This window comes from Pristis pectinata, chromosome 11 (assembly GCF_009764475.1).
Source record: "Pristis pectinata isolate sPriPec2 chromosome 11, sPriPec2.1.pri, whole genome shotgun sequence".
In the NCBI taxonomy this organism is placed as follows: Eukaryota; Metazoa; Chordata; class Chondrichthyes; order Rhinopristiformes; family Pristidae; genus Pristis; species Pristis pectinata.
Window position 1 is genome coordinate 21,972,301 of NC_067415.1, and position 72,089 is coordinate 22,044,389.

The 72,089-nt window shown below is 38.5% G+C and overlaps 1 protein-coding gene across 1 annotated transcript; it reads left to right on the forward strand.

Annotated features, from left to right (window-relative positions):
• Positions 1–33,285: 33,285 nt before the first annotated feature.
• Positions 33,286–58,987, forward strand: LOC127576141 (short transient receptor potential channel 4-like). Its single transcript, XM_052026529.1, has 10 exons — positions 33,286–33,663; positions 38,882–39,400; positions 42,243–42,579; positions 49,770–49,909; positions 51,690–52,012; positions 53,232–53,427; positions 53,911–54,117; positions 54,238–54,279; positions 57,372–57,461; positions 58,250–58,987. The coding sequence occupies exons 1-10, from the start codon at positions 33,286–33,288 to the stop codon at positions 58,985–58,987; spliced, it is 2,970 nt and encodes a 989-aa protein (XP_051882489.1).
• The last annotated feature ends 13,102 nt before the right edge of the window (positions 58,988–72,089 follow it).

Here is a 72,089-nt window from a genome sequence, read left to right on the forward strand (position 1 = left end):
GTCTTCAGAGAGTTTGTATGGAATATGGGAGGGGTGTAAGTGTCAAGATTATTTCCATTCGATGGTTGCATTTAATTGTGAACCGCATTCGGCGGCGATTATCTGCGTTAGTTTAGCAGATTTTGTAGGTGGTTCGAACGAACGAATAGTTTGCGGAATAATAACGGTCCGTTGTTGACTTTACATCGCAGTTAAACTATTAAAGCAGTGCGTCAGTGGCTGCCACATTTTTATTCTCGGTAAAGGGCGCCACAAGTGGACAGAGTTGTATCCTGTTGACAAAAATCCCGTCAATTCAGGGAATCCTCCCGTATAGTTGCATTAAATAATTAAGAACATTAATATGTGAAAATTATCCCAAGTTAAAGGCACATGTTTACAGATCAGTTATGATCAGCGGGACAAATGTAGAGCAAGGTGCATGAAGTCGGGAATTACTTCTGTATGTTCTATTCGAAATAACAAAAAATAAGGCGAGGGAGTGTATTGACTCTGCTGGATGGGTACAGTGAAGGACGACTGCGGTCCACCTTCTTATCCGGCCGTTTGTTGTTGATCCATCCCTGCTCCCCTCCCAAAACAATATCTGCAGGAATGTGTGTGTGTGTGTGCGCGCAAGTGGCACGTCTTGCAGACAAAACACGGTTCGGTGAAATAACTCCTGAAAGAATTCGTTGTCCGGCTCAGGTCGGGTTTACTCCGCCATCGACGAAGGCGTTCACGAACAAAATATAATGCCGTTTATTTTTATTTTACGAAATGGCAAAATAAAATCATGTGAATTTTGTCAACTGTACGAGACTGGGTGTTGGGAGAGGATTGTTGGAACATTGACACGTTATTCGGATGCACCTTTTCTCTTTGCAAACGGTTTATGAAAACTTGATCTGGAATGGGATCGAGCAGGGATTAAGAAGTAAAGGAAATTGAGCAAATACGGTGTTCTGATAGTTCTAGTGCTTCGTTAAGAGTTTACCCAGAAAGGATTTAGTTTTTGTAGTCTCCAGCATTAGTGTCAAACAGTAAGAATCGGTCTCGGAGCAACTAATATTACAGAGGCAACTTTACTGCTGCGTATGTGTGAACACTGAGTTACAGAGACATATCAACCTATTTTTAGCGTAAAAGATGTGCGTTCTAGTGTGTGCTTGACTTGATTTGAATTCAACAAATGCATCCAATTTGTTAATATCTATCTAATTTATATAATATTTATTTTAGGATCAAAGATGTTTACAATTCATAATTTAAATTGGCTCGCTTGCAATTACACGAAGTGATGGAGATTGCCGATGACATTTTACAAATCCACTGCATGGAAATTAGCATATTTATGAGAGTACATAAGGTGTGAACTTGCCTCATAACTCATCTGCCACAGGAAAATTCAACTGGTCATGTTTTCGTTTATATAGATCCAACAGCTTTCGAAACCTTTCTTGCATGCCAATTCTCGGAGAAAACCCACGAATAGGATGGAGGCACAACATTCCTAATTAGTTGTGGGCATTCTGTTGCATTCCTTTTAAAATGCATTGCTGTAGTTGGTGCGATTATTATGATAAATTTAATAAAGAACATATAAGTATCGGCAATACCTTTCGGAGGCACTGACGGGCATTTTGTTCAGACACCGCAAAAATATACATATGTTATTTAAATATATTATACTGCGTCTATCTTTGAAAGAAAACATAGTGGAACTAGTTTAACAATATTTACAAAGTTTGCAGGCTTAACCGATTAACGGATCTTTGAATTCTTATTAACCTTTGTAACTGCATTGGTGTTTTTTTGTGTTGATGTTGTACTCAATAGATGTTGACATGGCATTCTTTTCAGTACTCATGGAATGTCTCTTCACTCTCATCTACCTGTTCAAATGCTTTGTTTAAATGCTTCCACTAACATTGGGCTCACCTCATTCAATCTCAATCTTCCTCTTTTGGATACTTTGCACTGTGATCAAGTGATCTCTGAACATTATGGAATTTCTCCAACTTTTAAGAGAACTATTGGAAGCGTGTTCCTTCAATGTTTCTCATCTTTGACCCTGTGCTTCATATAATTTCAATGTTTTCCCTTTTCACTGTTACATTCCCTCCGCTTCAGCTGTCGTTCTTCCACTTTCCGTTCCAGATTCAGCTGAACCAATTTAGACAACACCTCTGCACCTGCATTTCTGCAGAATTGGATTCTCTTGTGGAGTGAAGTATCAATCTATAACTCAGAAGAAGATACTTGGTCTGCCTTCCAGTAAAGTCTTTTTTAGTGCCTCTTTCACCTTATGCATTGATTTCTCAGCTTCTCCATTTGATGCTGAATGTTATAGAGATGTGAGGTGACGTTGGATTCCATTTAATTTCACCAGTAATCAAAAAGGCTTGCATGCTATAACGGGCTACAAAACAAAGTCAGACAGCGCTGCCAACAACAACGCATCCCTTCCTGATGAGCTTAATGCATTCTATGCACGTTTTGAACAGAAGGAGATTGGAATGTCACCACCTACCCTGACAGCCTCCAGTGCACCTGAACCCACAGTCACCATTGCAGACATAAGATCAATCTTCCAGAGAGTGAACCCGCGGAAAGCACCTGGCAGATGGTGTCCCTGGCCGTGTCCTTAGATCCTGCGCAGGTCAGCTGGCAGGGGTATTTGCAATCATATTTAACCTTTCCCTGCTTCAATCTGAGGTTCCCATTTGCTTTAAGAAGACCACTGTCTTCGGTACTGAAGAAAAACAAGGTAGCGTGCCTTAATGACTACTGCCAGTGACTCTGACATCTACCATCATGAAGAGTTTTGAGAGGCTGGTCATGGTACACATTAACAACCTCGACCCACTGCAATTTGCCTACCACTAAAACAGGTAGGCAAACCTGTTTCCTTCTCCCTGGCCCTACGCTCATCTCTGGAGCATCTGGACAGTAAAGACACCTACATTAAACTTGTTTATTGACTACAGCTCTACCTTCAATACTATAATTCCAATTACACTCATCTCCATACTCCTAGACCTGGAACTCAGTACCTCCCTTTGCAACTGGATCCTTGATTTCCTGACCAACAGACCCCAATCAGCAAGGATAGGCAGCAGCACCTCCGCCATGATTATTGTCAACACTAGTGTTCCACAAGACTGCATCCTCAGCCTCCTACTCTACTCCCTATACACTTATGACTGTGTGGCCAAACTCTGCTCCAACTCCATGTGCAAATTTGCAAGTTTGCAGGCGATAACACTGTAGTGGGCCGTTTCTCAAATAAGGATGTGTCGGAGATAGGAGATAGAGAGCCTAGTGATATGGTACCATGGCGACAACCTTTCCCTCAATGTCAGCAAAACAAAAGAGCTGGTAATTGACTTCGGTGGGGGGGGGGGGGTGTGATCGATGCACTTGCTCCTGTTTACATCAACGGTTCTGAGGTTGAGAGGGATGAGAGCTTCAAGATCTTAAGAGTGAACATCACCATTAGCCTATCCTGGCCCAACCACGTTGGCATGACGGCCAAGGTAGCTCCCTAGCGTCTCTACTTCTTTGGGAGACTCAAGAAAATTGGCATGTTCCCTTTGACCCTCACCAATTTTTTTTTGATGCATCATAGAAAGCATCCTATCTGGATGCATCACAGCTTGGTATGGTAGCTGCTCTGCCCATGACTGCAAGAAACTGCAGACATTTGTGGACACAGCTCAGCACATCAGAGAAACCAGCCTCCCCTCCATTGACTCTGTCTACACTTCTCACGGCCTCGGTAAAGCAGCCAGTCTAATGAAGGACCCCACTCACCCCAGATATTCTCTCTTCTTCCCCCTCCCATCGAGTAGAAGATATAAAAGCCTGAAAGCATGTACCACCAGGCTCAAAGACAGCTTCTATCCTGCCATTATAAGACTATTAAACAGTTCCTTAGTATGATAAGATGTACTCTTAACCTCACCATCTACCTCGTTCTGACCTTGCACCTTATTATCTACCTGCACTGCTCTTTCTCTGTAACTGTAACACTTTATTCTGCACTCTGTTATTCTTTTACCTTGTACCACCTCAATGCACTGTTGTAATGAATTGATCTGTATGAACGGTGTGCAAGACAAGTTTTTCACTGTACCTCAGTACATGTGACAATAATAAACCAATTTACCAATTTCTTTATTTAATTTACCAAAAGGTGAGGCCTTATAACTTGAGATTTCTTCCATTGTAGAAATTCATTTGAGGTTTTCTTTAATGCTTCTGGTTTAATGCATGACCCTACACAGCTATTTCTTCAACATTCTTGTCTATGGAAGCCAACAGGCAGTTACAATCTACTGCTTTTGTTTAGCACCTGGACTCTGTGTGAATTTCTTTCATTATTTTAGTTCGCAGTTCTTTGGTGTAACTACTCTATGATCCCATTTGATACAGTCATGCTTTATGGACAACTCATAACAGCAATGATTGAAATGTTTTATAATTTCAGCCAAACACATGTCCAAATTAGTGCAACCACACTTAGTACACTCATACTTAGATCAATATCAAGCACTTCCGTGCCATTTTCCTTAATGCTAACACTGTAACAGGATAATCACCCACTATTACTTATAGGGTGTACTTCTGAAATTTATTGCAGCATTTTCACCAGGCAATCTCCACAATTTATCCAGCATAACTTTAGTTTGGATGCTCAATATTCAACATTATTATCATATTCGGAGAGGAAAACAGCCCATTTCTGCATTCTTGAGGCTACCATTGTGGGAATTGCAAGTTTGGATCCAAGAATGATAAATAAGGGTTTGTGGTCAGTGACCAGTGTGAATGGTCTATCCAATAGAAACTAGTGATCCCACTTCGTTTGCTCGTACCATCTTCTCTCTCTATGCATAGCTCTCCTCCTGCTTTGTTAGTGCCGGTGTCCAAGCCAATTCTTGTTTCTTGGCTTTTATCCACAAAGTACATCCAAGTATGCACATTAGGAGCAGGATTAATCCACTTTCCTCTTTAAATCTGCTCCACCATTTAATAAGATTATTTGGTTTGGTTTATTATTATTGTCACATGCACCAAGGTTACAGTAAAAAACTTTGTTTTGCGTGCCATCCACACAGATCATTTCATCACTTCAGTGCATTGAGGTAGTACAAGGCAAAACAATAACAGGATGCAGAATAAAGTGCTACAGTTAGGGAGGCAGTGCAGGCAGACAATAAGGTGCAAGGCCATAACAATTATGAAGTCCCACACCAGCAGATTCAAGAACAGCTATTTCCCTTGAGCCGTTCAGTTCTTGAACCAACCGGCACAACCCTAATCACTACAATTTAGCAACACTATGAGTACTTTGCACTAAAATGGACTTTTTTTGTTCTAATTGTATTTGTTATGTAAAAATTGTGTATAATTTAGGTTTAATGTATGCTTTTCTTATGAACGCTACTTATATGATGCTTTGTGTCTGTAATGCTGCTGCAATTAAGTTTTTCATTGCACCTGTTCATACATGTATTTCTGTATATGACAATAAACTCGACTTTGACTTTGGTCAACATTCTTTGAACTGTTACCAACACATTAAAATCTTCCTTGAATAAGAACAGCAAAACAACACACATACTCTAGATGTGGTCTCACCTGTGCCCATATAACTGAATCTCCCTGTTATTATACCCAGTTCCCTTAGCAATAAATTATAATGTTTTGTTACCTCACCTACTTTCTTACTGTACTGTACGATTCTTACTTGTACACGGGCCTTTGTCTTCAATATATACTGCAGAAGTGTCAATAGCTTTGTATGGTCTGTTAAAAATCTGGCATACATTTAACCATACCTAAGAAACATTAAAGTTCAGTCATGTTCTTGGGTTTTCAAGCTTTAATAATGTCTTGACCTTCTCCTTGACTATTGTAAGCTGTCTGCGTTCACCCTTAAGCCCAGCTAAAGTACTTCATCCTGCATAGTAGGTGCCTGGAATGGGCTGCTTGGAGTAGTGGTGGAAGCAGATACAATATTGGCGTTTAAGAAGCTCTTAGATAAACCCATGAATATGCAGGGGATGTAGGGATATGGATCATGGTAGGCAGAAATTTAGTTTAATTCGTCATCGTGTTCAGCGCAGACATTGTGGGCCAAAGTGCCTATCCCAGTGCTATACTGTTCTATGTTCTATTTACTCTTCTGTGGTTTGCTAGCATCTGTAGGATTGTGTTTTGTAATCTTGAAGCTGCTTAATTGTTTGTTGTCAGTAAGAAATGTAATTGTTAATCATTGCTTATATTTAGCTTGCTAATTGTTAACACTTAGGAAAGAGGGGGCCAAACATGCTCATTGCACCTTACCTATTGTTTTCAAATATGTTGATTGAAATTTGAAACTAAATGCTGCCTTTTAGTTGAAAACAGATTAAAAGATTGGAAAAAAGTGTAGAGGCAGACAGAAGGAAAATAGATTAAAGGGTGTTATGTTACGGACTCAGTGAAAGTCCCTTTAAGATAGAGAGTGTGTGTGTGTATGTGTGTGTGGGGCGTGCTTACGTCAATAGAAGATAAAGGACGTAATGACGTTGTTGAAGAAGAAGAAGAAGAAGGAGAGAGAGAGAAGGGAGAGAGACGCCAGCCTGCTAGTGTTCTCTATCGATGGATGAGAAACAATAACTGTGTCTGCCACTGAAATCCATGTATGGAAGTTGGAAGTAATCCGGTGGAGTTCACTTTGTTGCTGACCTGTAGAAGGAAACAGGTATTTGTGTGGACGACCACGATTCGAATGCTTTTCGGGGTGAGGAAGTCACTACCGAGTAAACACTGGAGTGTCGTTTGGGTTCCATCATGGAACATTTGGATTTCGTATTTACTCTCTCTCTGTTTCCCTACATCTACGTCTTATCTTCTGACAACGGTGGTTGTTGAAGAAGCCCTTGCTCATGTTTCACCTTATGGCTTGCGGAACTGAACTTTAAGAACCATTCCGGAACTGGGAGTTGGTGGACTTTGCCACCCACACACACACGAAGAGTTTAGTTTTGGGGTTAACGTTCGAGGTTTAACATTTTTGAATTCTAACATACTAACATTTTTACTTTTATTTTACGTATTATCATAAGTAGTGATTAATAAAATAGTTTTTAACACTGAATCATGCTCAGTGTGTTTCTTTTGTTGCTGGTTCGTGACAGTTAACCAAGAAGCATAATGTTACCTGAAAATTCATTCTACATTGACCGTGATAAGCACATTACATAGTTCAACAGACTTCAATTACAGAAACACTCTTATAAACCAAGGATATATTTCGAAGCATCGACATTGGAACAAGTGGCTGAAAAAGGAAATTTTAACATTTGGTGAGGGATGGTAAGAAGGGACAGCAATTAGCAGGAAACTGAAGGAGAAAGACAAGCAGAAAACATGGAAAGAGCAACAACATATTGGGGACAAAGGAAAGTAAAAGAATAAGTGTATTTTCTCCAATTTATTGACATGGAATATTGGCAAATATATTTTAAATATTGGCTGTGAAGCAGCTGACAGATGTTTTGAATGTTGGACCACTGCTGGAAATTTTTCACTATTGAATTGACCTTGCATAAGAAAAGAAATTTTTCTTTCCTGGCAGAGATCAGGTAAATCTGGTTGTGTTTGTGAGGTATTAGGATTCAAGCCATTTAGTTAAGGCTTCTTGGTAAAAATTAGTAATCAGTTCCAGTGTAAGGATAGGCTGCTGAGAATCATGGAGGGGTAGGGAGTAGTTGGGGGATATAGCTATTGTTTTGGGTGATGGTGTTGGGTAGATTGTCATGGAATTGGGGTTGTGAGGATCACTTACATAGGAGGAGTGGGAAACAGAAAATAAAGGAGAGCCAGGTAATTGAGTTCTTTAAAGGTAACTAGCTAAGTCATGTTTCAGTGACAGCACAGGATACCCTCATGACTGCTCAAGTTGCAGGAATTACAGGTGCATGGGCTATCTATTTCTCTATAAGTGGCCTGTGGACTGCACAAGCCACTGTCATCCTTTGGAAAACTATGGATGCCATCAGATGCTATTGCATGTTTTAGATCCTCCATGCTTCATACATCAGGTGCATAGTGGTTCCCAGAATGAAAATCGTGCAAGTTAATGAAAATTGCGGTTTAACAATCTTTTACATTTCAAATAAACTGTATTGTTCTGCATCCAAAGTGTACACTCAAATTTTTAGAAAATTTATCTAATTTCAAGAGAGATCAACCAGGTCAATTGTTATGGGTTGTTCACATTGAATTACATTTGTCACTTTTCACTCCGGTTAATAATAACATAGATCCTTTCAGAATTAATTGCATTGTATTCATTGTTCAGTCTACTTTCTATTTTTCTATCGTTTGCAATATATATACCCAGAATTTTATTTATAGTACTTTTGCTCAGAAATAGGATTTCACCCATATTTGTTGGCCAAAATGAGTGCTATGTTTTATCCCAGTGCCAAATGAGATCACCAAAGAATCACGAAATCCAGGCATTCTTGCCTTTAGAAATCGTTTTTGTGGTTTACTCCATTTTAAGAAGCGTTCAGACATGACTTGTGTATTCACAAAGAGCAGTTGTTGCCTGAGCTCATAGCTGCCTGATCAGTGTTGTTAATGGGATCTACCATATAGGCTGTCATGGAAGTAAAGGAATACAATGAGGAGGGAGGGGATCACAAAAACAGCAGGGGAGGTTGGTGTCAGTGTGAGTTTTGAGGTGGATGCAGAAAGGCTTAAAATTAACATAGACAGGCCAAGTAACTTGGCAAGAGTGTGGCAGATGAAGTATAATGTGGAAAAATATGAAGTCATCCACCTTGGTATAATTTTTTTTAAATGGTGAGAAATTCAAAAAGGTTGGTGTTCTTAGGGACCTTTGTGTCCTTGTATATCTAGTTCAATAGAATTCTGCAGGTAGAACGAATAATTAGGAAGAATGTTATGCTAATCCTTACTGCCAGAGGGTGGGATTGGGAGGGGGAGGGAAGGTAAATCTTATGAGGTAAGGTTAAGCAGACTGAGTTTATACACTTTTGAGTTTAGAAGAATGAGAGGAGATATCATTGTAACAAGCCCCTCAAGGGGCTTGAAAGAGTAGGTAAAGGGATGATTTCTTTCACTAGCTGGGATGCTAGAACCAGGGGTTAGAACCTCAAAACAAAGGAGCAACCATTTAGGGCTGAGATGTGAAGAAATCTGTTCATCTAGAGGGTAGTGAATCTTTGGAATTTTCTGTCCAAGAGGTCTTGGAGGGTGAGTGTCTTCAGGGTGGAGACCAATATATTTTTGATTATGAAGACGATTAATGGATATGGAATTAGTGCAACAAAGTCACACTGAGGTTAAAGGTCAGGTGTGATCTTACTGTATCAGGGATCTGGCATGAAAACCCAAATAGCCTACTCCTGCTTTTGTTTAATATCTAATGGGTCATGGGTCACTATGAAGAAACCTCTCCTGAGATGTGGAGCCCCTTGCTGCCTTTGACAAAATCTAGTTGAGAGCCCTTCAAGATCATATATAACTAAACAGCAATTTGGTGTTTGATCCATAATAACTAAATAGAATTATACCAGTTATGTGCAGTAGCTTTCACTGTGAGATCAAAAGACTAACTTCATAAAGGAAAGGACAGCAATTTTGCCATTACATCTTTTAATCTGATTTCTTATTGGACATCAACTGAGCATTTTTAGCGAATTACACTACCTTAAATTATGTTTCCTGGAAGCCAATTCCATGTATCCATAACTAAGGAGGGAACACACTTCATGTTCTTGTCTCATGGATCTCAGAGTGGTTACAGTGCAGAAGGAGATCACTATTAATTCTCTTCCCTTTATACCTGTGACTTCTGATCTTTGATCCCTCCACCAAAGGGAATGGCCTCCCACTATCCACTCTGTCCAGACTCCTCAACATTTTATGTACTTTTATCCGATCTCCCCTCAGACTTGTTTTCTTTATAGAAAACTTCCCCAGCCTCTCTAATCTGTAACTGTAATTGTAACTGTAGCCCCTCATCCAAGGAACTATTTTCACAGATCTCTTCTGTACCCTCTCTAATGCCTTCACATCCTCAATGAGGTGACCAGAATTGAACACAATACTCTAGTTGAGGCCAGACCACTGTTCTGTAATAGTTCAACGTGACTTCCTGGATTTTTTACTTTATACTTCTCTTAACAAAATCCAGAATTTTATATGTCATATTAACTGCTCTCTCAACCAGTTCTGTCTCTTCCAGTAACTTGGGCCCAAGGCCCCTCTGCTCCTGCATACCTTTATATTGCCTCTCCTAATTTTTCCTACCAAAATACATCATCATACATTTTTCTGCATTAAATTTCATCTACCATGTGTCTCCCCTTTCAATCTGCCTGTTTATATCCAGTAGGAATTTGTAACTATTGTCTTCACAGTTCACAGTACTGCCAAGTTTCATATCATCCGGATATTGAACAGCTACAACACTCCCCAGGGCCCTACCATTCACTGTGAACATCCTACCCTGGTTTGACTTCCCAAAATTCAACACCTCGCACTATCTGGATGTATCACGGCTTGGTACGGCAACTGCTCTGCCCAGGACCGCAAGAAACTGCAGAGAGTTGTGGACACAGCCCAGCACATTACGGACACCAGCCTCCCCTCCGTGGACTCTGTCTTTACCTCTCGCTGTCTTGGTGAAGCAGCCAGCATAATCAAAGACCCCACCCACTCGGGACATCCTCTCTTCTCTCCTCTTCCATCAGGTAGAAGATACAGGAGCCTGAAGGCACATACCACCAGACTTAAGGACAGCTTCTACTCCACTGTGATAAGACTATTGAACAGTTCCCTTATACGATGAGATGGGCTATGACCTCATGATCTACCTTGTTGTGACCTCGCACCTTATTGCACTGCACTTTCTCTGTAGCTGTGACACTTTACTCTGTACTGTTATTGTTTTTACCTGTACTACATCAATGCATTCTGTACTAACTCAATGTAACTGCACTGTGTAATGAATTGACCTGTATGATCGGTTTGTAAGACAAGGTTTTCACTGTATCTCGGTACAAGTGACAATAATAAACCAATACCAATACCAATCTGGATTGAACACCATTTGCCATTCCTTAGCCCATTTCCCTAACTTATCAAAATCCATTTGTAATTTTTGAGAACCACCTATGCCAGCTATTTTATTGTTATCTGCTAATTTACTAGCCATGATTTGTACATTCTCATCCAAATCATTAATATAGATAATGAACAACAATGGGCCCAGCATCGATCTCTGTGGCACACCACTGGTCATAGTCCTCCAGTCCAATAAACAACCTTCTACCATCACCCTCTGCTTCCTACCATCAAGCCACTTTGCTAGCTCTCGATGGATCCCATGCGATCTAACCTTCCAGACTAGCCTTCCACGTGGGACCTTGTCAAAGGCCTTGCTAAAGTCCACATTTATGCACTTTATTTTTTTTAAGTAACTTGAGATGATTGCTGTGAGTAAGGGTAATAATGTATGTGATATTTTTATGGCATCAATTGATGTGCAATGTTGATTTGAAGCTATTACTGCCAAAATGAATCTCAATGATGTAGCATATTCAAATCATGTGGAGTGGCCAGCATTTGCAGCAGGAAGGGTTCTCATCAGTGCCATTTAAATGAATTATCAGGTGTACACAATTCTTATTGGTTGATTTGAATGAGAGTTGGCTTTAAAAAGTGCATTTTAGTTTTTGGAGAATTTGTTATAAGTTCAGAAGTCTTTAGAATGTACTGTGATAAAAGTTAGGATTGTATTGTAATGTCTATTGCTGCCAGACCTGAAGGCTTTGGTTTTCATTCTTGGATTTCAGCCTGCTATCAGAAGTAGATGGGTTTTCTCAGAGCAGGGCTGGATACTTGGACTTTATGGTAGATGAGAGCGGGAGAAAACCTCAGCAGGGGACTGTATTCACAAAGCATATTTATAGGGTATTTCATCTTTCTTTGAGAAAAACCTGCTTCTCCAAAGTCACAATAATAGAGTAAAGCCACAGCTGCACCTGTAGAAGAGGGCTAGAATGGCATTGAGGGTGCAGGATGGTTGTTTTGGTGCGGTCAAAGGCTCTTTGCTCCAGAAGAATAAAATTCATTTTCCATTCCTTTGAAAAAGAGCAGCAGGCCTTTCAAGCTCATGGATTTGCCAGCAATGCCAATTTCCCAATGGTGCAGGGAGTCCTTGATAGCAATCGCAGCGCATTGAGGATGCATCCTCAGAATCTTGAGATGTTCTATGACTGCAAGAGAATATTCATCTGCTTTGTGATTATTTGTCGTCAAGTTTTTGGTCATATGCATGAGTACATATATGCACGGGTACAATGAAAAACTTATTGCAGCAGTATCACAGGCACATAACATCAGATACACAACATTCACATGAAAAACATAAATTAAACAAATTATACAAAATCATACAATAGAGAACACAATTAGAACAACAAAATCAAAGATCATTGTAGTGCAAAGTGGTCATAGTTTTCCTATACTGAAGTAGTGATTAGGGTTGTGCAGGTTGGTTCAAGAACCAAATGGTTGAAGGGAAGTAGCTATTCTTGCACCTTGGTGGTGTATGATTCCAGTTTCATCCAAAATTGCCTCTTTGTGCTTGCAATGGCCTTCCAGAGGTCATACCTGAACTTCCATTTCAAAGACTGCATAATTGAACAGTACACACAGAAACAAAACATTCTTCCATTCACATACAATTAATATTATGAAGCAATGCTTCTGATTATTGCATCATTCTGAACATGCCTTCAGTACTTTGTGTTCCAAGTTTATGATTTCCTCTTGCATTTTTTTTTCAACCTTAGAGTAATACGTTTTGAGCCTTTGGCAGCTTCTTTGGGGCAGGGTGTAAATGAAAGTAAGTGGGCAATCAATATTAGGAATCCCTTGCTGTTAGAGAACATTCTATTAGCTAATAATTTCAGTGACCAGAATCTTAACTCTCCAGTCCTCTATAATTTCGATATTACCTTCCCTGTTAACTTCAGCACCCACTTTACCACAATTACTGAATACTAAATTACACCAAGTCAATTTGCAAAAATGTATTTATACATTCAATGATAATAAAAAAACATGCATCTGTCAACTAATCTTGTGCATTTCCTATAGTGCCCATCTTTCACGTGCTTTTGAATATCCTAGTAATACACAGTGCTTCATTAGTGGTTGCAGCAGTGCTGGTGGAAGGTCGCTGAATTGAAGCGAAGAAGAGTGTAGTTAACTTGCTTGACCTTACAATCTTGCCAGGACAGAAGCAGTCTGAGCTAGCTGGCTGACAATAAAGGTTCTGGTGGAGTGGCAGATTTAGGAACTCTGATGTTATCATGAAATCAGAGCAACTTTAAGATCCATCAAGTCACTGCTTTCCTAGCATCTCAGCAATCTTTGTAAGTTTGATAGATGGAGAGCTGAACTGCTTTAACACCATCAAGGTCCATTTATACATTGGCCCATTATTCAGGATAACAGAAGGTACCCTGAATAATGGGCCAATGTATAAATGGACCTGAATAATGAGCTTCCACTAGAGCACTCAGATGTTGACTGGCTTCTGATTTTGCATCATTGGAAGCTGAGATATCAGATGACATGAAGGCTAATTCTACAGTTGTTGAAATGGTCATCAATTTTGTGCCAGGAAGATTGGACTTCAAAAAGAAGCATGTGCAAGTTGGAGTTGACCTCTCCTATTTGATTACCATTTCAACCACCATCATAAACATTCGCTTCCTCCACTAATGGAGCACCATGGTTGCAGTGAGTATCATCTACAAAGTGAGGATTAAAGTTTAGCATCAAGAAAGACTAAGATAGCAGCCATGTAGGAACATTCCTATTACAATTCTCTCACTCACATGCCATTCTGATTTGAAAATACATGACTATTCCTTTATCATTGTAAACATCCTAACCAGCAACAATGCGGAAGTATCATCTTTTGCTTTTTGTTCATTAAAATGGTTGCTCCGTTTCAAAAATACTGTTTAGGGTATAAAATCCTTTTTGATAACCAGAGGTTATACAAGGCTCTATAAGAATATACATAGTGTGCTCTTTCCCGTTATCACATACTTTAGATGACACCAGTTATTCAGGAGAAAATTCATAATGTGCAGTATAACTTCTCTCAATTTCCCCAGTATGAATTTTGAGGCAAGTTAGATTTTGGTAAAAACACAGTTAATGGACTTGGCCCAAAAGACAAACATCTATTACTCAACGTTAATGGTCTTTGGAGAAACAAAGGACTGCAGACGCTGGAATCTAGATGAAAAACACTATGATACTGGAGGAACTCAGCAGACTAGGCAGCATCCGTGGAGAAAAGTAAGCAGTCAATGTTTTGGGTCAGGACCCTTCTTCAGGACTGAAGATAGGAAAAGAGAAAGCCCAATATATAGGAGGGAAAAGCAGAGCAGTGATAGGTGGACAAAAGAAGGGAGGTGGGGTGGGCACAAGGTGGTAATAGGTAGATGCAGGTAAGAGATAGTGATCGGCAGATGTGGGGGAGGTGGGGCGAGCAGATCCACCAGGGGAGGTCAGGAGAGAAAGGAAGAAAAAGGGGGGAGGGTAAAGAGAGGCTAGGAAAGGAAAGAAGAGAAGAAACATGGTGGGGGTGGTTGGGGAAGGGGAGTGGGGATTACTTAAAGTAGGAGAATTCAATGTTCATGCCGTTAGGCTGCAAGGCTCCAAGATGGAAAATGAGGTGCTGTTCCTCCAGTTTGCGCTTGGAATTCTCCTGGCAGTGGAGGAGGCCAAGGGCTGACATATCTGTGATAGTGTGGGAGGGGAAGTTGAAGTGACTGGCAATGGGGAGGTGCAGATTACAGTTATGGACAGAATGCAGGTGTTCTGCGAAACGGTCACCTAGTTTAATTGTTGGCAGTCACCTCAACTTCCCCTCCCACACTATCACAGATATGTCAGTCCTCGGCCTCCTCCACTGCTATATGGAGGAAAAGCACCTTATTTTCCATCTTGGAATGTTGCAGCCTAACAGCATGAACATTTAATTCTCCCACTTTAAGTAATCCCCACACCCCATTCCCCCCCCCAACCACGCTTCTTCTCTTCCCTTTCCGGCCTATCTCTCTTCCCCACCCCTCCCTTTTGCCTTTTTTTCCTTTCTCTCCTCTCCTTTGACCCAATCCCCGGTGGATCTGCTCTCCCCACACCTGCTGATCACTATCTCTTACTTGCATCTACCTATCACCACCTTGTGTCCACCCCGCCTCCCCTCTTCTGTCCACCTATCACTGCTCTGCTTTTCCATCCTATATATTGGGCTTTCTCTTTTCCTATCTTCATCCAGCTTCATAGTGCTAATTGTCCTTGGGATGGTGATAGTGGTCCACCTGCTTGAATCACTCAGTCTTTATGTTTAAAGTACCCCAATGGTGCTGTTTTACTAGGGATGTCCAAGATTTTAACCCAGCAATGATAAAGTATAGTGATTTATATTTCCTGTTAGAATGGCACGTGACTTAGATGGAAAATTGCAGGGGACAGCTTTTCTTTGTGGTTATTGCTCATGTCCTAGAATACTAGAAGAGACTACAAGCTTGGGAGCTATGGTCAAGAATTCTTGGGAGTCACTGCAGTGCATTTGATAGATGAAGCCATAGTGTGTTCATGGTGAAGTTCTTAGTTTGATTTTGGCAGGAGGTTATGGGCTCAGGGCTGGAATCCCAGTTTGGTAAGTTTTCATATTCTGGAAAGCATTGAGCTTCTTGAATGATGTTGGAGTTGCATACATCCACTCAAACACGCAAGTGGATAGTATTCCATCCTACCCCTGACTTGTTTAGGTAGTGGAAAGACTTTTGATAGTCAGCAGCTGAGTTAACTTCAACAAAAGCTTAGCCACTGATGTGCCCTTGTGGCAGTCTATGTATAGCAGTTAAGGGTTAACAATATTTAACTGAGTTTGAAATGACATATGTAGAATACTTTATTTTAAAGTGTGAAAAGAAATCATGATAATCCAATAAGTTGGTCATCACATATATTATGCTAAGTTTTTAATTCAAATCAATTTAACTGGGGAATTTAAATTTCCTAACTTGTGGCAGAATTTGAACTTGGGTTTCTGGACAATTAGTTGAGGCCTCTTATGTACAAGAGCAAATTACACCATCAATGCTATCATTCCATTGATGGGCAATTGCACTTTTGTTCTATATACTTTTATAAGACTTAACAATTTTCATTCACACGTCTCCATTATTTCCTTGAGAATTCTACATTGTATCCCACCTTGCTATTTTTGGCTGCTTTTCTATTTGACAAGGATATTAATACTATTCCAGTTGTACGAATACATGTGAATTTGCAGCTGAGTATTATGATATGGGTTCCCATTTTCTACCATGGATTTAAAAGGGGAGTGAGGGTAGGAGTGACAATGATTTTCTGTTGTCCATTAGGCATAACAATTGAAAATCTTTAATAATATGGGAGCTCTTGTACCCAAATGATTGAAAAACAACTTTTCTGTAATCTTCGGTTACAAAGAAGCATGATCCATGAGCTTAACCCTTTATGTAGTAATATGTAAACTGGATTCTTTATTGTCCAACATTATGACATCACTTTTTCAAATAAAAAGAATCAAAAAAGTGAGTGTTTTTATAGGCTGAAGTAATGAAAAAATTATTGATAAGTTGAAAATGTAGCAAATAAAATACAATTGTTATCAATTCCAAAAGCGAGACAATAGATATTCCACTGTTCTTGTGCTACTGTTAAAAGCACATTGCTTTCATCATATTGCTATTTATAATATCAAAAATGCTTCTTTTAAAAAAATTCATCCAGTTGCATGGAAGTAGCAAACTTAGGAAACCTTCACATTATATTTATGGCCATGGCCGTGCCATTTTTTCATCTCCATGAGGATAGTATGAGGACCATTCTCATCTTCTTTGAATGAATCCAATCATTTCCTCTCAATAAAATGTGTTGAATTGCCAATACCAATCATTAAAAGAAAAATGATGTGTTTATTTGTGATACATTTTAGTTATTCTGCAACAAATCACTTGCAGCAGTACTAATAATTTCATAATTTGGTACTTCATTATAATTAAAAAATTGAATTATTCAATCATTGATTTAAAAATTAACAAAGTAAATTACATTCTTACCTAATTCAAAACCACATTATCCAATTTGAATTAAGAAGTAGGCTGTGTATGTGTTAGAAGTGGGCATCATATGGGTGAATGAGCAGCAAATCCATCTAAAGAGGTATTTGTTTTAATAGTGCTACCTTGAAGAGGAACAATGGAATTTATAGCATCAGAATATCTGAAGGGCCACAGGAACAAATTTGCTGGATTGTAACATGTGACTTAAGGGTATCTTTTGTTTTTCAAATTATTCAGTCCTGGCTGCAAATTTATTGTTGAACATTTTATTGATTTGGTATAATTATCAGGGTAAAATTCCTCATATTAATCAAGGCAGTATCGTTCAATTGTATACTTGAGGTATGGTCTCTTTGTAGGACACCAATTCTTCCATTTCAATACAAGTCCAACATAATTTTGGCCTTCCCCAGTGGCCCTAGTTTAATTGACTGCACTTTCACAGAACTAGTTATATGCACTGTGATAGGATAGCTGCTGCAATGCAATTTTCATAAACATAGAACATGAACTGAATTCAGTTCCTATCAAGTTCTTGGTATGGCAATATGTCTTAACATTCCTTTTATGTCTGTAGATGGACGTTGAAATTGAATTCTACTTTGTTTGCATCTTCATGCAACATTTTATCTAAAGATGTGCAAACTACAATATTTTGCTCTATTCAGGGGATGCTGATACCATGATTGATACTTAGTCAAGATATTTGCAATACATTAATCAAGCAATTATGTAATACATGTGATTTGTAGATTCCACAGACACTGCACACTGGATTGGTTGCTTATCACACTGCTTAAAAAACTATAGTAGCAAGTATGTCTTGTAATGATTAAATCACTGGGCTCAATGGCAGCAAAGGAGTTCTGAACTTGGCAGACTGTTCCTTTTCATTGTTGACAGTTCAACTACAGTTGAATCCAGTGAGGATTTTATTATTTAACTTTTAAAATCCATGCTATTCAGTTTTATATTTTTTGTTTTTATTTGTTCTTCTGTTTTCCCCTTTAGAGGGATTCCATTGTTTTTCCTGCTACCTACATTAAGCTCTCTGGTCTATAATTCCTGGGACATATTCTAACATATTCTATCCCCTTTCTTAAATATATATTATATATGTGTGTATTAGATTAGCTGACTGCAAAATTTGGAGTGAGAGCTTTAAAAAGAGATGAGTCGCTGTGTGTGTGTGCTTGTGAGTTTCACCTTGTGTCTAAAAGAGGCACATTTGCAAATTGTTAATGGTTGATTGGCTAATTAACAGCAGTAAATAAAAGGAAGGTAGGTATAAGCAGAATGGCCATTGTTGGAGGGGACCAGGGTTAGAGTGGAGCATTTGAGGCTTTGGCTCAAGAGGCTTTGGCGAGAGGAGGCGGAGGCTAAGGTAAGTCTCTAGCAAGTTTCTTTCATTCTTGCTTTGATTTTTCCTTTAGTGCCAGGCTAGAGTAGTTAGAATGGCTCCAGGGTCAGTGGTGTGTTCCTCTTGTGAAATATGGGAGTTCTGGGAGACCTCCAGTCTCCCTGATAGCTACATCTGCATGAGGTGCATCCAGCTGCAGCTCCTTACAGACTGTGTTAGGGAACCGGAGATGCAGCTGGATGACCTTTGTCTTCTACGGGAGAACAAGGAGTTCATAGATAAGAGCTACAGGGAGGCAGTCACTCCTAAACTGCAGGAGGGAGGTAGCTGGGTGACTGTCAGGTGCAGGAAGGAGAATAGGCAGATAGTGCAGAGTACCCCTGTGGCCTTTCGCCTGAGTAGTAGGTATACCACTTTGGATACTGTTTCGGAGGGACAACCTACCAGGGGAAAGCCACAGTGACCTGGTCTCTGGCATTGAGCCTGGTTATGTGGTGCAGAAGGGAAGGGGGGGAGAAGGGGATAGTGATGGTAAGGGGGGCAGACAGGAGATTCTGTGGACGTGAAAGAGACTCCCAGATGGTATGTTGCCTCCCGGGTGCTAGGGTCAAGGACGTCTCGGATTGGGCCCATAGCATTCTGAAGGGGGAGGGCAAACAGCCAGAGGTCGTGGTACATATTGATACCAATGACATAAGTAGGAAAAGAGATGAGATCCTGAAGAGGGAATATAGAGAGCTAGGTAGGAAGCTGAAAAGCAGGCGCTCAAGGGTAGTAATCTCTGGATTGTTGCATATGCTAAGTGCCAGTGAGGGGAAGAATGGGTTGATTTGGCATATGAATGTGTGGCTGAGGAGTTGGTGCAGGGGGCAGGGTTTCAGATTTGTTGATCAGTAGGATCTCTTCTGGGGATGGTACAACCTGTACAAAAGGGACGGATTACACCTGAATTAGAGGGGTACCAATATTCTTGCAGGCAGTTTTGTTAGAGCTGTTGGGGAGGGTTTAAACTAAGTTGGCAGGGGATAGGAACCAAGAGTGATAGGTCAGAGGTTGGTGCATTTAGTGTACAAGTAGTTGCAGTGTGTAGAAAGACTGTGAGGAAGGATAGGCAGTTGAAAGGGCAAAATTGCAGTCAGTTGGATGGACTGAAGTGTGTCTAATGCGAGAAGTATTGAGAGCGAGGGTGATCAACTTGGAGCATGGGTAAGTATATGGACTACAACGTGCACAATGGAAATGTGGAGGTTGTTTAGGGAGTACTTTCATGGGGTTCTGGATAGGTTTGTCCCATTGAGGTAGGGTAAGATTGATAGAGTGAAGGAATTGTGGTTGATGAGACATAGAATATCTTGTCAAGTGGAAGAAAGAAGCTTACCTAAGGTCTAGAAAGCAAGGATCAGACAGGGCTCTTGAGAGTTACAAGGTAGCTAGGAGGGAGCTTAAGAATGGACTTAGGAGAGCTAGAAGGGGGCATGAGAAGGCCTTGGTGAGTAGGATTAAGGAAAACCCCAAGGAATTCTACACATATGTGAAGAATAAGAGGTTAGGACTGATCAGGGATAAAAGAGGAAATATGTGCCTGGAGTCAGAAGAGGTAGGGGAGGTCATTAATGAATACTTGCCTTCAGTAAGGGCAGGCACGGTAGTGTAGCGGTTAGTGTAACGCTATTACAGTGCTAGTGACCCAGGTTCAATTCCGGCCACTGTCTGTAAGGAGTTTGTACGTTCTTCCTGTGTCTGTGTGGGTTTTCTCCAGGTGCTCTGGTTTCCTCCCACATTCCAAAGACATATGGGTTAGGAAGTTGTGGGCATGCTATGTTGGCACCGGCAGCATGGTGACACTTGCGGGCTGCCCCAGGACACACTACATAAAAGATGCATTTCACTGTGACAATGTACATGTGATTAATAAAGATATCTTGTCTCTTATCTCATTCACCAGTGAGAGACCTTGATGCTTGTGAGGATGGCGTACAACAGGCTGATACACTAGGGCATGTCAATGTGAGGAAAGAGGATGTGCTGGAACTTTTGGAAAAACACTAGGATAGATAAGTCACCGGGGCCAGATGGGCTATATACAAGCTTATTACGGGAAGCAAGGAAAGAGATTCCTGCGACTTTGGTGTTTATATTTGCATCCTCACTGGCCACAGAAATAGTGTCAGATGATTGGAGGGTGGCAAATGTCCTTCCTTTGCTCAAGAAAGGGAGTATGGATAACCCTGGGAATTACAGGCCAGTGACTCTTACTTCAGTGGTGGGCAAATTACTGGAGAAGATTCTTAGAGACAGGATTTATGAACATTTGAAGAAGCATAGGCTGATTAGGGACAGTCAGCATTGCTTTGAGGGGCAGGTCGTGCCTCATGAGCCTGATTGGAATTCTTTGAGGATGTGACAAAGCACATTGGTGAAGGTAGAGCAGTGGATGCGGTGTACATGCCTTTTCATAAGGTGTTTGATAAGGTTCCTCATGGAAGGCTCATTCAGAAAGTCAGGAGGTATGGGGTCCAGGGAAACTTGGCTGTGTATATTCAGAATTGGCTCACCCATAGAAGACAGAGGGTGGTTATAGATGGAGAATATTCTGACTGGAGATTGGTGACCAGTGGTGTTCCACAAGGATCCGCTCTGGAACTCCTGCTCTTTGTGACTTTCATAAATGACCGATGAGGATGTGGAAGGGTGGGTTAGTAAGTTTGCAGATGACATGAAGGTTGGTGGTTTTGTGGATAGTGTAGAAGGTTACTGTAGGTTACAACAGAACATTGATAGTATGCAGAGCTGGGCTGAGAAGTGGCAGATGGAGTTCTACCCAGGAAAGTGTGAAGTGATACACTTTGGAAGATCAAATTTGAAGGAAGAATACAAGGTTAATGACAGGACTCTTAGCAGTGTGGAGGAACAGAGGGATCTTGGGGTCCACATCCATAGATCTCTCAAGGTTGCCACGCAGGTTGATAAGGTTGTTAAGAAGGCATATGGTGTGTTGGCCTTCATTAGTCGGTGTATTGAGTTCAAGAGACACGAGGTAATGTTGTGGTTCTATGAAACTCTGGTTAGACCACACTTTGGAGTATTGTTTAGTTCTGGTCACCTCATTATAGGAAGGATTTGGAAGCTTTTGAGAGGATGCAGAGGATATTTACCAGCATGCTGCCTAGGTCGGAGAGTGTGTCTTATGAGGATAGGTTGAGTGAGCTAGGGCTTTTCTCTTTGGAGAGGAGGAGGATGAGAAGTGACTTGATAGAAGTGTACAAGATGATAAGAGGCATAGGTCAAGCGGACAGTCAGAGACGTTTTTTCCAGAGCGACAATGGCTAACATGAGGGGACATAACCTTAAGGTGATTGGAGGAAGGTATAAGGGGGATGTCAGGGGTAAGTTTTTTTTTTAAGAGTAGTGAGTGCGTGGAACACACTGCCAGCAGAGGTAATGGAGGCAGATACATTTGGGACATGTAAGAGACTCTTAGGCACAAAGAAAAATGGAGGGCTATGTGGGAGGGAGGGGCTAGATAGATCTTAGAGCAGGATGAAATGTCGGCAACAACATCGTGGGCCAAAGGGCCTATACTGTGCTGTATTGTTCTATAAGTCCTTTGCCACTACATATTTTCCAGCAAATTATTAAATATGTGTAGTCATGCCTCTGAATTCTCTTCTCTAGATTTGGTGTGAATTAGTTTATTTAATATATCTTATTTTAAATGTAGTTACCTCAGTATTCATCTCATCATCCAGTGTCATGTCCACTTGTTCTACGTCCCTGGTAAAAACTAAAGAAAAGTAACAATTTAATATCGTCTTGCCATTACCTATGGCATCCCTTAATGATGCTAGACCCATTCAAATCTTCCTTTTAGTTGAAGTATCTGTAAACTATTCTTTTGTTTCATGTTCCATGATAATTTAATTTCATTGTTCCTCCTGTTCTTCTTAACTTTTTTCTTCTCTCTCAAACCCTTAATATTGTCTTCTTTTGTATATGTGATTAACAGACAACTCCTTGTGCACCCTCAATTGGCACCTTATGTCTTTATTCATCCCTGGAATCTCATGAGTGTTTAGTTTGTTCTTTCCTCCTCGTTGAATATGTATAATTCCAGAACTCTTTTGAATATCTTTTTAAATCTTTCACCATTTTATTCTGTGACATTGTTTGTCTATATTATTGCTTGTTTTATCTTCCCAAGCTCTGTTCTCAGCCTGTAAATCAGCTTTTCTCCAATCTATTAACATGGTGTTCATCATGCATGTCCTTCCTTATAATCTGAAAACCTATTGTGAACACTTGCCCAGATGTCTGCCTGCTTTTACTTCTCCATGACTGGATCCAATACTGGTTTCTTCCAGAATGAGCTTTTTATTAGTTGGGTTAAAAAGAACTCCTGTACACATTGTAGGAATTCTGTTCCTTTATCCTCTTTATCTACCTCTTTGGTCCAATAAGTATTAGGGTACTTGAAGTCATCCATGATTATTCTATATTTTATACTTATTTCCTTAATTTGTCTGCATATTTATTCTGCCATATTTTGTAGTTTGAGGCATTTGATCTTTTACAATCTTTATCTCAACTCCTTTGGATTCTATTTTTCATTCCTTATAGTCCTATGCCTATTTTCTACTGCCATTTTGTTATCCCTAATAAGTATCTCTATTTCACCTCCACTTTTTAACCTATCTGATTTTTCTAAATATGTCATACCCTGCAGTATTTGAGTCCTAGTCCTGATTTTTCTGTGGCCTTTATCAGTAACTCCTATTAAGTCTGAGGCCTCCCAGTTGCTCCAGCTACCTTTTTTAAAATTATGGCCACTGTGCTTAGCTGTTCAAACAATTTGACTTATTTTCTGCAGGATTTCCACTCATTTTTTGTTAAAACTTTTTTACACTCCTTTTCAATAACTGTGTCCTCCATGAGCTTATCTTTTTTTATGCTTCCTTTGCTTGCCTTAAGCTTATTCATTTAGTGTCCTATCCTGGTGCAAGTGGATCCCTTCCCAATAGTACAGCTTCCTCCTGTCTCAGAATGGTACTGGTGTCACATAAAAATGGATTCAGCTTTCCACATCAGCTCTAGTCACTTTTTAATTCTCCCAATCTGTCTGTATGTGTGCCAATTTGTATGTGGCTTGGGAAATAACCCTGACATTATTGCCCTTGAGATCCTGCTTTTTAATTTGGACCTGAGCTCCTGCAATCTACTCAGCTGGACCTTCTTCCTGTGGTTGCTCCAATATGGATGACAACAACTATATTTATTCCCTTTTCAAGTTCTTCCATGACACCATGAGCTGCCCTTCATCCTGTCGCTAGATGGGCAATAGAGGGAGTTGAAGAATTGACAGGCAAACCTATCAATAGGTAATGTCTACTCACAGCTGCTTCCTTGAGTGTTTCTGTGAAAAGCTTTGTTAACAACTTGTTCTGACAAGTGGTTTTGTAAACTATGGAGGAGCATTTCTAAACTTTGTTGTTTCATATTCCATTTCAGAGTATTACTGCAGCAGTGTGGTTGCTTCCTGTCTTACTTCAGGAGTCAGATGAGGACCAGGATGAATATCATTAAGACTAGTAGCTTGAGAAACAGCTTCAGCCACTCTCTTACAGATCTGCAATACGGGAGCAAGGAGATCAACAGGGGTGTGTGGCTCACATAAGACCATACCCAGCACATAGGGTATACACAGAGAAAAAGCTACTTTGATGTGTCTGGACAACAGCATCTCAGGAAGCTTAGTGTTGTTACATAGAGGCAGATATCTCTGAAATGTTCTTTCTACTGTGGACCTTGTGCCCATCATGTTCAAATGGCTGCCAAAGTCAGCACCATCCTCAGCTTAAAAGTCTCGATCTTTCCTTAGCTCTGCAGGTGTCATTTGCAAGATATTGTAATTGGTTGCCCACTGAAGTAAATAATGGGTAATAATCCTGTTTTCTGTGAATTTTATCTATAATGTTGTCAGTCATAATGAGTGGACACGTGTTTATGAGTTTGGATGAATGCACTGAAGTGCAGAGTATCAGTGACTGAAGGCACTTCCTCAATCATTCAGGTGTAGGCGTCACACACAAGGGCTACCATTGGTGTGCAAGTAGACAAAGCTTTTTCTGATGGTGACCTCGTATGAAGAGGAGGTTGAATATCAGTGTGGGATGAACATATCAAAAGGCACATGTACAGAGAGGGTTGGGGATATGTGCAGGATAAGTTGGTGTGAGGTGTGATGTGCTGAAGTAGGTTTGAGAAAGTGAGGGGTTTGGGGTAAAATATATAACAGATATATGTATATGTGCCACTGGTGGCACCTTTTCTCATCTGGTTTTTGTTAGATTGGGTGGCCAGGAGCCTTCATATGGAACAATTGGAAGGCAAGCAGGTAAGTCATATGCAGTAGAGTTTTAGGACGGTCTTGCATAACTTGGCAGATCAGGGTAGGTTGTGGCTTACATTGTGGGATCCGTAGAAGTACTTCTGGCTCTTCTGGACCCATAAGGAAAAGTTTTACAATTGCCTTTGAGCTTCACAATAGCTTCCCTCTTACCTTTCAGAAAAGCTGTGATGTGTCTACCAGTTAGCATGAGATTAAAATGCAAAGGGTGCCCTTTGATTTATTAGGGCCCTTATCTGCATAAAGTAATGAAACTCCTGCCTCCTTTCACTGGGTGGCTAACTCCAGTGTGCATAGTTAAAATGCTGACTAGCTGGAACAGGGGAGTAAGTCATAATGGTCTCCTGCGCCTGCAGGCTCCTGCTGGAAGGGGAAAGTGGGGTGGGGTAACAACCTCTGGGACATGGCAGCTTGAGAGTCTTGAAACTAGATTTGGTATACTGTAAGTTATTGCTAGGAAACCATACATCTTGATAATCTTTTACGTTTGTATGTCCACTGTCATTTTTTGCTACATTTTTCTGATTATATCCTGTCTTTTAAAAAAAACTAATGAGTCATCTTAATTGAAAAACAGTCCCTGGATTTTGTTGATTAACCTATGAATTACCTTATTTCAGAAGTGTTAATTTTGTGTGTTGGTTAGTGGACTCAGTTAAATCCCAAACTAACTTAACTTGGCAGTGAAGAATTCCCCAAATATGAACCAGTATTCAAAATTTCAGTTTTCCATTTTGTACTTGCGTATCTTTTAACATGGGCAGGACCTGAAGGAAGCCTGTCTTTACTAGGTGTCATGATTATAAACCAGTCCCTGCCTGCTATTTTCTTTCTACCTGTCCTTTAATATCAAGGGCTTTAAACTAAATAGTAGGGGAATGAGTTCAACAGATTGGAAAAATATGGATAAAGTATAAGAGAAGGAGAGTGCAGGAGAGGTTACTGGAGTCTCTAAAATAAAAAAAACAAGACAAAGTTTAGAAAGGGATAAGAATATAACCTCAGGCAACATGGAGACAAATTTGAGAAGAGGGGTGGTGAATACAGGACTGAGGGGGTTATATTTGAATGCACACAGTATGTGAAACAAGGTAGATGAGCTTATAGCACAGTTAGAAATGCCGAAGTTGTGGGCACCACAGAATCGTGGCTGAAGGAAGATCATGGTTGGGAGTTAAACAGCCAAGGATACACATCCTATCAAAAAGACAGGCAGGTGGGCAGAGGGGGTGGGATGGCTCTGTTGGTAAAAAAAAATGAAATCAAATCTTTAGCAAGAAGTGACATAGGATCAGAAGATGTAGAATCCTTGTGGGTAGAGTTAAGAAGCTGCAAGGGTAAAAAGACCCTGATGGATGTTATATACGGGCCTCCAAATAGTAGCCAGGATGTGGGGTACAAATTATAACAGGAAATAGAAAAGGCATTTAAGAGAGGCAATGTCACAGTGGTCATGGGGGACTTCAATATGCAAGTAGACTAGGAAAATCAGGCTGGCACTGGATCCCAAGAGAAGGAATTTGTAGAATGCCAATGAGATGGCTTTTTAGAGCAGCTTGTGGTCGAGCCCACTAATGAAAAGGCAATTCTGGATTTGGCGTTGTGCAATGAACCAGATTTGATTAGGGAGCTTAAGGTAAAGGAACCTTTGGGAAGCAGTGATCATGATATGATAGAATTCACCCTGCAGTTTGAGAGAGAGAGAAGCTAAAATCAGATGTATCGGTATTACAGTCAAGTAAAGGTAACCACAAAGGCATGAGAGAGGAGCTGGCCGAAGTTGATTGGAAGGGGATCAGGTGTGTAGCAATGGCAGGGGTTTCTGAGGGTGATTTAGAAGATGCAGGATCATTTCTTCCCAAAGAAGCAGCAGCATTATAAAGGGAGGATGAGGCAACCATGGATGACAAGGGAAGTCAAAGACAGCATAAAAGCAAACGAGAAGGTATACAATATTGCAAAAATTAGTGGGAAGCTAGAGGATTGGGAAGCTTTTAAAAACCAACAGAAGGCAAGTAAAAAAGCAATAATGGGAGAAAAGATGAAATATGAAGGTAAGCTAGCCAATAATATAAAAGAGCATACCAAAAGTTTTTTCAGATATATAAGGAGTAAAAGAGAGGCAAGAGTGGACATCTGACTGCTGGAAAATGACGCTGGAGAGAGAGTAATGGGGAACAAGGAAATGGCGGTCAAACTGAATAAGTATTTTGCGTCAGTCTTCACTGTGGAAGACACTAGCAACGTGCCAGAATTTCGAGAGTGTCGGGGCAGAAGTAAGTGTAGTCGCTATTACTAAGAGGAAGATGCTAGAGAAGCTGAAAGGGCTGAAGGTGGATAAGTCACCTGGACCAGATGGACTACACCCCATGGTTCTGAAAGAGGTAGCTGAAGAGATTTTTGGAGGCATTAGTAATGATCTTTCAAGAATACTATAGTCAGGAATGGTTCTAGAGGACTGGAAAATTGCAAATGTCACCCTCCTGTTTAAGAAGGGAGTGAGGAAAAAGACTGGAAATTATAGGCCAGTTAGCCTGACTTAAGTGGTTGGTAAAATGTTAGTCCATTGTTAAGAATGAGGTTTCAGGGTACTTGGAAGCACGTGATTAAATAGGCTGAAGTCAGCATGGTTTCTTTAAGGGGAAATCTTGCCTGACAAATCTGTTGGAATTCAGGAAGGATAGACAAAGGAGAGTCAGTAGATGTTGTTTACTTGGATTTTCGGAAGGCCTTTGACAAGGTGCCGCACATGAGACTGCTAAACAAGATAGGAACCCATGGTATTAAAGGAAAGATACGAGCATGGATAGAAGATTTCTTCTCTGGCAGAAGGTAAAGACTGGGAATAAAGGGAATCTTTTCTGGTTGGCTGCTGGTGACTAGTGGTGTTCCTCGGGTCGATGTTGGGTCTGCCACTTTTCACGTTATATTGTTAATGAACTGAATGATAGAATTGATGGCTTTGTCACCAAGTTTGCAGATAATACAAAGATAGGTGGAGGGGCAGGTAGTGTTGAGGAAGCAAGGAGTCTACTGAAGGACTTGAACAAGTTGGAAGAATGGACAAAAGTGGCAGATGGAATACAGCATAGGGAACCATTTGGTCGTGCACTTTGGTAGAAGGAATAAAGGCGTAGACTATTTTCTAAACGGGGAGCAAATTCAGAAATCTGAGGTGCCAAGGGACTTGGGAGTCCTTGTGCAGGATCCCCTAAAGGTTAACTTGCAGGTTGAGTCAGTGGTAAGGAAGGCAAATGCAATGTTAGCGTTCATTTTGAGAGGACTAGGATATAACAGCAAGGATGTAATGCTGAGTCTTCATAAGGTGTTGGGCTAATCACATTTGGAGTATTGTGAGCAGTTTTGGGCCCTATATCTAAGGAAGAATGTGCTGGTGTTGGAGAGGTTCCAGAGGAGGTGTATGAGAATGATCCTGGCGGTGAAAGGATTAATGTATTGGGCACATTTGATGGCTCTAGGCCTGTACTTGCTGGAGTTTAGAAGAATGAGGTGGGATCGTATTGAAACATACCAAATATTGAAAGACCTGGATAGAGTGGATGTGGAGAGGATGTTTCCAGTAGTGGGAGAGTCTAGGACCAGAGGGCACAGCCTCAGAATAAAAAGACATCCCTTTGGATGAGAGAGAATTTCTTTAGCCAGAGGGTGGTGAATCTGAATACACTGCCAAAGACGGCTGTGGAGGCCAAGTCATTGGGTATATTTAAAACTGAGATTGATAGGTTCTTGATTGGTAAGGGCATCAAAGGTTATAGGGAGAAGGCAGGAGAATGGGGTTGAGGGGGAAAAATAAATCAGCCATGATCAAATGGCAGAGTAGACTCTGGGCTGAATGGCCTAATTCTGCTCCTATGTCTTATGGTCAAATCACATTGAAAATCTTAACTTGATGAAATATCACCCTGAGTTTAACACTGCTTCTCACTCCATGCATGTTGCTTTGACTAATGAATATTTCCAGCTTTAGTCCATTGCTTTCAGTTAGTTTCTTTTTAAAGCAATATAGCAAGGTCAGCAGTTTTGGGGTGTTAGTTGAATATTAGATCTTATTCTGTCAATATGTGGCACATATAATTTTTAAATGTACAATTTTGGGGTAAACAAGTTTTGCTGCAGCCTTTCATGAATCTGATTTCAATGGAAATTTTATAGGTTTCAAGTCCTACCCAAATTTCACTATTTCAGATTACACTATTTTATTCTCACAGGGAAGTGTATTTCATTTGTTCTGGAGTACTTTTTCATTAACTAGTTTGCACAGGCGACCCCCTCATTACAGCTGTTCAGGTTATGGAAATTCGCCCTTGTAGAAGTCACAAATCATGACCCAATATATTTGAGATACACAAAATTCACTCTTACAGAATTTTTGTGGGGAAAAATGAAATAAACACAATTTATTTCTTTCAACTCTCATATCTTGACACATGAGCAGGTGGACGCAGCTTCATGATGTGGAAAATTGCTATACGGGCTGTTTTCGAGGAATGCAACACCAAGCATTTTGGTTTTAAAAAAAAGACAAACATGCACTTTAAATATTAACTACCTCTGGAATAAAGTAGGTAGCTGGCATCAGAAAACATAATTTCACAATGGAATATACTTCTGTACCAATGCAAATTTTTTAGAACAGGGCTGTGACAGATTAGCTGATTTCCTGTGGGCATTCTATACTTGTACTAATTTGGCAGCTGCTATTAAATGTTTAACTGTTCTGTTTTACCATTGTCAAAATAAGCAAAACTCTTATCGATTTAGATGTGTATCATTATGGGTATTTGGAGAAGTATAGGCTGATTAGGGACATTCAGCATGGCTTTGTGAGGGGCAGGATGTGCCTCAAGCCTGATTGAATTCTTTGAGGATGTGACAAAGCACATTGATGAAGGTTGAGCAGTGGATGTGTTGTACATGGATTTTAGTAAGGCGTTTCATAGGGTTCCTCATGGAAGGTTCATTCAGAAAGTCAGGAGGCATGGGATCCAGGGAAACTTGGCTGTGTGGATTCAGAATTGGTTCACCCATGGAAGACAGAGGGTGGTGGTAAATGGAGCATATTCTGCCTGGAGGTCAGTGACCAGTGGTGTTCCACAGGGATCTGTTCTGGGACCCCTGCTCTTTGCGATTTTTATGAATGACTTGGATGAGGATGTGGATGGGTGGGTAAATAAGTTTGCTGATGATTGGTATTGATTTATTATTGTCACTTGTACTGAGGTACAGTGAAAAGCTTGTCTTACAAACCAATCGTACAGGTCAATTCATTACACAGTGCAGTTACATTGAGTTAGTACAGAGTGCATTGAGGTAGTACAGGTAAAAACAATAATAGTATAAAGTGTCACAGCTACAGAAAGTACAGTGCAATAAGGTGCAAGGTCACAAGGTAGATCGTGAGGTCATAGTCCATCTCATTGTATAAGGGAACTGTTCAATAGCCTTATCACAGTGGGGTAGAAGCTGTCCTTAAGTCTGGTACGTGCCTTCAGGCTCCTGTATCTTCTACCTGAAGGAAGAGGAGAGAAGAGAGAATGTCCCGAGTGGGTGGGGTCTTTGATTATGCTGGCTGCTTCACCAAGACAGCGAGAGGTAAAGACAGTCCAAGGAGGGGAGGCTGGTGTCTGTAATGCGCTGGGCTGTGTCCACAACTCTCTGCAGTTTCTTGCGGTCCTGGGCAGAGCAGTTGCTGTACCAAGCTGCGATACATCCAGATAGGATGCTTTCTCTGGTGCATCTGTAAAAGTTGGTGAGAGTCAAAGGGGACAAACCAAATTTCTTTAGCCTCCTGAGTTGGTAGTGTTGTGGATAGTGTAGAAGGTTGCTGTAGATTACAACAGGATATTGATAGAATGTAGACCTGGCCTGAGAAGTGGCAGATGGAGTTCAACCCAGAAAAGTATGGAGTGATACACTACAGGAGATTGAATTTGAAGGAAGAATACAAGGTTAATGGCAGGACTCTTAGCAGTGTGGAAGAACAGAGGGATCTTGGGGTCCACGTCCATAGATCCCTCAAGGTTGCTGCACAGGTCAGTAGGGTTGTTAAGAAGGCGTATGGTGTGTTGGCTTTCATTAGTCAGGGTATTGAGTTTAAGCACTGTGAGGAAATGTTGCAGCTCTGTAGAACTCTGGTTACACCACACTTGGAGTATTGTGTTCAGTTCTGGTCGCATCATATAGGAAGGATGTGGAAGCTGTAGAGAGGGTGTAGAGATTTACCAGGATGCTGCCTGGATTGGAGAGCATGTCTTATGAGGATAGGTTGAGTGAGCTAGGGCTTTTCTCTTTGGAGAGAAGGAGGATGAGAGGTGACCTGATAGAGGTGTACAAGATGACAAGAGGCATAGATCAAGTGGACAATCAGAGACTTTTTCCCAGGGCAACAATGGCTAACATGAGGAGGCATAATTTTAAGGTGATTGGAGGAAGATAAGGGGGATGTCAGAAGTAAGTTTTTTTACAGTGGTGGGTGTGTGGAATGCACTGCTGGCAGAGGTTGTGGGGGCAGATACATTAGGGACATTTAAGAGACTCATGAATGATAGAAATGGAGGGTTATGGGGGAGGGAAGGGTTAGATAGATCTTAGAGCAGGATAAACTGTAGGCACAACATTGTGGGCCAAAGGACCTGTACTGTGCTGTAATGTTCTATGTTCTATTATCTAACAAGCCAGAAGAATTAAGAAAGGAAGCGGTCATTGCACTATTTCTGAGGCCGATATGGCTTTGAGACCATTTGGATGCCACATCTGTTGTAAATTTGTTAATTTTCCTGCATCTAGATATCTTCAGTTACATCTTAAATTTACCTGCTCTTTAGAGTTGGCTGCTCAAGCACCGGCTTCAGGTAGAAAATATGTATTTCCCAGAAAGGCATTCAAAAATTACGTAAAGGAGGAAGAGTAAGCAATTGAGACATCTAGATTGGATTGAGACATTGTACAAGATATTTGTTCCTTAACAGTAGATACTTACCAGACTCTAGAAGGCCATGCTTTGATTTTCTAAATGATAATGGCTTGAAATTGTGTTTCCCAGTAAAAACCACTGACGACTGCTGAATACCTTCTACCTCCCACTTCTGTGAGATGAATAGCATTGTACATTGGAATTATTGGTTTTTAGTTGAACCTGTCCACAGTAACACTGTGTGACTTTAATCTGTCAGCAGCTGCCCACTGCATCAAGAAAATGATTAATTTGCATAGTTCAAATCTTTCCCAATGGAATTAGAGAAACAAAGTGAGAGTTATTCTCTTCTAAAGCTGTAAGTAGTGGTTTAATACTGCACATCTCTTTGCAGGAAAAAAACAAAACTTGCTGCAAAAACAGAAGAGCATTTGATTCCACTGAGGCAAAATTGATAGAACAATTTGCTCTCAGAGCCCTATCTACGTTGCTACTTTCAGGGAGCTATAGACTTGCACCCCAAGATTCCTCTGTACATCAATGTTCCCAAGGGTCCTGCATTTACTGTATACTTTCCTCTTATATTTGACCTCCCAGGTGCAACACCTCAAACTTGTCTGGATTAAGCTCCATCTGCTATTTCTCTGCCCACATTTCCAACTGGTCTATTTCCAGTTGCAAAGAGGAATAGAGGCCCAGGAGCAGCTGCTTTGCCACAACCATCAGGTTCTTGAACTGACCTGCACAACCCTAATCTGACCTCATCAACTGAACATTAAGGAGCACCTCTTGCACTACTGTGGACTTGCCTCTGATTAAATTATAAGCAATGTCAATCTTTGAAGAAAGATTTGTTAACAAGATAGCGGGGGTTCAGAGCTTTTATCTTGCAGTTGCATGTATCCGGATAGAAAATAAGAAAACTTCAGGCTATTAGACAGTGTTTATTATAAGCACATTGGCTTTCTTAGTTTTGTTATCTTCTATACTATTTAAAATGAAAAGAATTTAACAATGTCAAAAATATGGGAATTGTTTATTTTCTGATTTGTAAAATGAATTATGACCATCATGATTAGCCAGTAACATAGTCTATTATCAATTTTAAATAACAAAACATTCTAGATATATAAGAGGGACAGCATCCCTGATGACAAAAACAAACTTAATATTTCAGGTTATTGACCTTTTTGTGGGAATGATCATCATTTAGCATTAATTCTGTTTCTTCAGAAATGCTGCTTGACATGCTGAGTATTTTCAGTACTTTCCATCCTCATTTCAGGTTTCCAGACTGTGTATATTTTTCCTTTGTAATAAAAATATTACTCTGCTTTTCTGTCCTTAAGGAACAAGACTTTGACATGCATGAAGGATGGCTCAGCTGTACTACAAAAGAAGTGACAATGCACCATATAGAGATCGAATTTCTCTTCGCATTGTGAGAGCAGAATCTGAACTCTCTCCTGCAGAGAAGAGTTACCTAAGTGCTGTCGAGAAAGGTGATTATGCAAGTGTCAAGCAAGCACTTGAAGAAGCTGAAATTTACTTTAAAATCAACATTAATTGCATTGATCCTCTGGGACGGACTGCACTTCTCATAGGCATTGAAAATGAGAACTTGGAAATCATTGAACTTCTTCTGAGTTTTAATGTGTACGTAGGAGATGCTCTTCTACATGCCATCAGGAAGGAAGTTGTTGGAGCTGTTGAACTACTATTAAATCATAAGAAACCTAGTGGAGAAAAGCAAGTAAGTTGCATGAAGTATGAAAAGTGCTGTGGAAATGACATATCTGAAATATTTCTGAGTCTATCAATTATTGCACAGCATTATTTTCAGTCTACAGTTTCTTCATTATACAAGTGCAATTCAAATACTGGGGATTTAGAAATTACATAGTTTAGTTTGTTTAGCTGTCATCATTTGACATGATGAAAAAAATTGAATAGATACTGGAAGAGCAGAGTTGAACTCTGATCCAACATAGAGGCAATGGAAATGTTAATCATGTAGAAAGGAAAATAAGTAGTTAATAATTACATTCAAGGTAAATGGGATTAGTATAGATAGGTACTTGATCCATGACACGGACAGCTTGGGCCAAAGGACCTGTTTCTGTGCTCTTTGACACTACATTTCTGAAGATGTGAATAAGGTATTAATTCACTTGAAATTATTTATTTGATGAACTTTTACTTTTGATCAACAACAACATCCATATTAATTTTAGTTTATATACAATTGCTGTGAACAAAGAACACAGAACAGTACAGCACAGCACAGGAACAGGCCTTTTGGCCCACGATGTTATGCTGAACTAATTAAGATAATGAAATCTAATTAAACTAATCCCTTCTGCCTGCACAAAGTCCATATCCCTCCATTCTCTGCATATTCATGTGCCTATCTTTGATGTGCATTTGCATTTTCTCAGTCACTTTTTTTATTATAAGTTATTATGAACAGAGGAGTTCAAGAATGTGTGCTTTCAGTAATAATGCTGCTGAATTCCTATCTTTGTCCTATGGCCATTTCTGGCCATACTTGGTATAGCACACTTTAATATATTGGCATATAAGTTACTGGGATATCTCTGGAGGGATAGCAGTTGTTTAAAAGAGAATTTGAGTAAAGACATTGCTGTAGAAGAAATGGACCGCCACCACCTGGGCCATTCCCTCTTCATTTCTGCCATCAGGCAGAAGGTACAGGAGCCTGAAAATCCACACCTCAAGTTTCAACGACAGCTTCTTCCCTACTGCCATCAGGTTATTGAACTGACCTGAAAAGCCCTAATACTACCTCAGGTTATATTTCCCTCAACTTGCATTAATGTTGTTATGTTTATTTTTGCTTTTTTGTCATGTAAGTTGTGTATATGTTATGATAATTTAAGTTTATGTTAATTTATGCATGTAATGTACTGTGCTGCTGCTGCAAAAAGCTAATTTTCATGACATTTATACCCTGGGAATATATGCCCATGACAGTGAACTTGAAGTGTGTGTGTGTATATATTATTAAAGTACATAAGAGGATATAAACATATAAAGGGCAGGCACAGAAGAATTGAGTAATATTGATCCACAGTAACAGAGGTAACATGTTAAATAAATTGGATGCAATGATTACTTGTTCTTATTCATCTCTCTAAACTGTCAAGTGTATTCAAACTATTATTTTGCACATTTAGGAACTTGGACACATAGGAATTCCTCATCGAAGCTTTTAAAAAAAAAAGTAATTTTGAATTCACCTTCTACTGTCCTGGTAGTCATATAACAATAATGGAATTATTAAGTAATCCTGGCATCAATTACAGGTATTTAGCCTACTCCAGACACAGATGGGGTGAGGAAACCCCCTGTGAGCAAGTTTTGGCTAAGTCTGCTATGTCCAGTGTCAGCTATTGACTCCTCTCCCCCACTCCAAGCATTCTTCACATAATATGTTATGTCTCAAACAGCTCAAATGCTATGGTCCAAAATATTTTCTGGACTAGATCAGTTGAAACTGCATTTGAATGAATCAATGCTACTTGATTCCATTGTCTCTTGATAGTGTGTTTGTTCAATTAGTGCACACTGAAATAACAGCCCAGGCTGAAGCCAGTTATCTCTCAGTGATCTCTGTGAGTTGATGTATTTTTTTCCCCCTCATCTCAGTTACAATTCATTTCATGATAAGAATTGTTAAAAGTGTGAGGTGACAAAAGTATTGCAGCACCAATGACATAGGTAGGTTAGTCACATGGGTGAGGAAATCTCCTGCTGATTACCACCTTTTGTCTTCTCTTAACCAATGCATTAGTACTCCATGTTGAACACTACCTGGAAGAAGCACAGGGACTAGCAAGGGCACAGAATGTATTTTCTGCTGGGAACTTCACTGTTCAATGCTAAGATTGGTGTCATCAGTGATTCAGTTGATTGCATTGTTTAGAATGCAGCAATATGTTGGATTCTGTAGTGGGTGGTGAGAGAACTAACATGTTGGATAAATCTGCTTTGATCACATTTCTGCCAATCCAACTGCTGTATGTTCATTTGCCCTTGCCTATGATGCCATGAGCAACTGCTGCAGTCTTTGTGACAAGGCTGCATCTTCACACTGAGGATACCCATCATCTTTTACTTTGCATTAGATAGCTTTACCATTGTGCTAAGTGGAATACAGAACAGATCTAGCAACTCAGATCTATATAGCCAGGAGGCACTATAAACATAAGAGCAGAATTATCGGTCCATCGAGTCTGCTTCGATGTCATGATGCTCTGAACCCATGAAATATTTGGATGGAGAATGTAAAAGCCAACAACAACAAAAGGAAAATCAAGAGGTTTGATTAAAAGTGAGAATACAGGCTTGGTTCTCGCCCTAGTCTAGGGTGAGGATCCAAGAAAGGAAGTCCCTTGTGCCATTAGTAATCCGTTTCTCAGCTTTTATTCTCTCTTTTAAAACGTGCTGCACTGAGAAATGATGATTGAAAGCTAGATGAGGATGCCAGTGAGGTCTTTGAGATGAGATTCCAGTACTTGGTTCAATATGGGATCACAATATAGTACTTCCCAGAGGAGGAATCATGTTGAGGATAGTAACAGGTGGTAACCAAGCAAAGCTGTCAGAGCACACCTTATGGCTTGAAAATTCTCCTAAGGACTCCAAATTAATTCTCAAAAGAAAACAGTAATGCTCTCCTCCTTCATGTACACAATGGCATCTGCTCTGCCAATTCTTTGAAGCACACTAAACTTTCACTTTTGGCTGCATTGACTGGTAGCTTACAACATAATGGCAGAAACTTTAAAACTTTCTTCCCCATCATAATGTAAAGCCCCACCCAGTTTTCATCTGCATGCATGTGCAGTTGCAAGTAGACTTCAAGTGCATGTATCATTTGATGTACAGAGGGATCTTGGGGTCCAAGTCCATAGCTCCCTGAACATGGCCACACAAGTTGATAGGGTGGTAAAGAAGGTTTATGGCATGCTTGCCTTTATTAGTTAAGGCACTGAGTTCAAGAGTGAGGAAGTTGCAGTTTTATAAAACCCTGGTTTGGCCACATCAGGAGTATTGCACTCAATTCTGGTCGCCACCTTGTAGGAAGGATGTGGAGGCTTAGGAGAGGCTGCAGAAGAGGTTTACTAGGATGCTGCCTGGATTAGAGGGCATGTGCTACATGGAGAGTTTGGACAAATTAGAGTTGTTTTCTCTGTAGCAGCAGAGGCTGAGGGGAGATCTGATAGAGGTTTATAAAATTACAAGAGGCATAGATAGACAGCCGGTATTTTTTTCCCAGGGTCAGAATGTCTAATACTACAGGGCATGCACTTAAAGTGAGAGGGGAAAGTTCAAAGGAGATGTGCGGGGCAAGTTTTTTACACAGAGAGTGGTGGGTGCCTGGAATGCACTGCCAGGTGTGATGGTGGAGGCAGATACAATAAAGGCATTTAAGATCTGCACATGAATATTCAGAGAATGGAGAGATATGGACCATGTGCAGGCAGAAGGGATTAGTTTAATCAGCTATCATTAGCATAATTAGTTGAGCACAACATCGTGGGCTGAAGGGCCTGTTGATGTGCTGCACTGTTCCTTGTTCTATATCCTCATTTAGAAACAATCCATTACAACAAATGTATAAATTCCATCAGTGCATGGATTGCAACTGGTGTACAAGATTGGTCTTCCAACATAAAAGGAAAATTGCCATAATAGCCAAATGCTGACCTCTGTGATGATCAACACACAGGAGGGCGAATGAATAAAGAGAAACAAAAAATTCCCACATTGACTCAGTTTCTGCATTGGATTCCCCTGTTTGTGATACTGCTTGTTTGAAATAGTTAATGCATGCTGATTGAAAAATTCATGATTCAGATATATGGTCTTACGTGAGCTAAAGGTGTGAAGACCAAGCTCTACCACAACAAAATAATACATGTGTCCTCTGCGTAGTACCTTTAAAGTTTCAGTTTTATGGGTAAGAGAACTTCCAGCTCAGTGTCCCTTTGGCTGTGATGTAATTAACAGTATTTGAGAGAATATGTAAGAGTGGCAAAATAGAAAGGAAATATTAAAGGCCTACCCTTTGCAAGTGAGGAGGATTTGCTGCATATCTAGGCAGTATCTTTTCACATAAAGCATCCAATGAACGCTGTGTCATTTGAAATTTTCAAGATTGAGATTGAATAAAATCATCAAGGAATATGGATCAAGTGCATGTGATTGCATTTAAGATACAGGCCAGTCATGGTCTGAGTTAATATTGGAACAGGCCTGCAGTCAGGAAATTACATTGATTAAGGGATTACTTCAAGTTTACAATAAAAATAGTTTGCGAATCACAAATTTAGTATCTTTCATGAATCAGCATAAAAGGGCTGAGTGATTAACATGTAGTTGTTTATTTTCCGCTTTCCATTAGGAAGTATTTGTCAATGCATTAAGAGGGCACTTTCATTAATAAAGCTGCAAAAAGGCATTGTTAGTAAGAGTCTCTAGCTTTCCATCTGTGACAAATTAGATTTAAAATATTTGATGATAAACTAAAAAGAATCTAAGTGGAATCATTTAAGAGTTTATTTAGAGTGCATCAGCAAGTTTCTTGGTGATTTACAAGTCTTTGAAGCGAGAAAAAAATTTAAATGTGCTTGTCCATCCAAGGTAGTGAGTGAAGTTTGAAGAATATGCTTGAATCAGTGCACTCATCAAAATCATTATTGGCCAGTTTTGAGGGCATTGCCTGAGACAGGCAGACTGAATAAACAAAAGTGCAAAACACAGTATCAGTGCTGCTTGGCATAACTTGATTAGAAATTCCTGATTTTTCCACTGATTCACCCATTTGGGCCAAAGGGCCTGTTTCTGTGCTGTGTGACTCATTTCTACTCAGATTGCCTAAAACCAACAGAACTCAAACTTGGTATGTTCAGCTCAAAATAATACACTTCCTATTTGTTCCACAGGTCCCACCAATACTACTGGATAAACAGTTTTCAGAATTTACACCAGATATTACACCAATAATTCTTGCTGCTCATACCAACAATTATGAGATAATAAAGCTTCTTGTTCAAAGAGGAGTTTCCATACCACAGCCTCATGAAGTTCGTTGTAACTGTGTTGAGTGTGCTTCCAGCTCAGACGTTGACAGTTTGCGTCATTCCCGATCAAGGTTGAACATATACAAAGCTTTAGCAAGCCCATCTTTGATTGCTTTGTCAAGTGAAGACCCCTTTCTTACTGCATTTCATTTGAGCTGGGAGCTTCAGGAACTAAGTAAAGTAGAAAATGAATTTAAATCAGAATATGAAGAGTTATCACATCAATGTGAATCATTTGCTAAAGATTTATTGGACCAAACAAGGAGCTCCAGAGAATTAGAAATTATCCTTAATTATAGAGATGATAATAGCATTCTGGAAGTTCAGACTGCAAATGATCTTTCCAGGTTAAAGTTGGCAATTAAGTATCATCAGAAAGAGGTAAGACTTTTAGATATCATATGTTAGTGTGTTGTAGGAATGATGAATCGAATGTGCACAATAAGTAACTGAACCAATGAGTGAGCGCCATTCTAGATGTAATAAAGTGCAGGTACATATGAAATCATAATCTTGATTTTTTTATTCCAGTTTCACAAGTAACATTTTAACATTGTTTCGGAAAAAGTCCAAATGAAAGATAATGGTAGTTCATTTTAAGCAAGATATTACTTTTACTCGGAGTAATTAATGTAATCAGAATGATATTACAATACAAAATGGTAATTTTTACAAAAAATCTACTTGGCTGGTTGTAAGCCTGTGTATTTTTTACATGAAGAGATGGATACAGTGTTTCTACATTTCAGTCACTGGATATAGAAGTGACAAAGCACAATTGTTTATTCAATCATTGTTGGTTTTGAAATGAACTAGCATAATTTCAATCGTCACCAATAATGTTGGTTTAAATATTAGATATTTATTTATTAGTCACATGTACATTGAAACACATAGTGAAATGTGTCTTTTTGGGTTACTGAGAATGTGCTGGGGGCAGCCCGCAAGTGTTCGCCACTCTTCCGGCGCCAACGTAGCTTGCCCACAGCTCCTAACCTGTACGCCTTTGGAATGTGGGAGGAAACTGGAGCACCCGGAGCAAACCCACGCCGACATGGGGAGAACATACAAACTCCTTATAGACAGCGGGGGAATTGAACCCACGTTGCTGGCGCTGTAATAGCCAGCACTCATTACTTTATTACTTTATATATAAAAAACTCACCCTCTATTGAATTGTATTGCAGCTTAGAGCTCTGGAATTACCTCATCAACTTGGAACTGAGAATGCACAAAATGTAATCCATGTATTCTAAATGTAAAGTTGCACCTATTGAAATCATTGGAACAGTATCTGGAGGGGATTACTATTGCAGCCAAATCTATAGTGGCTCTTTAGTGCAAGCAACAACAAACTTGTTTCAACCAGTAGTTTATTTCATATAGTTAATTTGGTTACATTTTTGTCTGTTGCTTTCAATTTTAGATTTATTTTGAAACATTATTACATCTGCATAGTGAAGCTTTATAGCATTGATGGCATTATCAGAGAAAAAGCCTCTTACGCTTGTGTGAAGGAAAAGACTGTTTCCTCAGGCACAGCACCATGGGTCTTATGCATAACAAATTTGTGGTGCTTTGGACCTATGCACATGACCTCTTTTCCCCATCCTACCACCACCCTTGCTGTAAGACAACATGATGCTTTAATACATCCATATCCCAGCTGACACTATAGCATCTCTAACTCATAAAATTTTAGTTAAGCATTTTCAGCACTCAGAAATTATTTCCTTATTTGAAATTAATTTGACTAAATAATTTCCTCACTCTACCAGTCTAATATTAGAGTGAGTTGGCCTAAGATTTTATTGGATGCATTATTTATGAAAGATTATTCTAACTACTGTGAGATTCAGTTTTCGTTTGGACCCTGGCTGAATTTTGACTTAAGAAGTCAAAATGTTCACAGGTGCTTAAGGAAACCAAGATGTTACCTTATCAATCTTGACACATTACTATATGAGCAAAAACATAGAAATAGACACATAGGAGAAAATAGTTGCTGAGCCAGAAAGACTTCTTCACCAAGTGATTTTTTTTTAACTACTCTGTACTAGTCAGAAAGAGGACCAGAAAATGGAAAGACTCTCAGAATACACAACACAAAAACCAAATCCGAGAGGTCCAGAGTAATCAAGAAGCATTGATCCTGAGTGCATTGTACTGTCCCTTATATTGGAAACCCCAGTAGTCCATACATCACAATCAATTGATTTGATCACAGTGCTGCTAAATTAGGTTTCAACAATGCATCTAATGCTGTGTATTTGACTCACTCTAGTATAGCCCACCCCTATCACCAACATCAAGCAGTCAAGTAGACATTGTCCTGGTCATCTCTTAGTTTATGTAACTTCTCAGGTCAGCATGTCATATATAAAATTATGACAGAAAATGCTGAAAATACACAGCAGATCAGGTAGCATTTGTGGGGAGAGGAAGAGAGCTAATGTTTTGGGTTGGGTTTTCAGATTCCAATGAAACACAGTTTTTTTTTCCTTTAAGATGATAGTTTGTTACTACTGCCAAATGATAAAAAGGATCAATTACTTGCATATAAAAATCAAAAAAATGCCTGTGCTGGAAAACTGAAAAAAAACAAAATGCTGGAAACACCAAACAGGTCAGGCAGCATCTGTGCACTGACACATTATTATTCAGTCGATTAATGCAAAATTGGTGGAAGGCTGCTGACTTTCAATTAAGGAGATGGCAAATTATTTTGGAAGACAACCTCAGCTTGCTCTGCACTTAGAAGTGGTGGCGAAAGAGTGTGCCACTTTATACAATGCATTAATATAAGTTATTTGTCAATGGATATTTGGTGAAGATGGGGCTGTAATTGTGATCACCTCCATTATTGAATAAAATGCTGATGCTTATAGCCTGGAATCTCACATTAAGAATAGCAAGGATGCAGGGGCCAGTGAAACCATATCCTGGAGTGAGTCACTGCCTTTAAGAAAGTTGGAAAATACTGGAGCAAAGGCATGAAACAAATTCATTGTAAAGTAAAATTGCAGCCATTAAAATCTAAATTTTAAACTCTAAACTACATTATATAACTGTGGTAATGTACTCATTTTGCATATATTGTGATGTAGTGAAGGAAATGCTGTGTATTTTCACTGAATATGCTTATAATTCTCAGTTGCATTGATTACATTCTTGTGCATTAATTCACTCTGCATTTTTGAAATTTATAATTTTTGTCTTCTAGTTTGTTGCTCAGCCAAACTGTCAACAGCTTCTTGCTTCTCGCTGGTATGATGAGTTTCCTGGCTGGAGACGGCGACATTGGATTGTTAAATTCGCAACCTGCATCAGCATTGGATTGTTATTTCCGATTTTTTCTGTGTGCTACTTGATAGCACCGAAAAGCACATTAGGCCTTTTTATTAGAAAACCATTTATTAAGTTTATCTGTCATACTGCATCATACTTGACCTTTCTTTTTCTGCTATTATTGGCTTCTCAACACATTGACCGAACAGATTTAAATATGCAAGGTCCTCCACCGACTACGGTTGAATGGATGATACTGCCCTGGGTACTAGGTAACTTATTTGTATGTATATGCAAATATTATCTTAAATGTAATGAAATAGTAGCTTAAGTATTACAATTGTATATAGAACTGTGAATTTTCTATTGAAGTTTTAATGAAACAAACTCAGATTCATTACTAGTGATACAAATTAGCTGCTTAAACAATTTGAAAGTATTTTAAATGCTAGAGTATGTAACCTTTAAAATTGTATTGTTACTTTCTGTGCATTGAAAGAAACATAAACTGCATTTTGCTTAAATTGGTGGTTTAAAGGAACAAAAGAACCAATTTGTATTTTGACCACATAAGTCTTAATCAAATTTTAAAACCAAATTGAAATGTGGAATCACAGGAGTCAAGAGACTGCAGATGCTGGAGTCTGGAGCAACAAACAATCTGCTGGAGGAACTCAGCGGGTCAAGCAGCAGATCGAACCAGAACCAGTTAGGAGAGGGGGATCCTCCCTGATCCTCCTCTGGTCCTTCCCATTTTTGTCCCCTTTCCCACAACTCCTGACCCCCTCCCTCCTGGTTTCATCCACCCACTCCACAGTTCACCCACAGGCTCCCCCCTCCCCTGTCTGTCTGGTTCCATCTGCCATTCACCTCTCCCCTCATGGTTCCCATTATCATCTCCTTTACTTATCAGATTCCAGTATTGGCAGCCCTTTGTGTTCCTGCTTATCTCCCTCCAGTAGTTGTCTCCAAATTTCACACTCCCCTACCCCCACCTCACTCCACCTGTCTCTCAATATTTTTTCTCTCTGTCTGCCTCTATCTCTCATTCACCTGCCACTCCACCCCCTGTCACCTCCCTTACCTGGCGCAACCTGCCTGTCATCCTACACCCATCCTCAATCTACCAGTCTCCACTTCTCTTTATACTAGCCATCTCACCTCTCCACCCTCAGTCCTGACGCAGGGCTTCGACCTGAAATGTCAACAGTTCCTTTCCTCCCACGGATGCTACTCAACTCATTGAGTTCCTAAAGTAGACTGTTTGTTGCTTGACATATGGAATACCAGATAGCTCAATTTAATGTTTGAGAAAATAAATAAACTATATCATAAAGTTCAGTAAGTTCCATGTCCAGTTACAGCTCTATACTGAGTTGTCTTAGCTAGGCTCTTGCGATTAGTGTTATTGGAATAACATGGGGAGGGGAATACCAGAAAGGATTCCTTGTCTTAATCACCATCCTATGACTCTCGTTGGAAAGTTTCAACGCATGCATCTCAGATGATTACAGAATCTGATTGAGCTCTGATGCACATGGTTGTGAAATACCATTCCAAAATTAACCAGATCCATACTAGAAGAATGGTTTTTGGATAAGGTTCCACAAAACATAGATGGGAATGTACTTTAACAGAATGACACAAGATATTGGCTTCTCTTCTTAGTCAATGGCGGAATCTCTAATCATTCCACACAACCCAACAGAGTAGGAGGAGATGAATTTCAGGTCCCTAAAATGGAGATTTTGATCTCATTGGACCACCAGAATATTATTTATCAGTATGCTAAAAAAATGTAAATAATAGAAATGAGGGCCGTTTGGGAGCTTTAGGTTTGTATATGGACCTGAATAAGTTAAAATGTTTTATTGCTTTATTGATCAGGTAAATTACCTGAAATTTTGAGGATAAACTGGAGTTGCACTGCACATTTTACCCTTTACATGTTAATAAGATGATGTTCCACATTTTCTGTATTTATGTCATTCAACAGTTGTCATACACATTATGAGCTGAGCTCTTTGAAAATAGAAGTCTAGAAATTTGGTGAAACCTATTTTGTAGATGCTTCTTCTAAGTGGTGAGGAACAAGATGCATCTAATTTTTGGGCCTTTGGTCCCATTGCAGTGGAGCCAACATGGTGAGAATACCCAATTAGCAACGAGAAATCAAAGACCTGGCTACTGTCACATTATAACAGCTGATGCTCAAGTAACTAAATCAGGGGTTTGGAATCCTAGAAAGAAGGATTGGTTTGTGAGTAGGTTTGCCAAGGTAAAGAGAAGGGAAAGGATTCTGAAGAAGGATCAAAGTAGTAAATGAGAAGAGGCAGCTGCAGGAGAGGGAGGATCAGATGCTGGAAAGATGTGTTGGATTCACAAACTGGGAGATGAGATCATGGATGTTGATGTTCAGCAGTGCTATCATTTTCTGAACTTGAGTTTGGGAATAGTATGAATTCTGCTGGCTCCGCTTTTAGATAAGTAAGTATGAAAAGCTTACCTTGTCAGTAGTAGGCAGTTGCAAGGTCTTGTTTGACTGAGTACAGCCAGTTCTGGCATGGGCTTCATCGAGGAAATTGTTCCTGAAGTATAGGTCTCAAATATTAACAGATGCAAATACCCTAATCCCCATTTCATGTGGGCGTTAATTCCTGTTTTTTTCCTTTTCCAAGATGTTGACCTGCACGCTGCCAGCCATGTTGAGTGCTCACGAAGATAGTAAACATCTAAGAAATACTCACCAGTAGCTAAATTTATTGGCTTTGATATTTCTTGATAATTCTTTGATAGAATCATAAATTAGTAGAGACTCAGAAATAACTTCGGGAATATAATAGTGCATAAAGCCTAACACTTTTCTGTAGGTGGTAAACCATTTGTTTTAAATGTATGTGTCTCCATGAAAATAACAGTTAAAAATTTTGTATTTGCTGTATTAAGTGTTCATACACAATACCCACTGTGTAATTTCCAAGCTTTAAATGAGTCATTTTTAACCATTAAATTTTATAACTAACTAATAAGTAGTAACTATTTGTTTTTATATTCTCTAAGCATTGCCTTTTTTCATAGACCATACATGTCCTTTTGTAGTTTCCCCTTTCTATCCACTCAACTTATGTTTGCAAACTTGGTGTCAACTACACCTGAAAGCATGACTCATTGTCCCTTCAACTGAGTCAATGATATATCTGGTGAAAAGCCAGTATTCCAATGCAAGTCCCTAGATGCTCTACATGTCATATCCTGCCAATCCCAACTTTGTGACTCCTGCTATCCAACCAATTACCAACCTGTGTCATAGAATTATGTCCACTTCTATGCACATCTGTTTTTACTAATAATCTCCAGTCATTTTAGATGTCTTCCGGAATTCTATACAGAAAAAATCCATTGATACTCCTCTTTCCTCATCCTCTTGAAGGAATTTGGCTAGATCAATCAAATACCCACTTTTCACAAATCAGTGATCGATTCTTTGTCTAAGTACACAGTCACACTATATTTGATAGTTTATAACAACTTCCTCTCATGTGCTTTTAAAGTGGTCTTTGTCATTATCTCATAATTCCATCCCTGCCTTCTTAAACATGGATTGACATTTGCAATTTTCCAAGTCAAGGTACAGTTCCTGAATCGACACTGCTTCAGAAAATGTATGAATGAAAACACTGGACATACTAATCAAAGCAGGCCACATTTGCAGAGGGAGAAAGACAGTTAATGTTTCAGATCAATGATCTTTCATCTGGATTCATAATTGGAAAATTATAATAAATTATCACACCTATTTTAAAACTCAGATGGAAACCCGTAGTCTTGGAGTTTTATCTGTCTCAAGTCCCATTATCTTCTACAGTACCGCTTACTTACTTATATAAGATCCACTAAGTTCCTCCCTTGACTTATTTTTAGGTTCCCTTGTACTGCTGATATCTTGTCCTCTTCCTTCACTGTGAAAATGGATACAAGGTACTTATTTAACAAATTTGCCATTTCCATATTTTCCTTCATAGTCTTGCCTGCAACTGCCATTTATAGGTTCACATTCCCCTTTACTACTCTCTTTCAATGAAAGTAATAACATATTTTTGCTGCCACCTTCGATATCCCTTACAAATTTATTTCTATATTTCCTATTTGCACCACTTATCATTTTCTTTGTACACCATCCTTGCTTTTTATAACTCTCCCAGTCAGTTAAATTTGCACTTGCTTTGCATATGCATATGCCTTTTCTTTTGCTTGATATTTGTTTTTCACAGTTGCTTAACTGCACAAGTGGAATTTTTGCCTTTTAGGGGTATGCACTTGTTTTCCATCATACAGATTTTCATTTGAAAACCTCCATTTTCTAAAACTTTACCCATTTACAGCAATTCATAGCCTAATGGATGTATTTCTCATCCCCTGAAGTTTTTATTAAATTTAAAATCTTCATTTATAATTTTCCCAATGCTTTCTCAATCCTTATACCAAATTCAGTCAGATTAAGGCCAACGTTTACAAGATGTCCTCAGGGTCAAATTGTAGAAACATAGAAAATAATCTGTAATCTCATTCTTTTCTCTCATCACTAAATCACTTGTCTACTCAGTTCTAAATATGTATTTATCCAAAACATTGTTCAAGCACATTATAACAATTCAGTTCTTTTATCATCAGAGCAGTTGTGCTTTCTCCAGTCGATGAGAGCAGTAAAATCTTCAAACATAACCTTCATTGTTGCTGTACCTTAATAATTATTTTTATTTTACTTCCCCACCCCTCCCTTACACACACACACACACACACACACACACACACACACACACACACACACACACACAGAGTAGTATCAATGTTTTCAGAAGGTCTGCTGTTATCCACTTATTCCTTTTCTTTTGACAATACCTTTTTATATATTTTGAAATACTTTAGAACTCAGTTCCTTTGCCAGCAAATATCAAAATAAATCATTCTTGGCATCCATTGACGCCAGCGCTTATAAGCACGTTCACTATCTTTTGTGCCAATGTCCCCCACTGCATAAATACTGTTGTGTAGTTATACCAGTATTGTTACAGGATCTATAAAAAGATGAAAGATTCTGGCCACCCATTATTGCTAGTTTTGTTAGATACAGTGATTTAACTGCAATGTAAGGCACCAAATTTATACTGAATTTGTGAGCAATAAATCCATTTGTCCATCAGTTTCATGGATGCTTTATGGTTTAGTGTTAGCTGTGATGTAAAGGGTAGCGCCTGAGTTACTCCAGAGATTTAGGCACAAAGACCTACTACAGAAAGAACGCTGCCCCATTAGAAGTATTATCTTTTGAATGAAATGTTAAACTGGGACCCTGTGTGTCCCCTCCTGGAACATTATTAGAAGAGCAGAGAAGTTCTCCATGTTATCTTGCCCAACATTTATTTCTCAACTCACATCAGTAAAGAAAATCTGGTCATTATCTCATTGCTGTTTGTGGAAACTTGTGTACAAATTAACTATTGCATTCCTTCCGTTACCAATGGTGACTACACTTTCTAAGAAGTATTTGTTAGCTGAAATATGCAATGAATTGTCATGAAATTATAAAATACACCAAATTGGTTCTAAGCATTTTATTTATAAAATTATCAATTAATACATTTCCTTTCTAAAAATAAAATGCAGAAATGTTGATGCCATGTTCAAAAGTACAAATGTATATTTTTTCTCTAATATGTAGATTAAATGGCTGGAAATCATATCAGGGGTGTGTGGGAACTCTTCTATCCTAAAATAGAAACATGATTATAAAAATAACAAGTTTAAAATTATTTTTTGAATAACATATTCTGGCTTGTAAAACATGTCAAATGAAAATGTTTCAAAGTTGTACATTTTACCATGCTTAAGAATATAGGGTACATTGTTTGCTTCTCTAGCTGTCAGATCAGAATGTTTGGCCTGTTATGGAACCCAGCTGAATTTCACTTCATTGAACCATTTGTTACAGATTAGGTTACTATTGGTGAAGAATTCCTTTAAGACATTGCACAGTTGTGTGTGTGTGTGTGTGTGTGTGTGTGTGTGTGTGTGTGGCGTGATTACGACAACAACACGAGATAAGGACGTGATGACATTTTTTGAAGCTGTCAGTCAGAGGGAGCGGGAGAGAGACACCTGCCTGCTGGTCTCTGTATCGATGGATGAAAAACAATAACTGTGTCTGTCACTACAATCCACGTATGGATTTTTGGAATAATCCAATGGAGTCCACTTTGTCATTAACCTGTAGAAGGAAACAGATATTTGTGTGGATGGCCACCTTGTCACGTACCAGCAACAAAAGAAACACACCGAGTCATGGATAAGTGTTAAAAACTATTTTATTAATAACTACTTATGATAATAAGAAAAATAAAAGTAAAAATGTTAGAATGCTAGAAGTAAAAATGTTAGATCTTAAACATTAACCCCAAAACCAAACTCGTGTGTGTGGCAAATTCCCAAACTCCAAGTCCAGGAATAGTTCTCAAAGTTCAGTTCAGCAAGCCGTAAGGTGAAACATGAGCAAAGGCTTCCACAAAACCACCGTTGACTGAAGAGGAAATGTAAAGAGAAAATAGAGAGTAATTACGAAATCCAAATGTTCCACGATGGAACCCATATGACACCTCGATCACTGATGATTTCTATTCCTTTGTTCTGAAGTATCTGCCACCCCGAAAGGCATTTGAGACGTAGCTGTCCACACAAATACCTGTTTCCTTCTACAAGTTAACGACAAAGTGGACTCCACTACTTTATTCCAAAAATCCATACGTAGATTGTAGTGACAGACACAGTTATTGTTTTTTTATCCATCGATACAGAGACCAGCAGGCTGGTGTCTCTGTCTCTCTCTCTCTCTCTCTCTCTCTCTCTCTGACTCTGACTAACCGCTCCAAAAAAGTATCATGTCCTTATCTCCTGTTGTTGTCATAATCACGCCACACACACACACACACACAAACTACTGCGCAATGTCTTAAAGGGACATTCACCAATAGTAACCTAATCTGTAACACGTTGGAATGAAATTCAGACTGGTTTTATATTGGGCAGACAATCTGCTTTGTCTGATGAATCCAAAACATTCAAAATCAAAATTTACCTCATTCTTCAATCTAATAATAAAAATTTGATCAAATGTGTTTGACTTTATCTTAACTGGTACACAATTCTAGATTTACTCTGCTTATAATATAATATTGAGAGAAAAAATGGTTCTTAAATAAATTGCTGCAATTAGGCATTCATTATTTTATAATTTGAGAAATTTCAAACTGATAACAAAATATTTGAAATGACAGGAATACAGTTTGACTCAGAAGGGGCAACTCACTGCTGATTCTCTCAATTAAGAATTTTAATATATACTGTATCTTTGTTCTTAAGAAGATTTCTAAATGTATTTTCAGAATACATGTTTTTTCTTTGATAACAGGTTTCATTTGGGCTGAAATAAAGCAAATGTGGGATGGTGGACTTCAAGATTACATACACGACTGGTGGAATCTCATGGATTTTGTGATGAATTCTTTATACCTAGCAACAATTTCTCTTAAAATTGTTGCTTTTGTGAAGGTATTTTTTTCCATACTTTCAACTCTTTTCAACTGAGCAGAAAACCCTATAGACAAATATTTGTTAAATCTAGCATGGTTTGCAATAGCAGAAGTTTAATTAGTAAATTCAAACAACAAAACTGCCCACTTTTGATTTTTGACAATTATGAAAAGAAAGAAACAAAAGTAGAGAAAAAGTGAAGTAGAGTAAAAGAGAAGAAAAAGGATGAGAGTGAAAAATATCTAGGAACGTGTGAGGAAAAAAGCAGGAGTGTAGGTCAAATCAGAGGCAAAAGGAATATAAAAATAAGGTGAGAGAAACACATACACTGAGTAGAAGGTTGGACAATGAGAAGCTAATAAAAATAATGACAGGAGAGTTAAAAAGACTAAAAGAATGATGAAATGAATAAGAGAAAAATATGAAGGTGTTAAGTAGAGAAGCTGTTAAAATGAAGCTTTTGAAATGTTAAAATGGAAAAATAGAAATCTCCACCATGTAGCAATGTCAGTACATTCAGCTCTGCTTCAAAAATTCTTTCTACAATAACATGAATTTCGGAGGCAAGTACTAAATAGCGAGGTTAATACTACGGACTAATTAATAGGTAAATTTATACAGACATTTTTAGCACAACTTCTGAAAGCATCTTCAATAAGCAGCCAGTTTCAATAGACCATAATAGAATATTCTACAGCTAGAGTTTCAAGATCAGGATAGACTTTATGTAAATTTTTAGAACTATGTGTCTCACACTAGGACTGATTCTTCAATGCCTATTTGGAATATCTTATATCTTACCATGTGAAACTACTTAGAAAGTCTAACCTTTGACATGTAGTAAACTAATATTGTTTAAATAAAAATTTGATAAGGAACTAGGTATTAACCATAATGAAATTAATATAGCATTGATATTTTCCACACTCATGCTTTATATGGTATTTATAATTACAAATTAATGTTTTGATCAAAAACACAATTTCATAGATATGCTATTCAATTTTTATAACTATATATATTTAGTAATTTTCAAGCATATTGGAGATTCACAATTAACTATACTTTTTTCTGAAAAGTCCAGCTAGTTTAATTTTCTTTGATGAAAATTGTTAATGTTCTGAAATAAGTAGCAGTCAGATAAATGGTCCTGTGAAAAACTATTATTAAAACATTGAATTGTACTTCTCAACACTACAATTCCTCATTTATCAAATGTTTTGAATTCTGTTTTCCATTTATAATTTAACAGTATCCTATATTTAAACAGGATTTTGAAGAAAAGATTACCCTCTGCATCATTTCCAGATCAATTGAAAACACAGTGGTTTTCAACAGCAGTAATAATTATGTTTTCAAATAGATAGATATCTCTTGAATATAAAACTATCTAAAAATAGTCCACACAACAAATAGTATTTGTAAGAACCCATTTACTGTACTTAACATCTACTCCAAAAACTCAATAAAACAGCAAGACAAAGCAGTTGTTGGCTCTATCATTGCATTTGATATCCTTGTAAATAATAATAATTAAACTTAACAATAATTATGTTCCTGCATCTTGAAATAGTTATCTGATAGATGTTAAGAATGGTAGGCTTTATATTTAGATTGCATAAGTCAATAAAACAAAACTCTAATTGTTTCTTTAAACATGATTTATTATGATCATTTTCTGATTTACAAAATAGAATGCTTTATTTTTAGAACATTGCATTCAACCTTTAACAAGTTTCTGCAATAAGGAAAGCAAAGTTAACACGTTTTTTTACTGACATTATTATTTTGTTTAAAGTACAGTGGTTCACGCCAGCGTGAAGACTGGGAAATGTGGCATCCCACCTTAGTTGCTGAGGCATTATTTGCCATCGCAAATATCTTCAGTTCTCTTCGCTTAATCTCCCTGTTTACTGCTAACTCTCATCTGGGGCCCCTGCAAATATCTCTTGGACGTATGCTCTTGGATATTCTGAAATTCTTGTTCATATACTGTCTGGTGCTACTAGCTTTTGCAAATGGACTGAATCAGTTGTACTTTTACTATGAGACAAATGCATCAGAGGAACCGAATAACTGCAAAGGGATAAGGTGTGAAAAACAGAACAATGCCTTTTCAACGTAAGCACCTTTATTCATTTTAATTGAAAAAGTGGGTTTTATGGATGTAATTTTCCAAGTTTGTAGCCACATTTCTGATATGCATGGGGAAATTATATTTATTTATAGATACTTTGTAGAGAAGCTAGAGCAAAATTTAGTCTTTGGATATTCCAATTACACATTTGAACCAGTGGAACAAGCGAGAATCCTGGATATCAACCTTGAGCCCATCGACTTTATTACAAAGGTCTGTGGTATGTAACTATATGAAGGCCTTAGTAAGTCTCCAAAAATTATTCAGATGTTTTGTCTGTGCAACTTTGTATGATAGAACTTGGAAATAAGTAGACAATACACAGGTCCTGTGAAAATGGGTGGATGGTCAGCTATCATTAATGGTTACTTTATTTATAACATCAAATATGTTAATATGATCAAGTGTCTAATGTATTGCGTTACTTTTGCCTGGCTGTGTTGGGGTGGTGGCATTGTTCAGTAAATTTAAATATATTCTTTTATTTATGTTTCTTTTTAGTTTTGAATTCTGGATTTGTTAAAATTGCAACATTTTAGGCAACATGGCCAATGGTGTGAAGTGCAGAGTACTATTGTTGTTCAAGTTCATATTCTATTGTGAATCATTGCTTTCAGGAGACCAAAGATAAGGGAGTCAATGCTTGTTCCTCAGAATTAATAAATAAAATAAAAGTTGGAGCATGAGATTTGTATAAAAGGTCACAGGAGATAGAGGATTTTATCTTATTTCACAATGTTTCTGGTGGAAGGAGATCCAATAGTAAATTTTAAAAGAGGATTAGATACATAGTTGAAAGCAACAGGAACATAAGTATGGAAAATAACACAGGAATGTCAATAATTAGATAACTGATTTTTAAGAGCAGGCGGGGCACAGTGCACAAAGGGCCTATTTTTGAAGTACAATTCTATGAATGGGTTTTTAAATAAAAAAGGTGTTTCTGAAAGCATCTGGAAAAATGTTTGGTTGGCACTAAATCTTCATATTGCTTTAATTACCTGACTTAGTTTCATATTCCAAACTTGATATGCAACCATCTACTAACTTACCGGTTGATCTTTTGTAGTAGTTTTGGTGAATGAAGTTGCTTTGGTTTTTATTTTGTCATTTTTTAAACTGTTGCCATGTGCCAAATGTTAGGAGTCTCTATTTTTTTAATAGAAATTGACTAGTTTGTCACTTTTATTTTTAATTTTGCAGGTTATTTGAGACTCTCCAATCACTGTTCTGGTCAATCTTTGGTCTCATTAACCTATATGTGACTAATGTGAAAGCGCGACATAAATTCACAGAGTTTGTTGGAGCCACTATGTTCGGAACATACAATGTTATTTCTCTAGTGGTTTTGCTGAACATGTTGATAGCAATGATGAACAATTCTTATCAGCTTATTGCGGTGAGTTGTTCCTATATACCACTGTTTTAAAAAGGAATCAGTTAAAATATGATTAAGTGTTCATGTACCAGGCATAAAGCTAGAGATAAAAAATCAATACTGGAAATGTGAAATGGGAATTTGAAAGAGAAATTAACACATCATATGTAACCCATTTGTCCATTTATGATTATCAAAATATTTATCTGCCTTTATATTTTGTATCATGAATTGATTCCATATAACAATTTATATATTTTTTAAAGTTTAAACTTGATCTGTTTAAATTGATGTGGAGTTACCAAGATTGAGCTACCATTAAGGCTTAAAATAGGTTGTCAAATTAAACTTAATATAAATGACAGAAATTGTGCAATAAATGATTAAACACGCAAAAAAGAATTGCTTTTGTTTATGGTTCCAGAATCTAATTAAATTAAACAGCATCATAAATAGGTGCAAGTAATTACAAGGAATGTTGCCATCTGATTTGATATGTTACAGGATCATGCAGATATTGAGTGGAAATTTGCAAGGACAAAGCTTTGGATGAGTTATTTTGAAGAAGGTGGAACTCTTCCAACTCCCTTTAACATCATTCCAAGTCCAAAATCTGTCTGGTATCTATTGACATGGATAAGAAATCATTTATGCTTCAAACTTTTCTGTAAGCAAAAGCGAAGGAAACCGGAAAGTCTTGGGTCTCTTGGGGTAAGAAATTTAATTTCTTCCTGCATATTTTATAGATGTTAGTATTTTAGCAAAAAGCTTCATTTAATTTCTCAAAGTCCTTCATATATTCCATTTATATATTTTCTCTCTCTTTTAAAGAGGCGTGCAGCTAACAATCTAAGACGAAATCACCAGTATCAGGTAAGTGTATTTTTTTAACATCTCGGTTTCTGAAGCAGCTACTTTAATAGATTCGTGTAGATGCAATCATTATTGAGTATTTTATAGAATCAACAAGAAAACTTTCTTCTACAGTAGAAGACTTTCTAACATCATTAACCAAACCTTAATACATAGTTTTGTGTTTTCTAAGTAATAATTGGGCATGTTTTAAATTGCAGAGAAGGGGAAGAATGGAGAGTACAGACAGGACGTCTATAACAGGATGGGGACAAAGATAGACTATTTTGGCAATAGTAGTGGTGCCAGCTAATAGAGGGAGTGAAGGCTTCTTATTTGCAGACAGTCTGAATGGAGTAGGTGGAACTAGAAGGTGATGAATGAGGCATAGATCACTCTTGCAAGTTGACTGGAGTTTTTCTGCAAATTGTTGCCCATCTGCTTTTGGTTTCTCCATTGTAGAGAAGACCATATGGTGAGCACAGTATGCAGTACTTAAACATGAAAGAAGAATGCTTCATCTGGAAGGAGTGTTTGAGAATGTGAATGATGGGAAGGAAAGAAGTAAAGTGGCAGATGTTGTATCTCCCTCAGCTGTAAGTGAGGGTGCTGTTTAAGGGGGTGTGAGTTTTGATGGAGATTGAAGAGTAAAGCAGGGAGTTAGCCATAGGCATTCGCTTGGGCCCCAGCTATGCCTGCCTCTTTGTTGGCTGCGTTGAACAGTCCATGTTCTAAGCCTACACCGGTAACGCCCCCCAACTATTTCTCCGCTACATTGATGACTGCATTGGGGCTGCTTCCTGCACCTGTGCCAAGCTCGTCAATTTCATCAACTTTGCCTCCAACTTCCACCCTGCCCTCAGATTCATTTGGTTCATCTGCAACACTGCTCTCCCCTTTCTGGATCTCTCTGTCTCCCTCTCTGGAGACAGATTAACTACAGACATTTTCTACAAACCCACTGACTCCCACGGTTACCTTGATTACACCTCTTCCCACCCTGTCACTTGTAAGGATGCCTTCCCCTTTTCCCAGTTCCTCAGCCCCCGCTGCATCTTTCCCATGATGAGACTTTCCATTCTAGGACATAGATGTCCTCTTTTTTTCAGTGACTGGGGTTTCCCTTCCATCACCATCAATGCTGCCCTTACCCGTATCTCCTCCACTTCCCGCACGTCTGCCCTCACTCCCTCCCCCTGCCAACATAATAGGGACAAGGTTCCCCTTGTCCTCACCTACCACCCCACAAGCCTCTGTATCCAACACATCACTCTCCACAACTTCTGCCACCTCCAATGAGATCCTACCATGAGACACATCTTCCCCTCACCCCTTCTCCGCTTTCCGAAGGGATTGCTCTCTCCGTGACTCCCCTGTCCACTCGTCCCTCCCCACCGATAACCCCCCTGGCACTTATACCTGCAACCGCACCAAGTGCCGCACCTGTCCCTACACCCCCTCCCTCACCACCATTCAGGATCCCAAACAATCCTTCCAGGTGAGGCAGCGCTTCAGCTGTGAGTCGGAGGGAGTCACTTATTGCATCCAGTGCTCCCGGTGCGGCCTCCTGTAGATCGGTGAGACCCGACGCAGATTGGGTGACCGCTTCGTCGAGCACCTTTGCTCCGTCTGCTGCAACAGCCAGGACCTCCTGGTGGCCACACACCCATTCCAATACTGACATGTCTATCCATAGCCTCCTTTACTGCCACTTGAGGCCAGGTGCAGGTTGGAGGAACAACACCTCATATTCCACCTTGGAAGTCTCCAACCTGATGACCTTAACATCGATTTCTCTAACTTCCCTAACCCCACCCTTTCTTTTTCTTCCCCCCCCCAACTACTTTGTCTTCCCTTATTCCCATGCTCCCTTTCCCCATCTTGATGACCTGCCCTCCTGTCCCCCGCTCCCCTATCCTTTATTCTATAGTCCACTGCCCTCTCCTACCAGATTCCTCCTCCTTCAGCCCTCAGCCTCTTCTACCTATCACCTCTCAGTTTATTACGTCTTCTCCCCCTCCCCCACCCACTACCTTCCCCCTCTCACTTGGACTCCCCTATCACCTGATCTCACCTATCCCCTGCCAGCGTGTCCTCCTCCCCCTCCCCCCACCTTCTTATTCTGGCTTCTGCCCTCTTCCTTTCCAGTCCTGATGAGGGGTCCTGGCCCGAAACGTCAACTGTTTATTTCCCTCCATGGATGCTACCTGACCTGCTGAGTTCCTCCAGCACTTATTGTGTATTGCTCCAGATATATCCAGCATCTACAGAATTTCTTGTGTCTCAGTTACAGAGGCACAGTGCCTTCAGAATACGGAAAGGGAGGGTAAGCTGTGTCTGGTTGTGGCGTCCCATTGAAGCTGGTAGAAATGATAGATGATCTTTGAATGTGAAGGTAAGTGGGGTGAAAGGGGAAACCTGTCCTTTCTTTGGATGAGAACTAAAATGAGAGAAATGAAATAGATTCATTTGAGGGCCTTTCAACAATGGTGGAGGAAAGTCACAATTAAGGAAAAAGGAAGACTTCTCGTAAACACTGGCATAGAAAGTGTCATCATCAGAATGGAGTCCTTGCAGGTATTTACTCATGTGTTTATAAATTCACCAGGTCAGCATTTCTTTTTATATATTCTCATTCAACACCCACATTCTGTGTGCACTTACACCTTCTCAGCTATTAATCTTATATCCACCTATTAAGTGCTTCTTCATCCCCAGAATATTCAGTTTAAAGTGCATGGAAAACACCCTGTTCATGACACTCACCTAGGGTCAGATAATTATGTGCCCTTTGGACATGTCACAACTCCTAGCATACATAGCTGGTACATGTCCTTTAAAGTGGTAGAAATTTTGTAATCTTCATCGACTTTCCAATAGATCCATAACTTCCTGACCCCTTGTTCTAATACTAGTTGGTTCGTTAGCTATATATGCAAATCCCATGACAAATCCCCATTTTAATGAAATATTTTATTAATTTGTTTAAAATGATGATTTTCTGTAAAAGCAAAGGCACATCAGCATAACATTTTATTCCAAAGTGCTAACTGTATGACAGTATATTTTTCTATAACCTATAAAATAAGTAATTCCTCTTTTTATTCTTCCAGGATGTTATAAGAAATTTGGTGAAAAGATATGTTGCAGCAATGATCAGAGATGCCAAAACTGAAGAAGGGCTGACTGAAGAGAATTTCAAGGTGATTTTACAAATAATGTTTAACAAATTCTGTTCTTAGAAAAGTAAGTTCAGTAACACATCTTAATCATTGGCATAATTTTAATCATTAGCACTTTTAACAAAAGTGAAAAGGAAAAGATCACTGAATAAAGATGATAATTCTTTAAAAAATGCTTATTTATCTGGGAAATATGCAGATAGATTATACCTGCAGTACAATATATAGTTTACACATACAACATCAGCCACTATAGTTCAATACATCAAGCGTAAAGAAACCATGACTCCATTCTTTATAAATATCCTTAATGGTTTGCCATACCAGACATACGGATGACATTCCCATCTCAACCCTGTTTCTTCCCCATCCAAAATAGTATATAAATCTCATTATCAGAAAGCTTGCATACAAAGTATTAGTTACTGTTTCATGTTTGACTTAAAACTGCATTGAAATACTCAAAAATTTACATAAAATGAGATTGTTCTCTTAAATTGCAATTATACAACAGTTCTGTTTTGAAGTTGCTATTTCTGTTAATTCACGTTTAAATTATACCCATTGTTAATTGCTAAAGTAGAATTTTAATGATACTATCTGTGGTTCAGATACAAAAGCAAATTTTGCATGCTATTTACTGAAAGTGCCTGAGCAATGTGATTTCTCTGAATGTTCCTGATTCTAGCAGCATAATGTTAAGAGATTTTTAAATTAAGCATTTAGTTTCTTATCATTTTTTTGTACATTGACTTTGCTACAGTATCACTGAATATTTTAAAAACTCATAACTTTCACTGTGGTTAAAGGAACTGAAACAGGATATTTCCAGCTTCCGCTATGAAGTTCTGGGTCTCCTGAAAGGGAACAAGCTCCCTAGTGTACAGGCTTCCAGCTTTAGCACAGCATCCAGAATATCAGATCTAAATGAAGATCAAACAACTGAGCACGTGACTGTTTCTAAAAAGATAACACGTGCAAATGAACAGAAGAATAAGCTAAGCTTTTATGACTTGACATCTTTAGTTTGTCCAAAACCAATGTCTAAAATATCTGATTCTCCAGCATCTTGCAATACCTTAAGCAATGGATCAACTCCAAAAGCAACTGATGTACCTAAGGAAAAGCAAAGCAGTAAAAGTATTGTTAAAGACTCTATCAAAAATTTAGGATTTTTTCGAAAAAGAACAAAGCCGTGCAATGCAGAACAGAATTGTAATAAGATTTACACAGTTTCTGAGGAAATTACACAAGAGGAAAACCTACTGAAAAACAGAGGAAGGTCCAACAATGAAGGTGTAAGAGACTTGGAGCAAACTTTGGTCAGCAACACTGACTCAGATGTGAAAGACTTAAAAACAAGTAATATGTGGAAATCAGATAAAGGAGAAAAGAATGTATTTTCACATAGACAATCATCAGATGGCACTACCAGTGCTCATTCATTAGAAACCTCAGAGGATACTCTGACAAAAGAATCAGGGAATGAAGATGGCGTGAATCAATGGACTGTGACGCAGGGTGATTATGTGACAACTAGATTATAACAGTATTTATTTTTAAAAAATGAATAAAAGAATTATATTAAGAAGATATGGCAAACTCTCATGTTAGCAGTGCTTGTTTCTTCAAGTTATTCATTTTTCTTCCAGTGCTCTTATATGTAGTATTTCGAAATGACCCAAGTTTTGGAATGAGTCTCTAGAACACTGAAAAGATCTAATTGACAACCCATCATTTTCATGGGCAAAAAAATTCAGACCAACATTTAATATTTCCTGAGAAATGCTGCAGCCATTGAAAGTGGAAGTTCAGCTGCTATCTGTAATATATTGCCTGCTCAGTGACAAAGCATGATATATAGATGCATTATAAAGTTTTGTCAATTAATTTTGAAGTGATGAATATACATCACTTGCAACAATGTAAGTGAAGACAGTATTAGAAACATTACTTTTACAAAAGTAATTTCTAATTTTCTGAATATAGAAACCATAGAAAACTACAGCACAGAAAACAGGCCATTTGGCCCTTCTAGTCTGTTCCAAAACATTATTCTGCTAGTTTTCCTTTTTTTTACAGTTTACACTTTATTTATTAATCTATGACTTACAGGGAGGGAAGGCTCCCTTCAGGGTGGTGAAGAAATATGTTGTGGCCAAGATACCATATCAGGAGTACATAGGAATTTGCAACATATGTTTTGTTAGGATTATTATGATCCAAGAATTTTAAATAGGATTTATGTTATAATACTAAGCCCAAAATTTACTTCAGAACTTCACAGCAGTACCACACTTGTAATAGGAGTAATAGGAACAGAAGAATGCTGTTTGGCTCCTCAGGATTGTTGTGTCCTTTAATTAGACATTGACCGATTTGCAACTAAAAGCTATATTCATACCCTTAGTCCATATCCCTTGATACCTTCAAAAAGGTTTTGCAGGTTTATGATAAATGCTCATTTGTTCTAGTTTCCACAGCTTATTGGGAAGAGTATTCCAAGTGTATTTCAAGTATTTATTGTTCATTATGTCCAAAAACTGGCTCTTAATTTTCCTTCTAAAAGATCTTTCTCTCATATAGATCATGCTTTTTCCTGATTCCAGAAGGGGATTAGATTATTATTAGATAGCTTCTTAAATCCTTTTTGCATTATCATCATCTCAGTCTCCTAGGATATGCAAGCTAAGTTTTCTTAGTGACTTCATAATTCAAGCTCTTGGTGATATTCTTAAATATTGTAAAGGTTTATTCTTAATAGGTGATTGTGTTTCACAACATTAGTAAAACACAAAGGAAATAATTATTGAACCATTTCCAAGTAAAGACATTGACAGTATTGCATTTATAGAATTAAATTCTCCTGTCTCTGCCTCAAAGGAGCTTATGTTTAGCTTCACTGACACAACAGAAAACAGCGCATTACAGGAGAAATTAAAGGTAGCGTAATATCTAAGGAAAAGGCTTATATAGTTATCTGAGAGAACAGTAAGCCTGAGTATTGAGAGTGGTTTAGAATTCAACAAAGGATGATCCAGAAATTGATAAAGAAGGGAAAGTAGAATATGGTAATAAACTGGTGATAAACATATAAAAATGACAGAAAGAGCTTCTATAGGTATTTAAAAAGACTAATGAGGGCAAGCGTGGGTCCCTTACAGAAGTGAGAGAATTCATAACGGGATTAAACAAACGCTGTCCTCATGGAGGAAGACACAAATAACTTCCCCAAAGTTACTGGAGAACCAAGCATCAGGTGCAAATAAGAAACTAAAATAAATCAGTATTATTTAAAAAAATAAGGTTAATGAGCATGAAAACTGATAAATCCCAAGAATCTGATGATCTGAATCCCAGAATTTTGAAAGTTGGGATTCTATAAATTCTGGAATTGTTCCTACAGATTCAAGGTTAACAAATGTGACACCACTATTTAGGAAAGGAGGGAGAGAGAAAACAAAACTAACAATCTGTTTGCCTGATATCGGTGGTTGGTAAAGTCTTGGAATCAATGAAGGATGTCATATCAAGACACTTAGAAAATATTATGATTGAACAGAATCAGCATGGATTTATGAAAAGGAAACCATATTTGGCTAATCAACTGGAGATTTTTGAATATGTATCTAGTAGAGTAGATGAGGTGGAACCAATGGATTAGGAGTATTAGGGTTGTCAGAAGGCTTGCAATCAAGTCTCACTCGGGAAATTGCTGAATAAAGTTAGAGCACATAGATTTGGAGGTAATAGATCAACATGGATTGTTGGTTAATATAGCAAAAACAAATGGTAAGAATAAATGAGTGCTTCTCAGATTGAGAGGCTGTGATTAGTGGGGTACCACAGGATTGGTGCTTGGGCCCCATCTGTTCATAATCTATATTGTAATGGCAGAAGGGACTGAATGTAACATTTCTAAGTTTGCATGAGACTAAGTGAGAATGTGGGTAGTGATGAAGATGCAAAAAGACATGGTGAATGAATGGGCAACAACGTGGCAGATGGTATACAATGTGGAAATTTGAGATTATCCATTTTGATAGAAAAAGCAGAAATAGTAAGTATCTTTTAATGATGACAGATTAGGGGACATTGATGTTCAAAGGCAGCTGGTGTGATAGGCAGTTAAGAATGAAAATTATATATTGGTGTTTTATTGCAAGAGAATTGAATACTTGAGTAAAGATGTCTTACTACAATTATATAGGGCCTTGATAAAACTACATCAGGAGTATTGTGTACAATTTTAGTCTTACCTTAAAAATGCATACATTGCAATGGTGAAGGTTTGACATATGAGGAGAGATTGAGTAGATATGGTCTCTATGCCTTAGAGTTTAGAAGAATTATAGGATGACCTTATCAAAACATACAAAATTCTTAGCGAGCTCAGTAGGTTGGATACAGGGAGGAAGTTTCCTCTGCCTAAGGAGTTTAGAAATCTCAAAGTAATGCTACACATTTAGGACTGAAATTTCTACACTCAAATGATGGTGAATCTTTAGAATTCTCTACCCTGGAATGGCATGAAAGTTATGGGAATAGGGGAAAAAATGGTGTTGAGGTAGAAATTAAGCTATGATCTTACTTCATAGTGGATAGGCTCAAAAAGGCTGAATAATCTACACCTACTTCTCATGTTTAAAAATGAAGTAGCAGAGTGATGTATCACTGATGCACTGAACCATGCGTTGGCTTCTGTAGGTTTAATTTAAACTGCACTTAACTTCAGGGCTGAGCTGCATAACTCCAGAGCCAAGAAGACAGCAGGCATTTCCAAAAGCAGTGGAGCAGATTTCAAGTGGCATTTATCTATGATGTGTTCTGTCAGTCAGCCTTAAAGTGGCATTAATAAGGTCTGTAAGTCTACACCAAGCCAAAATTTGTGTATAAACAAAGAATGTTGGAGGCAGATCTGTAAAGTTTTAAACTTGCCTGATTTCAGCCAAAGAAACAAAAAGATACTGCTGTGAAATCCTGTGGACCTTGTGGGGTGGGTGCTCCAGGTGCATCACTATTGGTATATCATTTCCAACTTTTAAATATTCTTCTCCTTGTAAATGGAGCAGTTAATGCAACAGTCACAGAAATTCTTTCTCATTCTATTGCAATTCCGGCTGAAAGATTGAAGTACACAAAAAATAATAAACCTATGTGACTAATTCCTAATTTGGACAAGAGCTTAAAGCTAAATGCTTTCCTGTATTCTGTGTAGAAAATCTTGGAATCTTATGCGTTATTTTGGTTTTGCATTATCTGTAATCCAACTAAGTAGACAACAGTTTTACACCAATACCATCAAATATAACTACATCCTAGATATTTGGTTTGATTGAAACTATGCCTAGGAATTTATTTTCTCAGCTAACCCTTTCATTTTCCTCAGTTGATGCCTTCATTCAGTTCTCCCATCAGCAATATAACTTCAACCACAATCAAAGTTGCTTCCCAGTCGCTAATAAGAAGATTCACTTTACTGTACAGGTAGGCCTTCCTGTTGACTTACTTTGAAATTGAAATGAAAGCTCTGCCGTGTTGAAGAACTTCATTTAGAAGATTAGCCAGGAGTCATGAGAACCCAGGCATAGAAAGGGAAATTAAAAATGAAGTGAATCTCAAAGTTGGGTATCTTAGTTTGAGTCCAGTATAGTTATGGTGCAGTTACTGGACTACCTAATATTTATTCTATAGGAAATAGCAGCATCAATGAGTTTTTAAAGGTTCATGTGTTCTAAAGTAGAAGTGCAATTTAATTGATTATCTCTGCCTTTGGATATGGGTGTATACAATCATTTTACAAAACACATCTGCTTCAGTGTATTGTTTAAACTGAAGATTATAGAAATTAATAATTTGAATGGTGGTCAAGAAACTAGAGAAATTCAATTATCTCAAAGCATTTCGAATAACCTTCCAACCTTTAAGCACAAAATTCCATCAACTGTCACACATCGTATCATAACCTTAAAGACAGGAACTGTCACCTGTAATTTCTATAGAAGTTTTTCCTATATGTCCAAACTTGTAGCAGAAGGATAACATTGCACATATTCTACCAAATATAAATATCATCCATTTGTAAAGTAATTGGCAGGTTCCAACTTCATGAACCTAGTTCCCATTGATTTTTGTTTAAAATGATTGTCATGGTTAATATATATTTTGCATTGTTAGTTCTGAAAAACTTTAACCACTACTAAGGGGAATAAAATGTGAGTTATATTCCAGAGAGGCTTTCAATGTTATCAATTTATATTGTAGCTGAAGTACAATACTTATAGGTATTTCAGTGTGTTTCTAGATGTACATTAATTAATTGTCTTGATCACATTTTAGAAAAAAATATCAAAGTACAAAGACCTGTAAATTAAAGGGAAATCTGAGCTTTAAAATAAATATTAAAACTAAACTTCCCGAACTTTATTTTTAATAATTAAATAATTATTGCACCACTGCTGAACAAGAACACATTTTCTATTCTGCTTGAATATTATAACTAAGCCCAATTATGACTTACAGTGACAATCTTAAAATAACTTTTTGATTTCATGTTTTCACTTCTTAAATCTGAATAACTAAAGAATGCTGGAATGTACTTGCCTAGTGTTAAAATAGTATTTGCAACAATACCTTGACTGTCTTTTTATTATTCGGTAAATAGTGGCGAGGTGTCCTAACATTAAATATCCCAGTCTCCGATATCTTAGTCATTTTAAAATAAATAACTTAACACTTATACTAAAATAACATATAGAAAAGTTTCTTTGTTAACTGTTCATCTACAAGTATCCCATGGCTTATTTGCTTTAGGTCTTATATTTTAATTTATTCCTTCATTATGTCACTTTACTTCTTACTTATTAGTAAAAACAATAAACCACATATTTGCCGCGGGAAAATTTGAGTATACAATGCATCTTTAGTGCTTGATTATTAATTTATATCAGATGTGGACATAAAAGCATGCCTTCCTGAAATTTAAATGTATTTAGCACTCACAAATCTTGCAAATACTGTAAATGATAACAGCTATTAGCCCTTTGGCACTGCTCACAAGATTCTTTCTTTTATCAAATTTATCAAGTGCCTTAAATCTACACTCTGTTGTACATCTTGTTGTAAGATTCCAATTTGAAATTTGCTGTAACAATTAAGATTTTTTTAAATGTAATGTGTAATAATCATGTTGGCTTACTGTTGATTACAGAGTTTAGATTTGCAAATCCCCATGTCACTAATGCTGTCTGTCTACCACTTGAACATTCTGTCTATGAATATTCACTTGTCAGCTCAATAATATACAAGACTTTCTTTCAGATGTTATCCAAATCATAAGTGACTTTTATTCATTGGACTGGTTTCAATAAAGTCAGGCATGTTGTGAACTTTTTGTATATTATACATGAAAAACATGGATTTATATAGCATTCCCTTAAAAATATCCCTTGTGCTTCATTTATAATAAATTATTTTAAAGTGCAGAAACTATTGTTATGTGAACAAACGTATATACTTTTAAAACAATATTGTGTTAAATAAGTAATATTAAAAAGAACAAATTTAATGTGTTTTCTATCCTGCCATTTTATACAGGTTTGGAAACAAATTTGTTGTCTGAATCAATGAAAAAAAGTTTTGAAATTTATTAATGCTCACAACTCATGCATCACTCCAAAGTTGTGATGAATCCTGAATTTCCTCTTTCTTTGCTTCATGTTTGTGTTACATTTTATCATCTATTTTTTTCACATCAAGATCTGGATCATATCTGGCATTAAGAATATAAGGACATATGAAACAGGAGGTGGAGTTGGCCAATCAGCACCTTGAGTTTCCTATGCCATTCAATAAAATCATGGCTGAACCAATCTGGACATTACCATTTCCCACTCTCTCCATATCCCTTGACTCCCTTTTACTTCAAATATCTTTCAGTGTCCACCTCCACAGTTCATTGGAGTAGAGAATTCCAAAGATTCATAAACCTCTGTGAGATGAAATTCCTTCTCACTTCCTTCCAAAGTAGGAAGACCCTTATTCTGAAAGTGTGCCCCCAGCTTTAGTTAACCGCACATGGGGAAACATCCTTTCAGCATCCACCCTGTCAATCCCTCTCAAAATCTTGTATAATTCAATAAAAGCACCTCTCGTTCTTATACACCAATGATTTTGGCCGAGCCTGCTCAATCTCTCTTCATATGTCAACCTCTTCATCCTAAGAATCAACCTAGTGAACCTTCTCTGCACTGCTTCCAATGAAAGTTTATCCTTCCTTAAATTTGGAGAGCAAAGGTAGTATTCCAGGTGTGGTGTCACCAGCACATGGCAAAGTCCATTCTAAACTTCCTTTTCTATTCCATACTCCTTGCAATAAAGACCAACAGTTCATTAGCCTTCCTAATTACTATCTGCTCACCAGACCTTTGTACTTCAGACACTAGGAGCCCAAGATCCCTTTGTAGTCAACATGTTGTAGTCTCAATCCATTTAAATAATAAGTTTATTTTCATTCTTTCTTCTAGGTTGGATAACCACACATTTTCCTACATTATGTTCCATCAATTTGTGAACCATGAGATTTTGTCAAGATACTAAATCACTTTGCTTTTAGATTATTAGACATAAAGGGAATCAAAGGATATGAGCTTTGTTTAGGAAAGTGGTACTGAGATGAAAAATTAGGCTTAATCTTACTGAACAGCAGAGCTACCATAAAGAGCTGAATGATCTATTCCTGCTATCCTTAAGTTCTTTATGGTCAAACTTAATAAATTCAAAGGTTTGTTAGCATATAAATTATGCTGGTGTAGTAATCCAGGACCCTGAAGATTTGTTAAAATATACCACAGAAACTGCTATTACTAAAGGTGAAGACAAAACTATGCAATTCTGAAAGCACTTCTTGTTCGCTAAGGTCCTTTGAGGAAAGCAAATTAGCTTCTCTAACCTACAATTGACCTAAGTCCCAGAGAAATAACATTTAATTGGTCATTTCAGAGGACAGTTAAGTGACTCATTCATACCAAAATGCTACAATAAGATACAATAAAACTATATAAAAGACCATCTTTAGACTTAGATACAACAAAGACTCAACCAGCCTTTCAGCTCTGTAGGGTCCTCCTTGGTAACATGGCTTATTCACAAAGCACCTCAAAGATGGGCAAAGAAACTATCTAAGATTACCATCTAAGGCCATCTGTCAGTTAATGAATCAGTATTCCTCCATGTTGAACATCATTTGGAAGAAAACAAGAAATGAGTGGAGCACTTTGGTGTCCATCATCAAGTATAGTTCCGTAACACCAATAGAAAACAAGATGACTAAGTCATGAAGGGCAGCCTAACTAGATTATTGGATGTAAGAGACTCTACATGAGGAAATATCTGATTGATCTTGCCATTATCAAGCTACCTAAAGCAGCAGTGTGCTATGCAATACAATTATGAAAAAGTCATTGATAAAATAATAGATTGAGGATGATTTTTCATCAAGCCCTCCCTAAGTCTGACAAACCTATGCTTGAAAACACCCAGAAATTGACTGTGACAGGTTCTGACATGCTACTTAACGCAATTTTGTTTTTGATCATGCATACATGGCCTGCAGATAGTGCAAGCCACTTACGCAGAAGCATTCTTACCAAAATGAATGTGTTGTTTTTTAATTATAAGTAACCTACCTGAGCAACTATAGGTCCTAGTCTCAAGAACTAGAAGCCTTTTCATCTGTCCATCAGGTACCCCAACCCAACTTGCAGGAAGTGATCCACACCCTACAACCTGATTGTAAGTCTGATCCTTGTCCTCCAATGATTACACATGCACCACTCCCCCACCCCCCACAAGCTATTGATTGCAACCAATGTCCAGATTCCCATACCCACTGGATTATTATAACCACACAGTTGCCACCAATAATTCCCAACCATTTCCCCTCTCCTCATGCACCACCTCACACAAAAACGTGAAGCAAACTCAGTTCAGCACATAGTGTTCAAAGTAAAAGTGTTCATTGGTCAAAGTGGTTTTGGCCTTTGTGCACTATATAATTTTACAATGGCAGACCATGAACAGGTTCAATCACCTGCTGCAAGCTGCCAATCTAAAGCATCTTTGCAGGTAAATTTTTTGGCTGGCAAATCCAATCCACCCAATTATTCCTCATCAGTTTGTTCTCAAACATCAGTAAATGATGGCAAGACCATTGACATTGTTGTCACATGGCAATGATCAATAATCTGCTGAATGATACTCAGTTGGGTCTATTAGGACACTCAACTTCAGACAGTCTGAACTTGAGCAAAAGTAAAATTCCAAAGGTGAGGTGAGAGTGACTGTTATGGAGATCACGACATCATTTCACTGAGTGTCACTACAAAAGTCCTGAGTAGAAAAGATACCAATGGGAATCAAGATGAAAACTCCCCACTGGCTGGTTTGTATCACCATGGATGAAGATGGTTGCATTTGTTGGGCACTAATCATTTCAGACCCACAACATAACTTCATTTGTTCTTTGGAACAGTGTCCTAAGCCCAATTATCTTAAGCCACTTCAATAATCTTCTGTCTATCATAAAAATAAGAGCAAAGATGTTCACTCATGGCTGAACAGTGTGCTGTTCCATTCACAAATTATCAGATAACAAAGCAATCTCTGTGTACTTTCAGCAAGATCTATATACAGTACATCAGTCAGGCATTGTGGCAAGTAACATTCATTCTGTGTGACACAAACAATCATTAAGTCCACAAATGAGAATCTAACCATTCTTAACATTCACTGGTGTTACCATCATTGAATTCCCATTAGAGATCATCCTGGAGGGTCACCATTGTCCAGAAGAGCAACTGTCCAGCCACATCAATACTGTAATTACAAGAACCCATGCTCTGCAGCAAGTAACTTATTGCCTTGCTCTGTAAAGCCCTTCAGGATATAGGAAGGCACAAGTCAGAAACGCTATCCACTTTCATGGCTGAGTGCAACTCCTGAAGTTAACCAGCTTTCAGGTCCAAAGCAGTTGATTGGTACTCTATTCCCCACCTTAAACATTTTTCTCCACTGTCAACCCTACTATTGAATTTCACTGAAAATTGAATTTCACTGATGCATCATTGTAACCAGCTGAATAAAGCAATATTCCAATAATCAGACATCCAATTGTTCAGAAATCCTGATGGTCCAGCATCTGGTTCACTCATTAATCCGGAAAATGAGACGGGATCCAAAGTGCAAGTCAAGTGTGTGGTCAGAGCCAAGGGTCTGGAGTGCAGCTGGACCTGGGATCCAGGCTGTGGGCCAGGTGTGCAGCCAGAACTAGATTTGGGGTCCAGAAGACTAGAGGTCAGGAAACTGGGTAGGTTTGCGGTGCGAGCGGGTTCCAGAGTACTTATATATTTACTGCTCCCTTTAAACAACCACTGGAAAATTTATGATACTACAATGTAAAATATAAAAAAAAGAAATATAAGTGTATCTGCATATTAATGGGAGCAACATCCAACAGTCTGGAAAATCTGCTGGTCTAGCATTATCAAAGTCCCAAGGATGCCAGATTATCAGAGATTTACTGTACACAAACAAAAAATATCCCAGTCGAATGTGCAATGGATGCAAACATGCACTGGATGGCAGTAGAGAAGCATTACAATGAGAAGTAACATCCACGAAATAGTTCAAAAAGTGTAAATTTAATAAGGAGATACAGTTTGTACAGCCTCTGTCACAGGGAGCCTGGCAGTTGCATCGGTATATAAAGTCGTGTTAAGAGCTTAGATCTTTGTTATATTTAATATATTTAATGAATCAGAAACATCAAGGTGGTCTTCCTCTGTTTACTCTTTTATCAAAGTGTTAATCATAGAAATTATTAAAAGAGAAAAGCCAAGAATATCATACAATTAAGCTATTAACTCAAAATTATGCACAGACTATTATGAATTTCTACAGAGAAATAATCATTAATAATAATGTCACAAACCAGCAACAAAAGAAACACACTGAGCATGATTCAGTGTTAAAAACTATTTTATTAATCACTACTTATGATAATACGTAAAATAAAAGTTAAAATGTTAGTATGTTAGAATTCAAAAATGTTAAACCTCGAACGTTAACCCCAAAACTAAACTCTTCGTGTGTGTGTGTGACAAAGTCCAAAACTCCCAGTTCCAGAATGGTTCTTAAAGTTCAGTTCCGCAAGCCATAAGGTGAAACATGAGCAAGGGCTTCTTCAACAACCACCGTTGTCTGAAGATAAGATGTAGATGTAGAAAAACATAGAGAGAGTACATACGAAATCCAAATGTTCCACAATGGAACCCAAACGACACTTCAGTGTTTACTCGGTAGTGACTTCCTCACCCCGAAAAGCATCCGAACCGTGGTCGTCCACACACAACTACCTGTTTCCTTCTACAGGTCAGCAACAAAGTGAACTCCACCGGATTACTTCCAACTTCCATACATGGATTTCAATGGCAAACACAGTTATTGTTTCTCATCCATCGATAGAGAAAACAAGCAGGCTGGTGTCTCTCTCCCTTCTCTCTCTCTCCTTCTTCTTCTTCTTCTTACTTCAACAACGTCATTACGTCCTTTATCTTCTATTGACGTAAGCACGCCCCACACACACATACACACACACTCTCTATCTTAAAGGGACTTTCACTGAGTCTGTAACAATAATGCATTGTTCTTTTTCTGAATAACACGGTTATATTTTTTCAGTTAGAGCCTTCAAGTTTCTTAACTAAGAAATAGTTTTATCTTCATAATCAGCAACTAATATTCTGAATAATTGGCAAAGTATTGTTGCTAACCACTGTTTCATTTTTTTTCTTTTACAATGCCATTTGAAAGTACTGTTCAGTAAACTTTTAAGTATTAAAATCACTTTATCCAGAAAATCATTTGAAATAAAACTTTATCTGTGAAAGATCAGGCTGTAATACCAAATTACTATATGGACATGAGACATTGGTGAGACTACTGATCACTAGAACTGCAGAGAAGGTCTCATATAAGGACAAAGTGAAAACTTTGAAGGGACATTTCAATTGGCCGCCATCAGAGATTTTCAAAAGTTATAAATGTTGCAAAAGATATAATTTTCAGACCTTTTTGTGAATTTTTTTGATGTGCAGATTGATAAATGGGAGAATTCAAGCGAAATTTAACATTCAAGGCAACATATGGAAGGGGCAGAAGTGTGAAGGTTGTACTTAAAATATCTGAGGTCATTTCATTCAAGACAGAGTTCCAAGGTGCAAGCCATAAACAAGCCTACAGAAGTGGTAATGGTAGTATGGATTTCTTCATGGATCAGTCAGCTGATCATTTGCGTGCAAAAGGTGAGAAGGATGAAAGTCATGTTGCTGCAGAAGATGGAAGGCTTTGTCATGCATGTTTTGGGAGCCATCTAATTTTAGAATGCCCATTCAAACTAGCCTTGCATTGTCACAGAGCAAATTACAGAGCAATGCAAGTCCCTGCAGAAAGTGACTTGCATTGAAAGTAATGGTTCCCATTTGGCTGTGAAGTAAGGGTATGGAATTGTGCACAGGTACCACAGTAAGGACTGGACATGCATCTCTTTTGCCATAGTTCAACTGGTGAAACAGTATTTCTTCACAATGGTAGTGAAATACCACGGCAGAAATGTTGATTATATAAACGTTTGTGGAGGTCACCCAAAGGTTGAGAAGCAGATTGAAAAAGCAAAGTAGCAAACAGGCCAGAGAATCAGACCTGTGTGCGGCATTACTAAGGAAAGGATAAAGAGTCCAAACCCAATGACGAACAGTCCATTATGTTTAGATAAGTGAACGACATAATTTTGCACAGTGAAATGGCTGCCTCAGAACAATGTGGTTGCACACAAACCTCAAAAGCAAGTAATTCAAAGGAAGAGTCTGTAATCTGTTTGGACAGGACAAAGGCTGATTTATTTCGAGTGACCACAAAAGGGTCACCTCATAGGTGCTATTGCAAGCTAATATCGATGGTGTTTTGCACAAATGACAACAACAGAGAAGATGAGACTGCATAAGTTCTGCTGAAGAGCTCAGCATCTACAAGACTGCTGATGTTCATGATGAGTTTTAAGAGAGGACTGCATTGCATTGTGGAGGCAGTTCAGAAACTCTGAAGGTCCTATGAAGGATGTCACAACATGTTTTTAACAGTTTAGTGTAAACTGGTAACACGAGGAAGGTGTTAATATTGCCTATTCACAGTTATGAAGACAATAGTTTTGAAACAATATAGAGTCATAGAGTCATACAGCATGGAAACAGGCCTTTCGGCCCAACTGGTCCATGCTGACCAAGATGCCCCATCCAAGCTAGTCCCATTTGCCAGTGTTTGGCCCATAACCTTCTAAACCTTTCCAATCCGTGTACCTGTCCAACTGTCTTTTAAAAGTCATTATTGTACCGGCCTCAAACACTTCCTCTGGCAGTTCATTCCACATGGATATCACCCTTTGTATAAAAAAGTTTCCCCTCGTGTTCCTCTAAAATCTTTCCCCTCTCACCTTAAACCTCTGCCCTCTAGTTCTTGATACCCAACTCTGGAAAAAGACACCCTATCTATGTCCCTCATGATTTTATACACCTCTATAAGATCACCTGTCAGTCT

Bases quoted from the DNA above. Each gene is read 5' to 3' on its own strand.
- LOC127576141 (XM_052026529.1), top strand. From the start codon at position 33,286: ATGGCTCAGCTGTACTACAAAAGAAGTGACAATGCACCATATAGAGAT. The intron at 42,580-49,769 runs GTAACTTATTTG...CTTTGATAACAG, and splicing joins GATACTGCCCTGGGTACTAG to GTTTCATTTGGGCTGAAATA. The intron at 54,118-54,237 runs GTAAGAAATTTA...TCTCTTTTAAAG, and splicing joins AAAGTCTTGGGTCTCTTGGG to AGGCGTGCAGCTAACAATCT.